At 39.8% G+C, this 72,089-nt stretch overlaps 1 protein-coding gene across 1 annotated transcript; it reads right to left on the minus strand.

Moving 5' to 3' along the window:
• Positions 1-2,971: 2,971 nt before the first annotated feature.
• On the minus strand, positions 2,972-52,294 carry atp10a (ATPase phospholipid transporting 10A). Its single transcript, XM_022201960.2, has 21 exons — positions 51,590-52,294; positions 45,824-46,028; positions 43,636-43,721; positions 38,755-38,861; positions 38,540-38,671; positions 38,250-38,380; positions 36,492-36,744; positions 35,629-35,846; positions 35,361-35,555; positions 30,332-30,893; positions 22,815-22,918; positions 22,261-22,387; positions 21,977-22,161; positions 21,060-21,417; positions 15,645-15,721; positions 14,415-14,540; positions 14,123-14,323; positions 12,479-12,559; positions 12,245-12,349; positions 8,122-8,309; positions 2,972-7,947 (listed from the first exon to the last, which is right to left on the minus strand). Exons 1-21 carry the CDS (start codon positions 52,018-52,020, stop codon positions 7,305-7,307), a joined length of 4,515 nt encoding a protein of 1,504 aa, XP_022057652.2. The 5' UTR covers positions 52,021-52,294; the 3' UTR covers positions 2,972-7,304.
• Between the last annotated feature and the right edge of the window lie 19,795 nt (positions 52,295-72,089).

The raw sequence follows: 72,089 nt of genomic DNA on the forward strand, positions 1-72,089 counted from the left end.
CCGTTTCCTCAACGCAGCCCACTGTAGGTGAAGCAAAGACCCTAAATCACTCGTAGGTGTTGGTCCGTCTTTGTGTTATCTGCTCAGTGCGTGTCCCTGCTGTTTCTGTTGGCGGGCTTCCTGTGTCAGTGGGAAGTTAGACTGGAAAAAAAGCGCAGTAGTGCTTTGTCTAAGCCACTCCTACGTGACGGAGCAGAATGGAGCCGTACAATGCCTCCTCCAACTGGAAGACAGATGGCCCTGGCTTGCAAAAAAATAAATAAAAAAGCCTTCAAATCAAAAATGACGCAGTGTACGTCTCCACTGGGGTAAATGAGCAAAATTTAACAGCAAAACTCCGTAGTGTGAAGAGGAGAGGCTGCAAGGCCTTTTAAAGCATAAACAATTGCCATAATCCCGCTTTCTGACGGCTTCATTGGTGCAGCTTATTTACGAGGCAGCTTAGGAAATTGAAAATGTCCTGATTTAAGCTTGTTGAAACAATGGGTCATGAAGCTGGTCAAGGCGACTTTAATGACCAAGAATCAATGAAGCCCCTATATGATAAAATTCAAATCAAACTCTATTAGCCGGTGCAGAATTAGTCTCTTGTCTGTCTGTGGACTGCAGCTCATCCAAAAAGTAATTAGAGAAGATGAGAGACGACTACGAGGAATCCTTCATTTCCACAGTGGAGCCGCTTTAATTATATTATCAATCTTTCTCATGTAGTCTCATAACACATGTGACAAAAATTTGTTTTACTGCATGTGCTGCTTATCATCGCAGCAATGCCACTGAGAGCAGATGCACCGCAGAAAATACTGAGTCGAAGCTGTGCACAAAGTCACACACAGAGTATGCAGAAAAAACAGCTGATCAATCGGACTGCTTTACACCCAGGCTTTGAAAGAGATGGAGCGAGCAGCACTGCAAGAGAAGAGGAGTCATCATTATCTCGGTGTCCAGGCGAGGAACCTGCTCCTGGAAAGGCGGTGGTCAGTGCACATGCAGACATTGTGTATTTATTATTGGCACTGACTCACTCAGTAACTGGAGCCAGAGCATCTTTAAAAAGCAAACAGACCCAGAGAGGTGAAGGGTCAAACCATGTGGAATAATGTCAGCTCTGTCTCACTGCAGTGGCAAAGTGATGTTTGTTTTGGTTCAAAGCACAATAAAGCTTCGTGAGAAGTTACATTTTTAGCATGTGTGTTGGATCTTTTATGAGGAGAGTCACTAAGTGTGAGTCATGATCAACCTGCTGGGCTGCATATACCTGTAGTAGTGACTTTTAAGCTAATTTAAAGGGTTTTTGCTGTTGTTCTGGTGGGAAAGTCAATTATAATCAACGATTCACAGAGCTATCATCATTTCTTTAGAGGTCAGTGACTTTACACTGCTTTACAAACCTTAAATACAAGTGGGACTATGTAAGTTTTGATGAACAGCGTCAGCTATGGCCACGAGTGGCAGTTACAGGATACTAAGACACCGACCTTGTTTTCTTTTGGCCATTTTCCACTGAAAGAACTTGCAGGAAGTTTAAGGGCGACCCAAACCTTTGTGCATATTTTCACTGTAAGAACCACCTCTATAGATCCTCTTTTAGGGCTGTTTTATGAGAAAATGTTGCCTTTTCCAAGATAGATACTTCTAAGGAACCCTGAAATGGGAGTGCCATTTCTCTGTCCTCTCAATGTCCATGTCGTGTCGCCAGTCATCTTCTCTCTAACATCAGCATCAACAACACAAAACACATCATACTAACAAATCAAACTTGAATTGTTCCATTTCCTATGTGCTCTTAGAAGTAGCGTTATGACCTGCCACTACCATTTCTCATTGTTTTATTGCACTCAGAGGTTTTTGTGGTCTAAGCTATCAGATCCCACACCACAATGGAAACAAAAAGGCAAAACAGGTTGAATGGGGTTCCAAGTTCCTGCAGTGAAAAGCTACCTATTGTCAAAGATCCTCTTGAGGTACTTTACAGCTGCTCTAATAAATATTTTTATATCAACAATGGGTCAAACTGCAATCCGTAATGTGAAAGATATCACTTGTAATGATCAATGCACAGAGATTTATAACTCAGCGTTTCCCCTCAGCCCATTGTTTTGGTTTTACGACTGCAACTTTACCGTTTTGGCTGACTCATTGTGTAGCAGCATTGTTTTTAATCACAGCAGGTAATGCCAAAAAATCCTCTACCTCTTCAGTACAAAACAACCAACAGACAAAGCTAGCAACTAACTCAGCTAAAAAGCTAGTTAGCAACAGAGCAAAAAGTGGAGCTAATATTGGATTAATTGTGTCAGTTCAGATTTTCTCTTTCCCTCAGTGTATATAGCTGTTTTTGTGCAAATAATTCAACTCAGCTCAATATAATTTTATTAATATAGAACCAATTCATAACATATGTCATCTCAATGCACTTTGCATAGAAGAGGACCTTCTTTTCAAATGTTTATAGGCTTTAAATTAAAATTATACAAGGGAACCTAACAAATCTAGAGTTCTCTTTGAATAAGTACTTGGCAACAGTGTGAAGAAAAAAACGCTCTATTACTAGAAGAAACCTTTGGCAGAACCAAGTTCAGGAACAGCGGCTATCTGCTCAACCAGCTAGGGTGAGGGCAACAGGGAGAAAAGTTTGCAAAATTATAAAGCCTAAAGTCCACTCTAAAGAGAGCTATTCTCTGACAGAAAATACAGCTTCTTACCTGCCTGAAACACTTTGTTTTAAGTCCAGGCTTTTCTTTCATCACTGTGTTGCAATCGCATAACAGCTAGACTGGCCCAAACACAAAAAATAAGCAGCTGCCTCACATTTCAACAATATTTCCTCTCTAAAGTCATTAGTAAACGTGCAACCATACACAATATGGGCTCTTTAAAGAACACAGGCCAAACCCACAAAATATCTAAAAATTGAGGGCTGAGACATTCTATCAATCAAATAGTGTACCTTCCTGATGAGACAAGCAGGTATACAAGGATAAATACTTTATTATTACCATTTTTATTTTGTTCACAAGTAGCCATGTACAGGAAGATTCCAATTACTCAAAGGACAAAGAGCTGATGCAAAATAAGAAATTCTGGCAAAAAATAAAATATAGTCTTTCTCCCACATGAAGCTTTTCAGTGTTTCTCACATACTTCACCAATTCTGTGACTATAAAATATCCAGATTGACAACTTGACATAAACTGAAATCAAGGTTTAAGAGCAGGTAAATAGCTCTGATGAGTGTTACAACTGTAACATAAAAAATGTGACACAGTAGGCCTACCTTCACACCAAAACAGAAATGAAGAGCCAACAAAACGAGCTCAGATATAGTCAAGGCTGGTTGAAGAGAAATGAGCGAATGTTTCTGTGAGGAATATGTGAAAGTGGGTATGTTGGAATGCAGCACTGAACACGCTCAAGCTTCGGTCTGGCACACAAAGTGCGACGCCAAAAGCACAGAACGGACAGAACCTATAAAACAAATTGAACAGACCGTGGAGTCAGAATTGCAACGACATGCCAGAGAGACAGCGTCGGCAAAAAAAAAAAAAAAAAGAAAAATTTTAAGTGAAAAGACTGGAGGACAGAAGCCACACAGCATGGAGCCTCATAAATATCTCCGAAAACACAACGATGCTCCGTCATCTTCAAACAAATACAGCATCATGAGCAGATTTGTAATTTCTTATCCAGTGTTAAGGCACATACTATTGCTTAGAAAATACAGAAATATAAATGACCTTTGGTAAATGTTTTACTTGGTACAAAAACATATTGCAGTGAGACAAGAGATACAACAATCATAACATATTAAAGGTGCTGCTGCTTTAAATGCTGAACAATAAACTGTAGCATCTTTCCAATTTTCCATACTTTGATGACCAACACATCATGTTGTTTGCAAAGGTAAGAATGAAATCTCCCATTCTTTGTATTCTGTATCTGAGCACTGCACGTCACCAACAATACTCAGCGGCAATTCTGACATACTGCTTTCAAAGTGCAAATTTAAATTTTAATGCCGCATCTTTTGCATTTGGAATGAACCTTTCAGCACAGAGGATTTGGTTTACAGCTAAACATGGGCAGAAAAAAAAAAACAAGAAAACACAAGACTGGCTTCAGAAAAACTTAACATATGAAATAAACTGCTAAAAAAGGACCTTCAAGTACACTTGTTTATGAAATGGTTTATGATGGTAGCTTCAAGGAATATTTAAATTAGAAGACTGACTTCCCTGTCAAGTTTGTTAGTTAAATATGAAGCTAAATCCAAGTGACGGGTAGATTAGCTTTTCAGACTTTCAACCTCAGTGACAAGACGACTCCAGTTTTGCATGACGTAAAATGTTCATTAGTGAACCTTCGTATGCGTTACTACGGTTACAAATGGAAAATGTCTGAGGCAGATTTGCAGAAATTTGTGGCTGAATTGCAGCAAACAAAATAACTTTTCAGAAAAAACAAACAAAAAAACGTTGCCACAAGTTTGCCAATCTTGTACTGTGAATTTTTCCATTTCTGGCAAACATGGTGACCAGTGGTTTCTGACCATAGTTTGCTAGTAGTGCTAGACTACATGTAACCTACGGGTAAGAAATTTGTCTTTAGTAGTCATGTGACTAAGTGAATTTAGCTCAATTGGTTAGCCACAAATCTGTCCCAAGTTTGCCACAAACCAAATTTAAGTATAAAAAATTATCCTGTTGCATATTTGTGGTGACATTGCCAAAGGTTAACCAGAAGTGAAGCTTGAAGTCTCCCATTTTTGTGAGCGTAGGCAGATTTTGTTACCTTTGGACAGAGCTAGCTGATAGCCAGGCTAACTTGTCTTCCTCTGTCTCCAGTCTTTATGATAAGCTAACTGTTTACTTGCTCCAGCTTCACTGGTTAACAGCATTGTAACATATAAGATAATTTTGTTAAAGCTTGTCAAGAGTGAGCTTAGCAGAACAGCAAAACAGCTGGCTTTGTCCAAAACCTACATCACTAGCAAACATGTTTTATCTTGTTTGCTTACAGAGTTGAAAAACATCTTGTTGTTTTACAGGTCATGAGCTGCATTACTTTTGCAACAAGTGAACAACAAGTGACACCAAAACTCCAGTTATCACACAAATTTTTGTTAGCTCTTGACAGAGTTAGCTGGTAGCCAGGCTAACTTTATGCTAAGCTAAGCTAACTGTCTGCTGGCTCCAGCTCTAATAATACTACTCCCATATTTTTATGTTAAATATGAAGCCAACGCCAGATAACAGTAAGTTCAGCTGATCACTAAGCCTGGAAGCTAGCCTGGCTTTGTCCACTTATGCAGATTAAGCAGCATGCTATATCATGTTTAATTTACAGAAAAACTGATGTATAAAATATTTTGAGCTTTTATAAGACTTAGATTATCAATGAGAACAAGACTATTTTGAGAAAAATATTGGTGCGTGGCTTCTGTTAGCTCTCGAAGGAGCTAGCAGGTAACCAAGCTAACATCCTGCCTCTGTCTTCAGTCTTTATGTTAAGCTAAACTGTTTTTTGACTTCGGTTTCATTAATATTACTCCCAGGTTATGTTAAATATGAAGCTACAGCAAGACAACAAATTTAACTAAACATAGAAACTGGAAGGAAACCTGGCTTTGTTCAAAGGTAGCAAAATTCACCTCCCAGCACCTCTAATGCTCATTAAGTATCATGCTATATAATGTTTGTTTAATGTGTAGAAAATAAAACATAGATTCTCAATGACAAAAAGACTCCACATTTTAAAGAAACAGGATATATAATGTGACGTACTGAACTTTTAACTTTCCCTCTATCTCCAATCTTTAAGTTGAGCTAAGCTAACTGTCTGTTGTCTTAGCCCAACTAAATGATATCTGTCATGTCTCTTTGTTAACTATGAAGCTGAAGCCACACAACGGTTAGCTTAGCTTAGGGGGATATAGCTTGGCTCGCTCTGTCTAAAGATAACAAAATCCATCAGCTTATCTAGCCCAGGTCTGTTTTATAAAGCTATACAAAAACTGAAGTGTAGGAACAACATTTTATAGTTTTACTAGAATTAAAGGTTGCACTACTTTTTACAAGGTGCATTTTGAGATTCTGCCTATTACCTGGCAAACTCCAGGGCATACTTTTGTGCAGGTTGAAAAAGAAAAGAGATTTAACATAGCTAGAAAGAGGATTTTTTCTTTCATATTTGGATACAACCAGCCTGGCTGTCTCCACTCTTTTCAGTCTGTCTCTGGCATTACCTTCATATTTAACTGTATTGATTCTGTCATATTGGCAAAAAGGGCCATCAATGCCAAAAATGCAGATATATACTTATTTAAACTGGCAGGCACTGTTTAAAGAGAAACAATGACTCAATGAATAATCACACACACATTTACACCCGTCTTTCTATCTTTGTGAGGACAAAAATTGAGCTAATGCATCCCCTAACCCTTAATCCAAATGCATCCATCACAACTAAATAACTCCAACCTGAACCTTAAAATGAAGTCTTGACCCTTAAACATGTAAAACTAAAATTTTGATCCACTCAAACATAGAAAGATGTGGATACACAAACATACACATACTCACATACACATACTCACACAGAGCATAATTCCTGGTAGATTCTGAGTGTACAAAGACTGAAATGAAAACTTCTTGATGAACTCTCATGATGCATACTTATCAACAGCTCTGATACATTTTTTGCGGAATGTACTGTGCAACAGAACAGCTATGAACACGCTTTTTATTCTTTAAAATTGAGCAAAAACTGTCCAGCAACAAGACTAAAACGTGCACTGAGCAAATGGCAAATATAAAACTTTGGAATTATCTGCATGGAAGTCCTCAAAGACACTAAAACACGCTTCTGTGGGGACTTAAAACATATTAAACTTCTCTCCTCAGGAGTAATACCAGCAGTGATTCAAGGCCACAGCGGTGTCCAATCCGGGTCAGACTGCATTTACAGGGCTCGCTGAAAGAACGAACAGGGTACCATATCAGAGGGAAAACAAACTCCCAAATAACCCGGCAGTGGAATGTCTCAACTCTGCTCATTCTTAACCTGATCAAGTACTGAGATGTTTCTTTGTGAAATCTAAATTTCCCAGTAATCAAAAAAAGAAAAGGGAGATATTCCAGTTCTTCCATCTCCCAAACCTCTAGAGTATCTTTACTTTAGAGTTACATCCAAAATACAAAGTACCTCTTTGTGTCTTTTATAAAAGAATCTCTTTGAAAAATACAATAAAACTTAAAAAACCTATCGTGCAAATTGGAGTTTGAATAACATAAGACTGTAAGGCATCACAATTTGGTGTGCAGCTGCTGCTCCACCTCCTGCTCTGTCCTGTGTGCTGGATGAACTGCATGGTCGGGTTTAAGTCTTTCCTCAGAGTTCCTCGTGTATCTGACGCATTGAGGAGCTCCGTCCGGCAGCAGGTTCAGCTGAACACTGTCCGCTGGCGTAGGCAAAGGCGTGGAGGTGATCCAGCCGGATAGACTCACATCCGACGGCTCTAAAGTCTTATCGAGGCACTCCGATACTTTGGTGGAAGGAGGCTGCAGCTCCTCCGCGGGCTGAGGTGCATCTTTGGTGTAGGGAAGAGTGTCTATATCTGAAGGAACTAATGTGTAGAGGTCTGAGAGGTGCATCTCACTGTCTGTGGGCCCCGACAGGCAGCTCCGGCCCTTCTCTTCATCTGCATGCCCCTGTGTGGCCTCTAATGTCTTGGAGCCCGTGATGCTCCTCTGGTCATTTTTATTGCATCCTTTAGGTGAGGCCTTGCTGAGGGACAGGAAAGGAGGCTTGGGGCTGAGCGGCGACCCCACCTTGACCCTGCTCAGGCTGAGGATGTTCCTGCGGGTGTCAGCAGGGAGTTTATCTAACTGTCTTCCAACTTGGACTGGGCTTGGAAACAACGTGCCTTGACACGCCCTGTAGAAATATCTGCAAAGTAAAAACAGAGCCAGACATCAAGACACATTTGAGCAGGATGAATGCCAGGCTCTCGGGATAAACATGAAAGGCATCTGCTATTAATAACAAGACATAAATCACGACACGGATCATAAATATTTGAGAAAAGCTGGCTCGTGCGTCTGTGCATCGAACGCGGCGTACCGAGGCAGCAGGGCGGCTACAGGCGTGATGACGCAGAGCAGGTAGAAGAGCGGGTCCTTCAGCAGCCTCTGCATGGTCCAGTAGGGGTTGGAGGGCGAGTAGCAGGTGGGGCAGGAGGCGTTGTAGCACAGAGCCACGGTGAAGAATAAGGCGATACTGAACGCGATCGACAGCCAGTTCATCCAGGTCTGCAGGGGGAACATCATGACAGAAATGAAACTCGCAAGCAATGTGACGTAGCTCTTACATATTTAGAATGGGCAATGAAGTGACTATGTGTATGTGCGCCACTAGTGACGATTCAAGGGTACGTTAAAAAAGCAATCCACAGTCTCTGCAGTGATTATTTGTCAAATTCTCTAAATCAGTAACAGCATAAAGACTAGGGTGAACCCAAAACTCACTGTCAGCTTTGAAAGGCATGTTATCTTACAAAAAAGCATCACATTTTTTTTAAATCCATAGAATTGTTGCATTTTCAACTTTCAGAGTGTCCTTGAGCTGTGTGAACTATGCTGAATTGTGTGACATGCAGTTCCAAATCTTAGCATTGTGATATTTCACCAACATCACTTTATTCTACAAGCCTCATTTAAAATGTACCAAAAATGAACAGCTTGTTATAACCAGATTCTGTAAGAAACCAAAAAAAAAACTTCAACCCTCAGTGCAACTGGAAAGCCATTAGTGACTCAGCTGCACCCAGCACTCACATGACAAAAATTCAGGGACTGCAGGTTGTGTTTGCACAGAGCAGATGGAAGACAAATATGAAAACAAATTAAAAGTAGTGAAATATCTGCAGTGTACAGAGCCATCATTTCTCCTAGAACCTTGTAAAAAGGTTGTACATGTTGATTTCAGGTTGTAACATTTTTGCTAAACAAATGTTCAAGTATTTTTGTCATGATTTATGACATTACACCTTCGTTCTACTGAATTAAGTCATTTTGGAGTCCTCTCTACTTCCAGCCATGATTGTGCTGTTTCCATGGAGATGCAGGACTTTATATTAGTGAAAAATGAGCTCACAGTGAGTAAAAATGTGACAGGAGGTCAGAGCGGTATCAATCAATAATTGATTGTTTATTGAAATAAATGAAAAATGGTGACGTTTTTCCAATTTAAAAAAAAAATTCTTAACCACTGACACTTAACGTACAATGTTTAATCCGCATGCTTATATTTAAAAACAAATAACGTAAACAAAAGGTTACTGTAATATAAATCAAATAGCAAAAAATAACACACAGTAAACATTTATATGTGTGGGGTTTCCTAGCATGTGAATTATATCTGCACCCGTTCAAGTCCTAAATTCAGTTTCAGCAGTCTGCACTTAGAATCTGATTAGTCATAATTGTACTTCAGTATCTCTATAATTCCCTTCAATTCAAGATGTCTACTTTTTAAATATCTTACAATAAATTTGAACAGGTATAAATGATGTCGTGGATGTATCTTGAACTGGAATTCAGACAAGTCAAATGTAATATCAGATAACATGAATTAGAGTTTTCACAAAGCAAGATGGCATTACAGACATGTGTGGTTATGTCAGAAGCTGGAGCAGGTCAGAGATGTAGGCGGCTTGCTTTGCAAACATATTACGGCACTGCAAATGTAACTGCATATGGAAAGCTGTTTTACTAGCATGTTAAAACAGTCAGAGCTTTACAGTAAGTTTCACTAAATTTCAGCAACAAATCTCTAAAGAACAAATTATTGTTCTCACAGCATACTAGCTCTAGCCTAGCCGCGCTAGACCCATGTTCTGAATTCTGAAGGCATAAGGGTCTAGGGCCGCTCGACAGGGAGGGAGGCGGGCTAAAAGGTTGTCTTTCAAATCACTCTGCAGCAATTGGGTCGGTATACAACCAATCGGCCCAACGAATAGGCTGACGGAGTTCCTAGAGCGCCGGCGGATTGTGGCTAAGTCCCATTAGCTTCCCAACCAGCAGAGCCAACTGGTATGTTAAGGATTTGCCATATCCCGTCGGCATAAGTCCCAATACGTCTTTCTTCTCAATGAAACACTTCAGTGCCGTCCTTTGTTTATCTTTCAAGTTGAATTTTAGCTTCAAATCTTTAGGGGTTGTGGCCAAAGCCGAGTCGAAAGATAACCGTTTATTGTGCGCTGGTTGTTTCTGTCAGAATCGTCGCGCCTCTGTCGTCACTTCGTTACGCCCGCCTTCTGACTCTACACTTCATGGTGATTGGTCCGGCCAGTTTTAGGAGAATCCAGCCTTGAGCCTTATGGAGGGTAACTAGACCCACCCTGGCAGAGAATTAAATTCGTTGCCATGGGTTGTCTAGCACGGCTAGGCTATACTAGCTCAGGATTTCTGCAGAAATCAGCCAGTCAAATTTAATGCTTTTTAATGCCATTTTAATGCTACACTGTAAAAATTTTAATGTGACAGTGAACTCAACAAATCACAAGGTTTGTTTTTTGTAAAAGATGATTTTTATATAAAATCTGTCCCTACATTTCACTATTTCTGAATCAGGAAACCACCCCTGACCACCCACGGGCTGCAGTCATTCTCTGAAATCCATGTTTTCTAGCCATTATTGCTGGAATTTGCATTTCCCAGCTTTCCTCCACCTTGTCCAGCCTGCCGGCCACTTTAAAAACATGCAGCTTTTGGCAATTGTACCCAACTGGTCGGAACAATTATCGCAACGCTTCAGCATGTTTACGCAGATGCACATATTTGATGAATCACAGTCTAGAATTATATATTATTATTATCAAATATTTTTCGTGAAAACTGCGGAAAGAATTTAATGCCATTTAAGGCCTTAATTTTCGCAAAATGAACTTAATGACTATTAATGCTTTTTAATGCCCTGCAGAAACCCTGTAGCAAATGAGCTCTTACTCTTTCACTGCATTTTCTAAAGACTTTACCCACCACAGCAACCACCATTAATTCTGCTAACTGTGTTAAATGCTTTGCTGGACCATCATCCAACGAGAAGCTTCAGATTGGCATGGACTAGTCATAACACATCTAATCATAAATATCTGGAATGAAAACTGGGACTGGTTGAAATGAATTGTTATCTAGAATTGTAATTCCGGATAGTCAATCTTAGAGTATTAAATGTTGTAACGCCATTCCATATATGCTGAAACCAGTACTTCCCTTTATGCAGGTATAGAAAGCCACTGAATGCAATAAAAGATATCACTGTGAGAAGTCTGCATTCAAAACAGGATATAGAGAGATGTCTTCATGTGCACTTTAATGAGTTTAGTCGGCTCTGGATAAAAAAAAAAAAACACAAAAAAACCCCCACTCATGTTTCCTCCTTGAGTTGACTGGCTGATCTGACATCTGACAGAGTGAATACTATACAATGGCTCACTGGAGTATTGTTCTGACACACCTAATTAATTACAGCCTCACAGCTACTGTATGGGGGGAGAGACAAGAGCGCTGCCTGCTGTCACCTCACATACCTTTAATTGACTTTCACAGTCATTTTCCAATCATGCATGCATTATGTTCCTGAGCAGTGAGAGAATGAAGTACCTGCCAGCAGAGCATTTGGAAATGTTTACTTTCAGTCAATGCTGCTCTGCATGAATATTCCTCTGCACGAGGGCCGATCATGCCCAGGACGGTAGTTAGAGAAAAGGACCTTCTTCATGTATTTAAAAAAAACAAACTTTTCAGGCTAAATTTACTGCCTGGACATAATGGAAAAGACTCTGATTCAATGCAGAGTCATAAATTTAAAATGGCTCGTGACCAAGAATGCGGTGCCGTTTACGAGAACCGTGCATGAATACCTGAGAGTGAAACCAAGGCAGTGGGGGAATAAAATCAGGTATTTTGGAGCTCTGTGGCAGTGTGAAGTGGTGGCGTGCTGTAATGTAGCGTCGACTGTTTACAGAGGGCCTGGAGGCAGACGCGCTGTCAAGCTGATATATAGGCCCTGATGCTGCAGAGCTTTCTGATTCAATCTAATCAGCCCGAGTTAAATGTCCATGTTGTCGTCAGCCTCCACAGCAGAGATCGCATGGAGCCGATGACTGACACAAAACAGCATGAAGCTGAAACAATGGACGCTCATGAACTGTCATTAGTGAGCCTAAAATCAGGTTTCTTACCCAGGTTTTGGTCTCGATGCCCAAATGTAGCAGAATGGTGAACAAAGCGAGGGTGGTGATGGGAGTTCCCCATGTAAACAGATCCACGTCAGAGTCAGCATAGGCCTGAGGGGGGAGAACAGAAGGGAGGATGTAGGGATGAAGGGGGTGAAGACAGGGGAGATGATGGGTAAGTGACAGCAAAGAGAAATCACTGAATGCAGACGTGCTGATGGAAATTAAATCCAGACTCACAAAGTAAGGAATGAAGAAGCAGATCAGACTTTGGTAGAAGGCATCAATCATGTTCATCCAGAACATGTATGGCTTATATTCCTGCAAGATAAAATCCAGACATTTACAGTTAGGTACCTCATCAAGTCGACTGGCAGGGGTCGAGTTTATAGCAAATGGACAGAATTAAATACAGTCTATTGCCATTAATCAGAAAATTAATGCTCCCTTCCGTGGAGTTAAACAATGAGAATAAATGCAGGCAAAAAAAAAATTAAAGCTAACCTGTCATTGAGTAAAACGGTATGTTGAAATTTTCTCTATTTGGCATCAAAGACTTTGAAATCAATAACTAAGGATGTATCTGTATCATTTTTACACAATCTCTATGTACAGAAGCAGCCTAGCTTGTTGTATTCTCAACAACATCTATGCAAATGCCATTTATGTCCTAAACTCAGGACACATGAAATAATTTTAGTGTCTAATGGGTTTTATTAGATGGTTTTATGAATGATTTTTATGAATGTTTTCATATTGATGGTCTTACATGTTTTTTGTTTGATTTTGTTATGTTCTTTATTTTATTTTATTATGCACTTTAAGGACTGCATTTTCAATTTGATTGTTCTCATGCAATAATAATAAAGACATTTTGATTCTGATTCTGAGCACAGTGCACAAGATTTCTGGAGATTTTAGAACCTCCCACTATGTTCTGCCCCTGTTGATGGAAGCATGTACAAATCAAAGCACCCCCCAAAGTCTGACAGCAACTACTTCAATTGTACATCTTGTAAAAAAAGAATTATAAAAGTGTGGCTGATAAACACAGTCTGGTTCAGATCTAAAAACAAGCATTTGTTCTGAGCAGCATTTGTTTTCCTGGCACCTACACAGTCAGTGGGTTTTCAGTGTCTGCATGTGGATGCCCACGAGGATCCACGAAAACCCTTCTGTGGATGTTTATGGGGAGATGACACAACTGAGGTCATGTATCTTTGCGGACATGAAGAGCAGGAACTGGTTTAAACACACCCAAAAGTAGAGCTGCATTGAGGATGACTTCACCTCGGGTTTAAAGCAGTCCTCCCATTCATTTAAAAGGAGCTGGTCTGGGGAAAAGAAGGGCTTCTGAATACATGTACTACATCACATCAAGACTTGAGAAAGTCTTGACCTGATGTGAAATCTAAATTCCAAAAATCATAGTAAAAGTTTGCATAATTCACAGAATATCAGAAAGTTCTTGGTATTTGATGTATCTTTGACTGTTGCAGCATTTGTATTAGAGCATTTGCATTCTTGAGTGTAAGGAGATCTTTTGTAAAATGTTGAGTGGACAGAAATTTTATTTTTGGTTAAATGGAGAGGGGAAATATCAATTTAGAATAAAGTCCATATTAGAGTGAACAAGGCCTTAGACAGTGTAACCTGAGAAACTAAAATGCTGCACTGTGCAATACATGATAATCTGTCAACTATTTATGAACAATAATAATTCAAAACGATTACTGAAGAAGCAATGATAATTATGACAAGCTTCTAAATAATGACTGAAATGTTTAGTTTGCACAAAAGAAAGGATATTAGTTGAGCTAAAACACACATCTTTCTTTACATCACTATCTTCTTTAAAATGTATATCGTTCAACGCTACTGGACCTCGGAGTTCTGGCCGTTCACGTAGAGCTGAGGTAGTTGTTGAAGAGTCTCTGCTGACACGTCTTTGTCCAGAGTGCCAGTGATGAGTTGTGGGAAGGCAGAGAACATCAGGTTGAAGAAGATGAGATACCACTGGTCAATCATGGCTGAACCTGAGAATCCACAGTAGAACTGAAACCAGAAGATGAGCGCCACAAACATCTGTGGGAGCAAAAAAAAGGGACAGACTCAGGTGAAACACACCATTTCAACTCTTCCACTATGTGTCAGATGAGGAGAAAAATTGCCTTACAGCATTCTTGTAGAAAAAATACAGAATCATGTTGGCCAGCCGGGAGTAGCACCAGTGCCCGTGGACCAGCAGGAGCTTCTGGAGATACCGGAAACGTGGGAGAGCGAAGTCGCTCGCCATCACCGCCTGCAAAACGACAGAAGCAACAGAATTCAGTCTCCTCCCTCCTCCACGCTGTCTCTGCCTCCCACAGACACATGACACAGGCAGTCATTAGGAAATAACTGTTTGAAATGTCTGCTGCTTCACTCAGCTGCCTGTTTTTAATGAATCTTTAGTGGGTATAATCTTTCCAAAGCAATAACCCGTAAATGAGTTGTCCACCTTTTGGGATTCAGCGATTCAGCGGCTGGAAGCTGTCAGGCTCATCTATCACCATCTAAAACCCTCCTCAGTCAGGCCCGCTTTGTAACTTACATCTTAAACAGCGCTGCTAACCCTTTATGACACCTCTCAACTGTAAACATTATCTGTCAACAAGAGAAATAACAGCAGGAACCTCGTTCAGTTTCTGCTGTGCTCTAATAACGGCCTCCCAACGACTGACTGGGGAGCGGGTCCCTAATAAAGCAAAGGTGTGTTAATCAGAGAGCAGCGGCACGACTTCAGAAACGTGCGTCTCAGCACACAGCGGAGTCCAGAGGAGTGACCGCTGTCTCATTAAGAGCAAATATGATTAACAGTGATTAATCTAGCGGCTCGTTTAAAGACAGGATACGGAGGCTTTAACAGATGTGCTACACAGCAGCGCGCCGGCGAAATCTCCCCCGGAAGCTAATTGGGAATCTCCATCACTGCTATGTGGGATCACCTTTCTGGAACAAGGCGCCGCAGGAAAATGAGCGCAGGGGATGAGGGACCAATCGTTTTTTTTTTTCACATTTTTTTTCCTGCAGCCTTTGTTAAAGACGCTGCCTTGGATGTGACCTTAGATCAGGGAGATGCTGGTGCAGATGGAGTCCAGACTGAAGCACCCATAAAGTGAGCTGCTTCCCTGCAGGACGAGCTTCCTGAGTCAGCAGAACACAGGCAATCCTATTTGGAGGATGTGTGCAGTTGTGGGCTGAAACTCGCACTTAAGAGTAATGAAAAGCCATTAACTATGCTAAAGAACGCCTTCTCTTATTCCTTTATCTTCAATCCCAATGCTGCTCTCGCTCTCAGGATCCCTCACGCTGTGATGCTTTTTTATGATCCGCTATAAATCGCCCCCCACAACTGTGTCCTTACCTGCATGCCCTCCTGTCCAGAGATCCCAACACCGACGTCTGCGACCTGGATCATGCTGACGTCATTGGCCCCATCACCTGTGATAAAAGAGAAAATAGTCCCTTAGAACAGGAGCCTCAACATACACTGATACACAATCTGATGGAGGTTTATCGAGCATGGCGAAGGCAAGATGGAAAAGACAGTGTTCCTCCCTGAGCTGCACTGTTTTGTGGGAGGAACAGTGAGATTCATCAGCTGTTATATTAGCTGTGTGTTTATTATCCCGAGCTGTTTACTACCTGCCCTTCGCCAGCTCCTCCGCGCCTCTCAGGCTGATCCAGGCCTGCTGTGGTGGTTGATGAAGAGCGCGTTTCATTTTCGCTCCACTCTGACGATAGATTTTTTTTCATCACTACAGGTGGTGAAGTGGGAGATGAAGTGTCGGTGGGCAGAGAAGGTTTTGTTGTCACAACAGTTAATGGCACCACAGTGGCAGCGCAGGATGAATATGAGAGGTAGGTGGTGATGAGCGCTTAAATAGAAGTTTGTGTTGGCTGGTAAATACTCTCCCAGTGTGACTAAATCTATCTGAACACACCGCTGCAGTATGTGCTCTATTAAAAGCACCTATAACATATTAACCCTCATGTCGTCCTGCGGGTCAAACTGACCTGTTTTAAAGTTTGAAAATATGGGGAAAAAAATATATTTTTTCACAGTGAAACTTCTGATGTCCACATTTTCAACATTTTTGGGAAATCTTTGAACATTTTTTGGTTGAAAAAAAGAAATGTTAAAAATGTTTCTTCAAGAACATTCACAAAAAAATTAAACAAAAAACAGCGAAATTCACTGGATTTTGGTTAAGTTTTTGTGAATGTTCTTTAAAAATATTAGAAGTTTTACTGATATACATGGACTCACTTTCACATTTTTAGGATTTTTTTGGAATATTTTTACTCATTTTTTGAAAATATTTGCAAGAATTTTCTTGCCAAATTTGGAGGATTTCTTTTAAATAAAACTTTTATGGCAAAACTTTTAAGGAATTGGAATTTTCTTCCTGAAGGTTTTGCAAATTTTCAGAAATTTGGGAAATTTTTTTTTGCTGAATTTTTGGATTTTTTTCAGACAAGGAAGTAATATTTTTGGTGCCTGTAAATAAGGAGAACAGGAGGGTTAAATAATCTGAATAGGAATCAAGTCTTTAACTTGGCAACTACTTATGTAGAAAACAAAAAAAGGGGGAACAGTGATGAAATGTGGGCTTTCTGCACATTTCACATTAGTGTTTCAGACTGAGGAGTCCAAAAGTGTTCAATATTAAATAACCTTAAAATGCATTAAGGTAGAAATACATTGTGTAAAATGTATAACATAACTAACTAATGAAGTTAATTCTAAAAACTGTGCTTTAAATTTGAAGAGTTTTAGGTTTACGCTACAGTTTAGATCTAAATGAACGTCTTTGCCAAACAAGTTCACACAGTGATGACAGCAGGTAAATCTCTGCCTTTCAGTTTCCTGTGGCGACACTCCTGAATTTCATGAAGTACTTCATGAGGTATTTCCACAAAAAAGTTTAATAAACTACTTGAAAATGATAAAAGTACAGCTCCTTACTTCTCATCTATGTAGCATCTGTACAAATACTGTTTATTTTTAAAATTTAAAACTATTTATTGAACAGATCTGTGTCAAATTTTGCACGATGAAGCTCAAATTAAAATGACACACTTACGATTGGAAGGTTACTTCAGTCCTTAACACAAAATATCATATTCATTCAGTCTTGTTTATTTCTATTTTTTACTGATGTTCCCTGTGTTTGCACTATCCCCATTCACGACTGGAAAAGTCCTTGCTGTGGAGTTAATAAAGGCTTATCTTTCCTTCATTAATGTTTGAATCAAAATGTAAGAAAAATGCAAGAAATGTCCACTGCAACTCCTGGATCTCTCCAAATTACTTCTGTTTGTCTAAAACCAAATAGCATGCAACTTAAAATGACACAGAGCAGAAAACGTGCATGTAAGAACCTGGGATCTGAACGTGTTGGTAATTCATTTTCTGCCATGTGACTAATAAATTAGTCAACTAATAGGTTCAGCTCTACAGATGGAAAACATCATTGCCTGATTACATTTTTTATGCAGTAGAACTTGCATATTTTGCATGTTTTCCTTGCTGTTTCTTACATAAACTATTAAATGCTGTCACAGAAAGCCAAATAATTACAATTATTATGATTAGAAATAACAGTTTAGGTGTTAAGATAGACTGGAGCAGTGATATATTAGAGTTTCAGCCTCCTCTGCCGTCCCCAGAGACGCAACATGAAAGTGAAGTGAGGAGCTGTAGTGTTTCCTCCTCACTGCTGCAAACGGAGCAATGACAGAAAAATGCTGGGCAGGCAGAAAAACAGATCCTCCTGTGTGCAGCTTGAACAAACAAAATGGAAAACACGGGAAAGACAATTATAAGTCACACCGACGTCCTCGTGTCACCTCTGTTAGGCAGCAGCTTCGTTAAGCCCTGGTGCATAATTACGAAGAATAACACCGTTTTTCGACTGAGTGGTCACAGCAGAGGTGTGTATGATGAATGGTTCACCTCGATGTAACCTGAACTTCAAAGTCAGCTCATATTGACACAGCAGCGGGAGAACAACCAGGAGCTCCTCTACATCTGACTTATATATTATTCAGGGTATTCACGATAAAAGGAAACATGATTTAGCATTAAATGACTTGAAAAATGCAAGATGTTAATGAGGCTTGAAGACAAACCTGAGGAGAATCTGCTGAAGCGTAGAAGCAGTAAGTGCTACACGAATATTTGACAGTGATGCTCTCTGTGAACTCACTGAATTATAAATATTTCTGTTTCCTAAGCTGGGCAAATACGCAACATTTGGACATTAAAATTTTACAGCTGCTCAGATTTTAGTTTTTAACACCTCACCTGAACAGAAAGTACACAAACAGATTTTTTTACTGCAGGATGGACAGCTTCAGAGTATGTGGGCATGAAACTGAAAATACTGCAGGAATGTGCTTGTTTTTTTGTTTTTTTTAACAAAAGACTTGTACTCATTGGATAAAAATGAGCAAAGGCTTTAGTAGGACTTAGCAGCTATGTAGAATGTTCAAGGCTGTAAACCTGAAATCAGTGACTGTGTTTCCATACTCGCGAGGCTTCTGAAGTGTTATGTTTTTGTACATTAAAGATCATATCCCAATTCCATGTTTGCTGGAGTGGCCCATAAAAAAACAAGGATACTGCAGCATGGACACATCTCATCCTGACTTCAGAACACTGCCGCTCTCCTGTGCGAGACAACTTCAGTGTTTCTGGTGAACCTAAAACTAGTTGGTAAACAAGCCACGTTCCCCACAGCTGCTCAAGTTGTACAACACTACAAACTACTGACGCTCAAACCTTTGTCTCTGTTATTGGTTTGGTGAATGGGTCAATTGTGTCACACAGACAGTAAAAGGATGTCCTATATGTTGACAACAAATCAGTCTGTTGGTGAGAGACACTTTGGTTTTGTTTGATGGTTTTATTTAAATGCATTAGATGGTAAGAATCATCAAAGGACTTAACGAAAACATAAAGTTTGGTTGCATAATCAAACTCCAAGCATGATCCCTCCCTGAATCAAAAACAGTCAATCATGTCCTTTGCCTCCATGAACCTCCTCGTTTGACTCATTCACTTTAATCTACATGTATAAAGGGGGCATTTATGTGTGTCATTTCATGTATTTGTGTCTATTTCATTGTTGTGTTAACATCAAAACTATGACCTGTGTACGTGACAAAAAGACCTCAAAAGTTAAAGCCAAACATAATGTGATGAAATTCAAAATTAAACTCATTTTCTGGTCTTTCTTAAAAACAGGCCAATAAAAACTATTAATAACAATCAAAAGCAACTAAAATGAAACATTGACCTCTGATTCCTGACTCATACGGAAGCTTTCTATCCACCCAGGGTCAGTGAACTAGATTTTAATGACTCTGTTCTACCAGTCACAGCTTTCATTTTCATCCATTGCTGCAAACTCCTGCACGTTCACATTTTCTTCTCCAGTTGCTGGAAATTAGGTGGATAAGTCATATCTGCAACACTACTGCAAATACAATAATATCAAATCATGTACAGTTAGGCTGACAGTTAAAGGAATGTAAGATTCAGCTGCCATTTTGTTCTAAACACCACAGTTTGCAGTCATTGTTAAACAGTCACTAGTTCTTATTATGTATACAAAGATAGGAATAACCAGAATTCTTTCTGCTACATGTAAGCGCCAGATCCTAAATATGATCAATACAAATTAAGCCACGAAGCAGGACACTGGTGTGCGTGTAAACACGATCAGAGCCAAATTCCAATGCAGAATTTGTATCAAAGGGGCATTTTAGTGCTGCACTTCAACAACATACGACTGGATCCAGTCACTGCAACATGACTCATTGTTTCCTGTATGGGTCAAGTTCACCAAAAAATAATCACACCTCCATGCAAAGCCGTCTTTGTAAATCACAACTTGAAGAGCCGAATATCCGGCCACAACACTCCTTCAATGAATCATTCGAGAGTTGATGTAAGCCCCTGGTGCACAGTGCCAGACAAACGTTCGAACACACCGACTCATTCCAGACGTATTTTCTTTGCTTTGCTTTTTGTCCTTCATCATGGAACAAAGCTGAAGACATTAATACAAAATGACGCATCTGGAATTATTTAGTGAACAAAAAGACAACAAAGGAGCCATCAGCAGCATGGAGGCATGAAAATGTTGTCTTAGTGTCCCGCAGCTGACATGAGCAACATTTTACAAACAGTTCCTATGCCTCGATGTATTTTATGAGATACTGACTAAAGCCTGATTCTGGTAACAGCTACTCCTCACACAGATGAGAAATGACTGGACGCAGCACTCGCTTCACCAGTTTTATAAAAACACACGCAATACTAGAAAAGGTCAGGCAGATATACATTTCCACCTTAAAAAAATGAGGAACTTTAGTCAAGCAAGTCTGAATTTTGAGAAGCTACTTTTCTTGCTGATTCTTTTCTCCCGTCAGCAGCTGTGTATGAAAGTTCAGGCATGTTTTGATCTGTTTGGACGCTGTCAGATTGTACACACTGGTGATAGCCCGCAGCATCTCGTTTAATCTATTTAATGCAAAGGAATGTTTTATCACAACTTTAGATGCTAAGAGGCTCAAATTCTTGTGTCCGTCACTGTAAACACATGCAAACATGAGAAGAGTAAAAGTTTTGTTCCTCTTCTGGTGAAGTCTGCTGCTATAGATGCACAAGTCTAACAATCATGACCACTGGGGCACCTGTAAGTCAACAGCTCAAATGAAAAGGGTTTTATTTAAATCCTAATGTGTGTATTACTGACCGTACACTCACCTATAGCCAGAGTCATGACCTTCAGCTTGTTCCGCACCAGTTTGACCACCATGCTCTTCTGCAGCGGCGTGGATCGGCAGCAGAGAACCGAACGGCAGCTACGCGCAACGGCCAGAAACCTATCCTCCAAACTCTTATCCAGCGCGTAGGCCAGCGTCCGGCCATCAATCACCAGGCCCAGCCGGTGCACCAGGAAGGGAGCGGCGTGGGAGGATGAGGAGGACAGAGATGAAGAGGGATAGAAGTCAAAGGGCGCAAAACTGGAATGGAAGGCCTTGGTGGTTTGGTCTGCAGAGCTGCAGAGGAATTTGGCTTGGATGTAGTGTAAACTCTCCTCCAGCAGCAGCGCACACGCCTCCTGGTTGGGAGAGAGCACAGAGCAGGTTCAGCATCAGGACACAGCGTTGTTTAATATCAAATCTCCCAGACCTGCTTCACATCTGGAAACCAGATGCTTCAACAGCACAGAATTAAACATCATGACTCCTAAGCGGACCATCTCACTTCATTAAAGGTGAGTTTTCAACAAGGAAATCTGAGATACACAATCACTTTTATTATTTTTGTGGTCATTATTATCATAATATTAGAGATTTTATCCATCTGGAAGTTTTAGATCAAAGGTACTAGCGACCTTTTGCTGCAGATTCAACAAATCCCCTCCAAGTTGTTAAAGTCTCGTTTGTAATTTGCCGAAAACCAAAATGTGGTTTTTGATTGTGCAAATAAATCCATAAACTGCAAACTCAGTGAAGACAATCTCAGAACAACCAAACAAGAATATTTATAGATCTTTCATTTACCACATATCAGTAGGTAACCCAAGTAACTAAACACATTTCACTTCTACATATATATATTTGGGTGCTTGAAATTCAACTCTGATTGATTTACGAGGTTCTGGATTCGCTGGTCACCTGAGAGTCAGCATTTAGCGTCAGGATCTCCTCCTCGGGGTCCAGCAGCTTGCAGGCATATGCGATATTCACGGCTGTTTCCTGTTTGTCACCTGTCAGCACCCAAATCTGCAGGCCGGCCTTCCTCAGAGAAGCAATAGTTTCAGGAACTCCGTCCTGCAGCCGATCCTCGATGCCTGTCGCCCCTGCAGGTGAAGACACGTGCAACAATAGTGTCATATATTTAATGAAACGTACTCACACTCCCAGCTACAAGTGCAGGATGAAAATGTTGTGAAATCTACCGAGGAGCTGCAGGTTTGTCTCCAGTCGCAGGGCCGACTCAAACAGCAGCTCCTCTCGGCCCTGAATAGCCGTCTCAGCCTCCAGGTGACGCTGCAGCCAGCAGGCGTACTCCTCCTGGCTCAGAATCTGACACAACAACACAAAAATTATCACACACAAATGATCACGTGCATTGAAGGTAAAACTGAACAGTGGAGCAGCTTCTCCTTCGTTTCCCACACTGCAGAGAAAGATCCACAGCAGAATGTGAGACCTTGACAAGGTGTTTTATCACTTTGTGTCGGTGACGGGCTTTGCACAAGCAGGAATATCATGAGGCCGGCTTGTGAGAGCATTAATTAACAGGCTGGGAAAATGGCACAGATTGCAGCTGAGTCACGAAGAAAGTCGCTTTTGGAAGGGCCGGCCCATGTGATCATCTGTGCCGGGCTACAAACGCATTCTGCCAAAACGCCACTGACACGCAGCATCTCTTACTCCATCCGAAGCACTGAAATGAAGGACGGCAGCGTTGAGCGCTTCTTTTGAGGTTTATGGATCCCTATTTGCTTACCTTTTTTGCAATGCACAGTGTGCGAAGGCCATCTGCTGCATACAGGTTCAGGTAGTTCTGAGTCCTGCAGACGATTTTCTTCTGCCTTTTCCCTTTGGAGTTCCCTTAAAAGAAAGAGAAACACAGAGGAATGAAGATTAAACAATGTTGTTTCTAGGGAATTACCATAAGTGGTTTGACATTTTAGTTCCAAATTGCCAAACAGTTCTTCCAAGAGGCACATAAATGCCATCTGTCCTCACACCTAAACTAACCATGTACGCTGCATCTCAGTATATTTCATCGGGTGTTCATATCAGATGATAAAACATATCATCTTGCAACCATAATTAACCTATTTCAACTACCTGTCTGAATGACTTTAATGCGACTGAGTACTGTGTGTTTTTTAAGATCGTGTTTTGTACTGGAGTCTTGCAGAAGTGTCTCTGTGGCTGCAGCGTCTTGGCCATCTCTCTGGCAGTGGGACAGCACACAAACAGATTGGCTTTATGGGTCTCCTGACACAGATGCACCAGCCAACACTCTGATTACCATCCATGTAATCTCAGTAATAACACGACAGCTTGGCAGGCACAGCGACACATGGACCGTAGCGCAAAATTATTTTTACTGAAAGGAACAAACCAACACAAAATAGGCAGCAATCAAAGAATTCAGCCAGGAAAAAGTTGTTTTCTTTAAAAAATGAGAATTTTTTTTTCACAACTGACACTGACTTGATTGTCTCACACTATAGTCTCCCTGGTTATGGAAAAACCATGAGCTGCTCAGACCAGAAGGCCTTACAGAAACAGGTGGAACTTTACACAATGTTTATTTTTCCTGCCCCTGAAAATGGGAAAATCCACCTCAAACAGGACTTGAGCACTGTGTGTTCCCAGAGGAGTTTTGACAGCTATTAATGCAAAAGAGCTGTAGATTTATGTGTGGCGCCCTGCTGTGGTGTCATAAACTTTTTGAGCCAAAGAATTCCACTGATCAACAGGTGGCTCCAACATTTCAAAAAAGTAAACAAACATGAAAGTAAACAATGCTTTGTTTTTATATACAAGAGATATAATTCTGATATAATAAAACTCTGATATAATTCTTTTATCTTAAGTTGGCTAGCATGATAGCAAAGTGTTGCCCAACTGTACACAGGGCAGATAAAGAGTAGCATTAGCATTCATTAGCAATCATGTCTGTATTCACTCAGTCAATTTAAGATGCAATATGTTCACCTTTCTTCAAGCTCTGTCTTGTCTCTGTGGACTCCTGGGTGAAATATCTGTTTAGCTGCTAACTGCTACAATCACAGCTAGTTGCTAACTGTGTCTGTTGGTTTTAACAGAGCTTAGCTAACAGTACAGCTTGGAGTTGCACGCTTACTATTATTCTGATTAATATTGAGACCCTGATTATAAAGTGACTGTAGGGTAGGGATACCACATCTTTAGTGTACTTTGACATTTGAATAAACAGAGCACTGTTCACTTCATGTTGTGTGGCTTTCCTGTAAGTGTAAAACAATGTACTTCAAAATAAGATGAAAAATAAATTCCTTTTCACTTGAATTCAGTGCATTTCCTCGAGGCAAAATATAATGGTAGATGCTAACAAAGATACATTCAAAATTAAAGTCTGCAGATTTCTGCTAAATGAGGAAACCCAGACTAAATTGCCTTTACTGTAACTGTACCAGCTACTGTTGTGGGTAGTCACTCTGCAAACGCCCATTCTGAGCCAAGAAAAACTGTTTAGTGCCATATTCACACTCTTCACACCACTGTCTTGATTTACTCCTCAGAGAAACATCTTGCTCGAGCATGTAGCTCTGTTTAGTTGCTCAATGCTACACAATGTTCAACAGCTAGTTGCTAACAGTGTGTCTGCCATTTGGTTTTTGTTCTTTCAGGATCATCTACAGCAGCTGAAAAGGATGGCATAGGAATGAGAAGAGGGAAACAATGACAACAACAAGGTAAAACAATGAGCTGAAAAGAGCTAAAACACATCCCAGTCGAGTTAATAATGATTTTGCAATTTTTATAGGTTAATTTATAGTTGAGCTCATAAGTATGCATACACTACCGTTCAAAAGTTTGGGGTCAATTAAAAAATGTCCATATTTTTGAAAGAAAAGCAGATTTCTTCTTAAATGAAGATAATAAATCAATCAGAAATATAGTCTAGACATTGTGTAGGTGGTAAATGACTATTCTAGCTGGAAACGGCTGATTTTTAATGAAATATCTCCATAGGAGTACAGAGGAACATTTCCAGCAACCATCACTCCTGTGTTCTAATGCTACATTATGTTAGCTAATGGTGTTGAAAGGTTAACTGATGATTAGAAAACCCTTGTGCAGTTCTGTTAAACATGAATAAAAGTGTGAGTTTTCATGGAAAACATGAAATTGTCTGTGTGACTTTTGAACAGTATTGCACCTTGGCAAAATTTGTGAAATATCGTCCTTTTTTTTTTTTTTTTAAGAAAATATGTTTAATCATGGATAAACGTTTCTTTCACTCAGGGTTAGTGGTCAGACAAAGTTATTTATTATCTCACAATCATATTAGCTCTGAGCTTTCATGTTTTTATTTTTAAAAAATGCTACATATTTTACAAATTCTGCCAGGGTGTGTAAACTTATGAGCACAACTATAAATAATCATTTAACCCAGTCTATGATGTAAAAATATTGGTTATAGCAGTTATAATTATATAATTTGGTCATTCAACAGACACGCTGTGAGCAACAAAACCTGGATGAATAACATTAAAATTCAGTTTTAAGGTGGAACTTGCAGTTGAACAGGCCTCTGCAGCAGGAGCCAGCCTTGAGTTACATCATGAGGCTCACACTCTTCACTGCTGAGCTGCGAGGGTCGACAGTCCACGTCCACGTGCACTGTTATTAGAGTGACACTGAACTACTCCCTCTTCGCCTGAATGGAGCCATTATGGAGGTTTGTGTTACGAGAAGGCCCAGCTCATTCTGCGCTCTAATTGGCTGCTTTTGCCCAATGATGAAACACAGTAGTGAGTTGTCTGCATGAGGGCACACCACGCTGGCCATTAAAGCTCCTGGACTGAGACACAAGGTGGAGGAGTGGATGGGTGTGGATCTGTCCCAGTGGAGACTCTCTCCTTTACTGAACAGCGTCGCTCTGAATTTAAAGTACGTGAAAAACTTCTAAATGCCACAGTGTGCCAGCTCAGGCATCGTTCTGAACAGGGCTTTAAAAATGATGAACAATCAGCAAATGCGAACGGGCTGCATGGTCCCCATAATGGAAAACCAATACAATAAATCATATTGTAATTCAGAATTCCTGCGAAAGATAGGACTGCACGTCAGCTGGAAAACATGCCAAAACTAGATGGGAGTGCTTTCCTCCGTTGATGTGTTGCAGTTAACAAGTCTTCATTCAGAGTAGGAGGATAATTTAGCCACAGAGTCATTTTTCTACAAAGCTGAGCCGCTTTGTTGAGATGAACTGCCTGCCTCTAATGACGAGGAGGGAGCCACAAAGCAGGCATGAGAAATAAATGAATTACACACACGACATGACAGCAGGCTTTTGCTGAGAGGAAGTTGAGACAAGTCGCTGCGCAGGTTGATTCATTCCATCAAAATATAAATACGGAGAATATACGACTAGTTTATGGGGCTTTTACACCAAATACCACATCCATCCATCCATTCTCTATACACCGCTATATCCTCACTAGGGTCGCGGGGGGTGCTGGAGTCTATCCCAGCTGACTCGGGCGAAGGCAGGGGACACCCTGGACAGGTCACCAGTCTGTCACAGGTCTACATATACAGACAGACAATCACTCTCACATTCACACCTACGGGCAATTTAGAGTTATCAATTAACCTCAGCATATTTTTGGACTGTGGGAGGAAGCTGGAGTACCCGGAGAAAACCCACACATGCACAGGGAGAACATGTGAACTCCAGGCAGAAAGATCCCAGACCCACCCTGGGATTTGAACCGGGGATCTTCTTGCTGCAAGGTGAAAGTGCTAACCACTACTCCACTGTGCAGCCCTCAAATACCACATCATGAAAAGAAATGTGCATCTTACTAAATCATGGTCAGCGTGTAAACAAAGGAGAAGTTCTGACATCCGGAAGGTACACTGCAGTGATTAAGTACTGCACTTTAAAAAGATTGATAAAGAGGAGAGGCAGGAAGTACTTCTTCTGTTCAATGTGCATCCGGACACGAAGTCCAGGATCTAATACAAAAACAAAACAGTAACTTGACGTATAGTACAGTATAATTTGGATTATTCATTAATTGATATTCAACATACTGCAGCATACACAATATAACGAAGATTTCATCACTGTCTAATGTTTGGTATGTAGGCGCCTACAGTAGTCTCTAATTACAATTACTTTGATAGGCCTTGTGAATAAAGTTTAAGTCCTCCTCTGGGCATAAATTAAACCCCTCAAAGCTCATCTCTGTACTTAAATGGCTAAGGTACCACAAATACACACGTGGACAAAATTGTTGGTACCTCTCAGTTAAAGAAGGAAAAACCCACAATTCTCACTGAAATCACTTGAAACTCACAAAAGTAACAATAAATAAAAATGTATTGAAAATTAAATAATCAAAAACAGCCATTACTTTTGAATTGTTGATTAACATAATTATTTAAAAAAACAAACTAATGAAACAGGCCTGGACAAAAATGATGGTACCTCTATAAAAGATTGAAAACTATTTGACCAGAGTGACATGATTAACTCAGGTGTGTCATTTAATTGACATCACAGGTGTTTCCAAACTCATAATCAGTCAGTCTGCCTATTTAAAGGGAGACAAGTAGTCACCCTGCTGTTTGGTGAAAAGGTGTGTACCACACTGAACATGGACAACAGAAAGCAAAGGAGAGAATTGTCCCAGGACATCCGAAAAAAAATTATAGACAAACATCTTAAAGGTAAAGGCTATAAGACCATCTCTAAACAGCTTGAAGTTCCTGTGACAACAGTGGCTCATATTATTCAGAAGTTCAAGACCCACGGGACAGTAGCCAACCTCCCTGGACGTGGCCGCAAGAGGAAAATTGATGACAAATTGAAGAGACGGATCGTTCGAATTGTATCCAAAGAGCCCAGAGCAACCTCCAAAGAAATTAAAGGTGAACTCCAAGGCCAAGGTACATCAGTGTCAGATCGCACCATTCGTCATTGTTTGAGCCAAAGTGGACTTCACGGGAGACGACCAAGGAGGACACCACTGCTGAAAAAAACTCATAAAAAAGCCAGACTGGAATTTGCAAAAATGCATGTTGACAAGCCACAAAGCTTCTGGGAGAATGTCCTTTGGACAGATGAGACCAAACTGGAGCTTTTTGGTAAGGCACATCAACTCTATGTTCATAGACTCAAAAACCAAGCATACGAAGAAAAGAACACTGTCCCTACGGTGAAACATGGAGGAGGCTCAGTAATGTTTTGGGGCTGCTTTGCTGCATCTGGCACAGGGTGTCTTGAAAGTGTGCAAGGTACGATGAAATCTGAAGACTATCAAGGCATTCTGGAGAGAAATGTGCTGCCTAGTGTCAGAAAGCTTGGTCTCAGTCGCAGGTCATGGGTCTTCCAACAGGACAACCATCCAAAACACACAGCCAAAAACACCCAAGAATGGCTGAGAGAAAAGCGTTGGACTATTCTAAAGTGGCCTTCTATGAGCCCACATCTGAATCCCATTGAACATATGTGGAAGGAGCTGAAACATGCCATTTGGAGAAGACACCCATCAAACCTGAGACAACTGGAGCTGTTTGCTCATGAGGAGTGGGCCAAAATACCTGTTGACAGCTGCAGAACGCTCATTGACAAATACAGAAATCGTTTAATTGCAGTGATTGCCTCAAAAGGTTGTGCAACAAAATATTAAGTTATGGGTACCATCATTTTTGTCCAGCCCTATTTCATTAGTTTGTTTTTTTTAATAATTATGTTAATCAACAATTCAAAAGTGATGGCTGATTTTGATTATTTAATTTTCAATAAATTTTTATTTATTGTTACTTTTGTGAGTTTCAAGTGATTTCAGTGAGAATTGTGGGTTTTTCCTTCTTTAACTGAGGGGTACCAACAATTTTGTCCACGTGTGTAGTTGTTTTGTCTATAGAATGGCAGAAAATAGAGGAGAAAAGAAAATTATAAGACTTTTTTTTTTTTTAAACTAAAAATACTCACATTTGAGAAGCTGCAATCAGAGATGACAAACTTTTTCCTTTAAGAAATTACTCAAACCGAAGACACACTCACTCTGTTTTTAGTCGTTTGGTCTGTGAAATGAAATTTGCTGGATTTTGGTAGATTTTTTGTGAATGCTCTTAAGAAAAATTTTTAACATTTCTTTTTTTCCCCACCAGAAAATGTTCAAAAATTTCCCCAAAATGTTGAAAATGTGGACAACAAAAGTTTCACTGTGAAAATGTATATATATCCCACACTTTCAAACTTGAAAACGGGTCAAGTTGACCCACAGGACAACACGAGGGTTAACAATAAAAACTGCCAAATGTGATGGTTCCAGCTTCTCAAATCTGGGGGATTTGCTGCTTTGGTTGTGTTTCACATTATTTGGATCACTTTTTTTTCCCAGTTGCAGACGGTTAATTAGACAAAAACAAGGAGCTTAAAGACTTGGTGTCAAGGAAAATGTGAATGAAATTTCTTCTAAGCTATTTTACGGAATAAATTATCAATCACCAAAATACAATGACTAAAATGATCCTTGGCTGCAGCCCTACAAACAGCATGTTGTGTTAAGCCTTCATGTGGGTTGAAACGGTCCCTGCTAAGCACCGCTGGACAGATGATGTCTGGTGACTGTGTACAAAGCATTAGTGAAAAGTGCCTGTGTGGCTCTTTGTGTGCCTGGAATACTAACAACCTGCTACACCTTTGCCATTAGGACATAAAAGAACGTGTAGGAGATGGAACAAGGAAAAAAGGAGGAAAAAAAATGCACGAGGAAGTTGTTTTGAGAAAGCCGTCAAGGTCGGCATTGAGTTTAGCAGCTCTAAAAATACAGGTTCTTACATAACATGTGACTTTATATGTTTACCTCAGTGGAAAGCTTGAAGGTTCAGTGAAGGCTGTGTGAGACCTTTAGTGCTCTATGAAGACAAAGAGCACCCCCCTGTGCTGCGTTCACACCCGGTCTAATCACGTTTTCACCAAACTCCAGCGGAAAGCAAATCATTCTGGACTGACCAGCATAAAGTGAAACTATTCTCATTAGTGACATGTCCAGTAAGCCTAAGTGTCATGTGAAGATTACATGAAATGATTAGTGACTGATCTCCACCTGACCACCACGATTCACCATGTCTGCTGGAACATGACACAGCATCTGTCACACATCCAATCCAAACCACATCACAGCCAACAGCAGTCAACACTGTATCATCTTTAAATTCACCTTCAATTTCCCAATAATCTAAGACTGGCTAAAGTGGTGATAAAAAAGGACATTGTTCTACCTGTGTTGGGCGGTTTGATGAGGTCCATGATGACAGAATCGGCTCCTTTGGTGTAGACGGTGATCTGATCCGTCAGAGGGTGTCGAACCACCACAGACATGCGTTTCCTGGTGGAGTCGAAGCCCAGAGTGTGCAGCAGCTCAAAGCTCAGCTTCCCCAGGTGAGGCAGCTCCACAGTCACCTGGTCGGGGAGGCGTCCGACGAGGGAGCACTTGTAGGCTCGGGCAGCGTAGACCAGCGCAGCCTCATCCGGCGACTCAGCCTCGTAGCGCAGCTCTCCTTCCTCTATGTTCCAGGAGGCCTTTCCGTCGTAGCAGGGCGGGACGGGGCTGAAGGCGTTTTCCAAACCTCCACATGAACGTTCCTCGTGCAGTTTGGTGAGCGTGCTCTCTGCCGATGGAGATGACAGCAGGCTGGAGCATCCCTTGTTGGAGGAGCGGTTGGTGATGAGGCTGGAGGAGCTGCTGCTGTTGGAGCCGGAGGTCAGCCGGCTGGGGGTGAAGCGTTTGATGAAGTCCTCGATGGTCTTAACTGGAGACTTCAGCTCAAACCTCATCCGCACCTGGAGGACAAAGAAAAGTCGGTCAATCAGATCTGCAGCAGAACTTAATCACAAAAATGTATTTTTGCCCTCTATGGATAAATGCCTGACTTAGACACAGAATGTAGCAGGGTTACATTTCCTCTTAAAAATCAATCTCGTTTTTCCTCTGTCCAAGGATAAAACAGCCTTTTAACACTGATTAGCAGTTCCCATTACAGAGTAAATGTAGACAAACTCTACACATCTCAAATCCCCAGAGGCAAACATATTACTACTGAAAAACATAACACATTCCATTTTTAGACAACATGTTCTGACTTCCTGGCTCCTCTTTGGACCAATCTCAACAATTTTCCAGCTAAGAGTTTGACCAGTAATAACCTTTCCCCTGAATTACAAAGGATACAAAGAATGCATTAACTTAAGAAGTGGATCACACAAGATTCGGAACATTTTTTTTCAGTGTTTTTCAGCAGGAACACCCGTAAACTCTAATGCAACAGCAACATTCATTCCACTTTAACAAATCTTCTGCATTTTCAGTTTTTGTTGACATCAGTAAAATATACGGTATTAATTCTACTTTAATGAGGTCTCAGTAGGTTAGTCTGTGATGGTGTCATACTGGACTATATTACATTAAAAAGTGTTCTTAATATTTTGTCCACACCCTTTACAGACATGAGGGGAGCAAAGTGTCAGGTAGAGATAAACCAGAGATTAATCAGTGAAACTCACTGCTTTTTATTGTGATGTATCACATTGTATTTTTAAGATCCATATATTCATATAATTGAATAATGTATCCCTAACAATGTATGGACTTTGTTAAAATTAAATTTGTTAAATTTGTCAGCATTAAGATCTGTTGCTACAATTTTGCAACTTTTCACAAAATCCTGTAAAAACCAGAAGAAAAAAGAGAAAAGAAACCTGATTATTGTCTTGAACAGAGAGTTACTATCAACAGCTGAAAAATCAAGAAGAAAATTACACTTCAGTAACATCAGTGCTTGGGTTTAGAGAGTTATATGATGAAGAGTTTTGTTCTACACGTGCGTATAAATCGCATAAATTTAAAATTTTCCCAAAGCAGCACTTCAGGGCAGCTGTGCACCCGGTCTGTTAAAAGCCTAATGCCAGCTCTATGTGGAGCTGCCACTACAGAATACACTTGAAAGTTATCAGTTTCACCATCTGTAATCCAAACTGTATTAAAACTATAACTAAATGAAGAACTGTTATATTAAGTGTACCAACACAATACCACCATACGAGCAGGAGCATATGCACACACTTCAAACACAAAGATACTCAAGCTAAACGTCCACATACACTTGTGGCCTCAAATCCAGATTTTACTAAAAGAGAGTCCTCCGTTCAACCCACTGTGCCCATCATTCTTCTCACAGCTATATAGTAACCCAGAAATAGGGCTGGGTGATAAATAGAATTAATTAGATTAATTCGCCTTTTTAAAACCTGACGATTTGAAAATTTGCCAAATCGTAAAATCGAGGCGAGCTTAAATATATAACAATACAGATTCTTCTTCTGCCTTTCACAACTTGTGCACTGGTGTTTGCTTCCACCTCTCATCTCCTTTCACCAAAACACTCACACCCCCGTCACGGCGGACAGAACAGCAGACGAAGAGTTGGTCGCGAGAAAAGGGCCTCACGTTACATCGATTATATGGAAGTGGTTCGGCTTTGACAAGACTGACACAGAGCAAACTACAGTCATGTGGTTTGCAAAGTACTGTGAAAATGAAGAGTAGCAGCACAACTAACCTCTTTCAGCACCTCCGGCAGAGGCATCCTAAAGAATGGGAAAAGTGCTCGCAGCTACGGGAGTGCGGCATGGCTAGCACTAGCCATAGCAAACAGACCGCAAAGAAAAAATAAAAATCGATTAAAATCGTAATCGTCCAAGATGACCAAAAAAAAAAAAAAAAAATCGAGATTTTATTTTTTGCCATATCGCCCAGCCCTACCCAGAAATAGATTTAATGTGTCCCAAGACACATTAACATCAACGTAGTATACCAAAAATACCATGATATTTACTACATCAAGTCAGATTTTGCAGTATGTAAGCCTTAGTATGGTTTCTGGCCTTTCAGACTCACAATCCTCTGTGCAGTTTCATCGCATGTACTGCTGTGTCTTGAGTATAAACAAGTTTGAGCTGCCGAGAGTCCACAGACAGATGACAGCTCATTTCCAGCTACAGACTGTGATGGTCAAAGGTTAAGGCAATGTTATGATGATGAAGTGCGTTAAGAAATACTGCGTACTGCAGCTTTAAAGAGAGTATTAGGGAACATGATAAATGCAAAGAACAAGAAAAACTTGACTGAAACCAGTGGATGGAGATTATTCATTAATCTATGATAACTTGTAAAAGGCTCATAAAGTGTGTAAACTACTTTTGGGAAACTTTTTTAAGCATAAGAAGTTGTTATCTTTTTAGCCTAAAGATGCTTTTGAGAAAAAATAAGGCCCAGCTCTACTGGCACAGAAGATCTCAGAACTGATGAAAATGCCCCTCCTGGCTGTAATCCTTCAGCCAATCCTTCATCCCAAGGTGGTGCAGTACAATAGCATAAAGAGTGACTCACTTTGAGGTCTCCTGGCAGCAGGAGCCACAGTTCTCACATATATACAAGTATAAATCATTCAGGTGCCTGGTAAGCCACAAGGGCATCATCAGAAAATGAACAATCACACTGACACAAAGGACAACAAAGTAAAACAATAAAAAGTGAAATAAAAGAAAACCTGAGACTGTATCAGAGCCAGCAACATTCTGCAGATTTACATTTCCCTCCATGTTATCAGATAACCTCCAAACAGAAACACAGCCTCACATAAATATTGTGTCACTGTGTATGGATTAATCTGTGCAGATTTGTGCGTCTGACTGGCAGGACGGTTTGTGGCGAGGAGAGGATATCACCTCTGAACAGGACGACCACACCCAGACTCACACAAGAGCAAAACAAAACACGGATACGCAGCTTCGACTGGACCGAGCACATCAAAGATACACGCAGCACAACAGTGAAAGCTACGTGCAAACACAGGCTTTGTTGGATTTTGGAAGGGTTTTCGAATTATATAACAAGCAGCTTGAATTTGAATTCTTTGCATCAAAAGATGGAAACTACTCCCATGTAGTTCAAAAAAAGACAAACAAGAAAACAGGCACATTAGAGAAGCCCTCCTGTCAGTGTTTTAGTAGTTTTTGGAAGCAAATCAGTTGAATTTTTGGATCCTCTATTGCTTTCTACATATTACTCTTGTTTCAGATTACAAAGGAGTCATAAGGAACAAAACACCAGTGATTTGTACTTGTTGGTAGATGGTGCACTGAGATGGTGTCTGTAGGAATCCATCCCACTGTGACACTATTTTCAAACAAAAGGATGGCAGAATTAAGAATTACATGGTGTAATAGAAGCTAAAATATGAAGAAATTCACCAGAAAACTACAGCTATGACAGCAGCTCCATCAGGCTGCATTAGGCATAGTGGTGCTTAAAGCTAAACGCTAACATCCACACAGCAGCAATGTTTATGTGCTGATTTCTACAAGGTATAAATTTTACTATTCTCATCTTAGTTTAGCGTGATAGGATGCAAACATTTGCTAATTAGCACTACAAACCAAGCATAACTGAAGACCAATTCATGCTTTCTCCTCATGGATCACCATGGAGATCCCACCCTGCCACTTACAGAACCCAAAGGATCTGCTTCCAGATGCCACAGGTCCTCCATCAAAGGTGCCCAGATTTGTCAGGGCTGTTTGGCAGCAGTAGGGACACACACAAAAAAAACATTAGGCAGATAGTTTTAGTGTTGTGGCTGCTCGGTGTGTATTTCTAGCGTTCCTGGGGGTACATCATTGCCTCTGTCTCCCATTGTCTCCTGTTGCATGTCTACTATCAAATAAGGCAACATCTATCCAAAGGTACTTTTCTTTTTGCGTTTTTTAAAGGCATCATAGTTGTAAAAGAACAGAGTAAATGAATGATTCACCAGATTCAGTACATTTGCTGGTAAGACTTTACCAGCACAGACACACTCTCTAATAAAAGGAAGGCTGATGTGGAGAGAAGCTTGGAAGTTGCATTCTGGTGACTCCAGCAGAGCCTCAACCAGCCGCTGTTATGCTGTCAGCACGATATTACAAGCTCAGCTTCTTCACCAGCAGAACAGACACGTCTATTACAGTAATTAAAAGCACAGCTGGCTTTACCTGCTAGTTAAACACTCGTTGCCACAGAGATGCACACACAATAACAGAACACACAAGACTAAGAAAAGCAACAAACCAGAAGAAAGAAGCGTGAAATAAGATTACAGCAAAACCAGTTGAATAAAAATCACACATCTGGCAGCATGTGTGATCAAATTAAGATGTAATCTCTTATTTCCAGGAGGAAGGTTTGACTGAACTGATTTAGCTGAGGGTTACCTTGTGCCTGGGCTGGTCGGGGGAGGACACCACCACCGTGTTGCAGATGGTGAGAGCGATGAAGAAATCGATGGTGTCGGAGAGGTCAGAGGGCAGCTGGGACATGGGCTGGCTGTGGAAGCGCATGAAGTCCATCTGACTGCTGCAATCATTGACCTTGTCTAGAAGCTGAGGGTCAGGGGTGATATCTTTCTCCTGCGGGACAGAGGAGGTTTTATCAGTGAAGAGCCGACAGCATGAAAACAGCGGGACAGCAGAGGAAACTAACCATGGGGCTGCTGAAGGCTGTGTGCTTGGACAGGATGCTGGCTCGCTTGGCCTCCGCCCTGCTGCCCGTCCTGCGGTGGGACTTGGTGCTTTGGGATCGCAGCACCACTCGGGCGCTCTGGTGGCTGGTAACACTGTCCCGCCTGGGCAGGGTGCCGCCGTGAGATGTACACTCCTCTTCCTCAGAATCCATTTCCTGGTACATGGCAAGTCTTTTGGCTGATTAACACAAACACACCATTAAAAATGACTTCTGAATCCCAACATTTACTGGTGAGTTTGTAAGGCATGTTATTACTTTGCCAAGGGAGACAGAAGAGTTATGACGATCGACGTACATTTGTTAGTTTGCCCGATTACACAACATTACTCAAAAATGGAACAGAATTCAATGAAATTTTCAGGGAAGGTCAGAAATGACACACAGACCACCCAATTAGATTTTGGCAGTGCTGCAGCTAATAGTCTGGATCCACAGATTTGTTAAAGATAGCCGCATGGCGTCACTGTAACTATGACAACAAGTGAACGCTACGTCAGCTGCCTGCTGATGATCTCATGATTGCGATTCTACAACAAATCCACCTATGTGGTCTTATCCGTTGGAAATCACACAGGGAGTAAGCAGCTTTGGTGGAGTACTACGCTCTCTGAGTGCTTTTCTTGTCTCTTAAAATGCTGAGAAAAACAAGTCAATGGTGAGAAGAAATGTGACAGGAAATGTAAAAAATGGCCAGAAAATGCTTGGTATTCAGAGGAATAACAAGACAGCGACTGCTAACTGTTCCTGTAAGGGTATGCAAGTGTGTGTGCGTGTGTGTGTGTGTGTATTTGTTTGTGTGTTTGTTGGCTTCCTTGTCTCACCATTGGCATCATGGGAGTACTCCACCCCTGCCACAGTACAGCGTCGAAACACCATCTTGTTCTCGGTCAGCGTGCCTGTCTTGTCAGAGAAGATGTATTGCATCTGGCCCAGATCCTCAGTGATATTAAGTGCTCTGCACTGCAGGTGAGAGTCTGTCTCCTCGTCGTACAGATCCATGTCCTGATGAATGAAGTACACTTGGCAGATCTTGACGATCTCAATTGACACAAAAAGGGAGATGGGTATCAACACCTAAGAGAGGAGAGAGTGTTTATTAAGAGATGCAGAGCTGTGTATCAGTTAAATGGATAAGCAATAGATAAACGGTTCTAATAATACACTCAAAGTAACAGATAAATCAGGGCATTGCTAAAAGTAATGGTTAAAAGATTAAAATGGAAAAATTAATGGATAAATGGTGACATTTCAAAAAGCAATTTACAAACTGTTAGCTCAAAAATATTGGATAAACAACTGAAATTATTTGCCAAAAGTAGGAGATGAATGGTAAAATCATGGATAAACAGTTAGCTTTGACAGGTGTTTGCTCATCATAAGCTTCCTGTATTAGCTAGCTCGGTTAGATTCCCAAAAATTAAAATTAAATGTACTGGAATAATGGTTACAATAGAGGACATAAATAGCTCGCTAAAAATCAAGGATAAACTGTTGAAAAGCAGGCAAAAAGAGAACACAAAACCTGGTAAAAACACAGAGTGAGAAGTAATTATACAATAGCTAAAACATTTACTTAAAAGTAACAGATTAATGGCTTGAGTAGTTGGATAAAGATCAAGGTTCAAGGTTTAAGGTTATGTTTTGCAGCAAAAATGATTGCATTTGGCATTCTGTTACCAAACAGACAGGTACTTGCTCAAATCAAGACAAAAGACAAAAAGTGCTCAGTATTCCACCTTTCACCAACATACAAACACAGCAGATAAACAGCTCAAATAGTCAGAAACAACTAACAGATGAAGTAGTAAGTTATAAGTCATGGATAAATGGTGGTGGAAAACAAGGGGCACTAAAGTTCATCTGGCTTACTATGACAACAAAAATGTTCTGTGGTACGGTTACCATCCAAAACCTTGAGAGCTAAACAAATGATTTATGAGCGTACTGGGTGTACATTTGATTGTTTAAAAATGTTGGTGGAATCCAGAGTGGGACATTTCCAGGCAGCATTTCTGGAAAGTAGTTCCGGAGAAATGAGTCATGGCTTTTGCGAGGGCAGTGAAGTCTGCACACTCTCCTCTGAACGCCAGCAGTCGTGTGTTTATTTGAAAGTGTATCAGCACATGTCTGGTAATACTGGTAAATGTCCAGTCCTACACAGTTACTGTTTGTACAAAGAAGCCAAAACTTTCTCCTCACTGACCTCTGCTACCTGAGATCAGGGCGACTCACACAGCAGGACAGACAGAGTGATGTTTACTGACAAGTTTCCAAGTGAGAAAACTAAAAGAATCAGATCAATAGCTGTCTAGTGCCACTTTCTCCTATTTTGATCTTGCAATCCAGAGATGATTTCGCTGCATGAAGCTTACAATGTGCTTTCTCACGGCTGTTCCAGAATAAATGTGAAGATAAGGATCGAGAGGTCGCAGGCAGCCAGGGGCTAAAATAATTCTGCTTTGATTTACAGCAGCGCTTGTGTACAGTGGGATAAAACATTTCAAAGTCAGTGATACTGTTTGGCTCCTTTATGTCTTTATCTGCTTCTTTGTTTCTTTAAGCTCCTCTCTGTTCCGCACCTGAAAGACGATGATCATAGTGAGGAAGAGATAAATGGCTGACATGATGGGCGATAAGTCCGTCCCCTCTGGACTAAGAACGTCAAACACAGGCCTCTTATCTCCGTACTGAAACATCCACAGCCCGTGACCTGGAACAGCAACACCACAAGGTCAACTCATAAAAACACTGGAATCAGAGGAGAGGAATAAAAACAGTGTACACTCGACATAAAAGGAGATTTTCTTTCTTCTTCATTACAAGAAAACTGCAGGCCGCCCTAACAGCTGTTTAGGTAACTGTTACATACCAACAGCAGCAAACAGGCACAAGACCAGCAGGATGATGACACACCAGAACACATCTACATTCATCTGTCTCTCCAGTTTGCTGCGCTTGTAACGCGGGCCGTTGTTGTTCAGCATGGCTTTGGTCTCATGACCTGCGAAGACACACGGCGTGTTAGTCCGAGGTCAAGTATGTGGTGTTGTGATACACGGCAACGCTGTTATTTTGGGGGCTGACCTGCATAAATGACTATTCCCACAGCCTCCTCCGTGTTGCGGATGGTGCAGCCTCGCAGCAGCAGGTTTTCTTTGTAAAGTGCATCTCTTCTGCCGCTTCGATGGATTCTGTCAAGTCAGAAGATGCAAAAACAAAGGTTAAAACATCCGCAGGTTTGAAAGACGTGTTGTCTTTGCTGATAAATGGCCAAAATAACACCATTTATCAGAGCCAGAAACTGTGAAAACAGAAAAAAAAGATTGTGTTTTCAACTTCCTGAAAGCTCTTGAATATGTCATGTGTGGCCTTCAGTTTTGTCAGCAAAATTAACCAAATCTATGCTAAACTTGTGACATTTAATCAATAATCGTTTGATTCTACATATCTAATTTAACAATTTTCCAAAAAAAATAAACTGTTTGCACCAGGTTATGCAAAGAAAACCAAACAAAACTACAACTCAGAAATCATGATTTATTGAGCTGCGACCAAGACTCGTATGTCAAAAATGAAGCTTGCTTTCGACTGAACTGCAGGTCATGTTTACAGAACAATTCTTGAAAAATTCCACTTTGAATTTATCTTTTTGTTGTGACTCATCACATAATAGCTTTGTAATTCTGCATGGGTTTCATCTCAAACATTATTATCCTCTGAACCCTAAAAACCTGCAGGGCATGTTATCATAAAAGAAAACCCAACACTATCATTTATCAGAGACAGAAACTGTACAGATGGAATCACTGGTACTTGTGGAATTATGTGTGATGGGCAGTTCAGGTAAAACTAGCAAATCTAAGCTTAAAATCATGATATTTCAGCAACATTGCTTTCTTCTATGTTTTTTAGATGCAGAAACACAACTTTTGTAACAGTTTCTGTTAAAAAAACTTCAAAACATCTGAGAACTCATTAATGACTCCACAGTGTAATTGACAATCATAAGACAGAAATACAGAGACGACTGCACTGAACTGTGTTTGCACAGAACAAGAATGGAAACAAAATAAAATGTCCATAAATAATCAATGCAATAAAAATGGTTTACAGAAAGGCAAGTTGTCAGCAAGCTGTTGAAAGATACATTCAGTATGGTGAAATATCTTTCTTGAGTTCACGTGCAAAGTGGTGTAAAATTCGTGTAGTTTGTAGAGGCTGTTAATATTTAAACAGTAAAATATCTACACTTTGTAAAATCATTTTCTCAGTATTGTTTGCATCTGTGGGCACTTGGAGAAATGTTGTACATGCTGATTCTAGTTTTTTCCAATTTTTGGCGAAGAGATTCCACTTCAGTTTTTTCTTTTATTTCAATGATTTACGGCATTGTACCTTTGTGGCACAGAAAGCATTTTTGAGTTCTGTCTACATCTAAACATGCTTCCACAGAGGTGCAGGGCCTTATATTTCAGAGAAAAATTATACAGTTGACTAAAAATGTGACAAAGAGGTTTAAAGGCTTTCAAAAAAGACATTGACAAAATTAACTGCAAAAACTCGAGATCCCACATCTACAGAACACAATGTGTATAGTTTTCCACTAGAACTGCTTTCAACTAAAGAAGCAGTCCCCATGTATCATGTCTGCAGCTCTGACCCCTCCTCAAATATAAATTTAACCCATGCATGAAAATGTCTGTGCCAGCAAAATGAGCACCGTTACACTCAGGTGAAACTATGGCTGTTGTAAGCAAGTCTATACAGCGGAGCCCAAAGACAACATCTGTTTATTCTGCTCAGCACCTCAATCAATCACGCTCTAAAGCACCACGGCCCCCCCCTCACCAGGAGCCCTTATCTCAGCACAAATTCCCTCCGATACAGAAGAAGCTACCGTGCCGACGCTCCACACAAAGCCCCTCGGGCTTCGAGTCAATCAGGCAATTCACTGCCTCATCGCTGACCCCCAGATCTCACCGGAGACTCGTCAGTTTAAAGCTCGTCAGGCTCATATAGAGAGTCAATGTCATACAAAGAAGGAATTCAGCTCTTAGGCGGCCCACCGAGGAAGTTTAAAGCCCCTCTTAGGGGAAATCTTTTTAACTAAAAGTGTGATGTATGTTGAGCTGCATTAAATGAGGGACTGAGGAGCGCTGGCTTAGCTTTTAATGTCAGCCTTAATCCTATTACTAAATCATGGATTACAAGTGTGTGAGTTAACCTTTAGCTGGGAGAAGTGCTTAATCAGCTCTGCTGGTGCTCCTTTCAGACTCACGCAACTGTCAGCATGTTTACCAACAGGAATGTTCATCTTCTGGCCCCTGACAGCAGCCGACTGACAGGTCGCCACCTTTATGGACTAATAGCAGTGACCCTGAGCAGTTCACACACAGCTCGTCCTGCACTGCTCGAGAAACTGATAACACCCTCTGAGACACAAAGTGCTTTCTCTTTCACAAAGGGACTGAGATTAGACCCGGTGTCACTGGTCATAATGTAATAAAACGTTGCTGGGACAAGGTGCTCTGCCCGGTGCTCGGCTGTAGCCTGGCAACTGAATACCTGCAGCATCTGGTCGCCTTCTGAGCAAAGAACACATGTCATGACCGTCTGAGTGCATGTCGACACGGATGCTTTCCCTGACGCTGCTCATCACTGTCTCACACACACTTACCCTACACTTCTCAGTGTGGGAGGAAAGAAAACTGCATCTAAACACGCCTGGTTTGAATCCACGACTCTGAACATCCTGCGGGCGTCTGACTGGGAAACACCAGCATGTTAGAAGAACAATAACAAAACTGGTAAAAACACAAAACTGAGAGTGACAGGAGGAGATCGATAACATTTTATCTGCATGGAAAATATGAGGTTAGAGCGAGCAAGTTAGCTTAGCTTAACCAGTGTCTTAACCAAGTAGCAGCATCCAGAGCTTAAAAAAATAAGCAGTACATTGGAAGTCATTATGGAGTCCGTCTGCTGTAATTAAGAAATAACAACCGTCTGAGGTCTTCTTAGAAAACTGATGGGAACCTAGAAACTTGTTAAGTTTCTGTTTAGCATATTTTCAATAGATGTATATTTCTGTGACAAACAAACAGGTAAAGGCCCGTCAAACACCTGTTGTGACCAAAGGGAGGACCAAACAACCACCTCTAGGTCTAAAAAAGTGAAGCCAACACAGAAGTACCAAAAACTGCAGCTACTTTAATATCCATTTGAGACTGACTCCAAATCAAATCAAACCTCATAGACCCTTATGTTAAAATGTCCAAGTTTACCATAGAAAAATACATGTTTACAGCCTGGTACAGAAATTACTTTTCTAAAGCTAATTTTCCCATTCATGACAACTGCTGAGGGTGTATTTCAGTACAAGTTACCACTTTAAATTGTACTGAGGCCTAAAGTTATGCATAATTAAGAGGAGTGACTGCTAGAAGTGACAGCTCAGTGTAGTCACAGAACAGTCTATGAGTCAGAGAGGTTTGCATGGTCCACCTCAGCTCCACCTCTTTACTCATTTTTGGATTAGCCACGAGCTAGAAGGAGTCATGTACTGCCAAGATGACGACACTGCACTGAGCTTCAAAACTGGTCTGTAGGAATTTATGTGAGTGATGTCACGAAGGGTTTGTCCTCCTTTGCACACAGTCTATGGTCAAAACACAACAAAATCCTCCTACCAGCACCTCTAAAGTTCTCTAATTAACAAGTTACATGTTCCTGTAGTCGGGTTTTCAGCTGAGACTGGCAGGCAACCAGTAGACATTGCAAATAAACATGTTTATAGAGAAATGATCTGATGAAAATCACAAAATATTAATCAGATAGACCAAATAAACAGTAATAGCAAAAAAATGACAACATTACAGACTGTTCGGCTGAGCTGCAGGCTGTGTACACAGAGTGAAGAAGAGACAAGCATGGAAACAAATTAGAGAGGCTGACAGGACAACAAACATACTCGATCAATTAAAGTAATGCAGCATGGCTCAAAAAAAAAAGCATAGAGGAGCCAGTTCTCAGCAAACTACTGGAAGACACATCAGCATGTTGAAATATCTGACGTGCAGAGTGATGTGAAAAGTCCCTCGTGTGTAGAAGTTGTTAAAGTTGCAAAATCTTTAAGGTATGTAAAGTCACCATTTTTTCCAATAGTAATAACTTCTGTGGGTGCTTGGAAAAATGCTGTATGTATCAATTCAATTTTTAAAAAAGTAAATTCAACTTCTTTTTTTTCTCTTTTTCTTTGATTTATGGCATTATTAATTTTGGTATGCTGCACAAAAGACATTTCTGAGTTCTCTCTACCTCTTGCCATGGCTGTGCTGTTTCCATAGAGGTGCAGGACTTTATACTGCACTGAAAAATGAGCCCACTGTGAGGAAAAATGTGACAGGAGCAAAACAAAACCCAGAATCTGTTTGGGGTTCACAGGGTTAATGAAGGAGATGAGTCAGTGCATGAAACTCAGCCACACTCCTTCCTTCCTTCCTTTCTTATGTCTTTCAATACATCCACAAAACCCAACAATCGTGTATGTACATCTTGGGAAAACACCCTTGAACGTTTCCACTGCAGCCAGAAAGGAAGAAAGGCTGAGAGTGAAAACACAAGCTAACGAGCAACCACAGCTCCAGTAGTATAGTTGCAATAAGCAGAGGTACGTTTGGTTCATTGTGGTCATGATGAAGCACATACATCTTCAAATGTGCCTGGTCAAAACCCTGTGACCACATCCCAAGATGGCAAATCGTAATCCTGACTTGGAAAAACTGTTCAAGTCCTAATTATAAGTTGGAAACTGCTGGCTTGTCAACAAACCACATGGTCACATTATTTCCAGTCTGAAGCTCAGCATTGCATTAATTTACAGTGAAGCAAAACTGAAACCTAAAACCTCTGATGAGTTAACAAGGAAGTTCAACATGAGGGTCCGTTGTTGAAAACAGTACTCACATGTAGCCTCTGAATCTGTTCAGGTCATTGTTGGGCTTTTCACATTCAATTACGCTGTTGTACTTCAAGGGGTCGAACTCGCAGTCCTGGAACCAGAAAACAAACATCAGATTATTCAGTTGAAGAACGCAGCACCTCAGCAAATGAGCTCTGAATATACAGAGTGTTTAGTGTATTATGCTAGCAGGAAGGGTGTGCAAAATATTACAAAAACTGCTTGATATGATGAAGTGCAATTACACATCATTTCACAAACGACCTCCAAAACGAATCTCATCCGTTCACCAGGAACGCAGGACGTGTTGCAGGACAGTAAAAGGTTGTGTAGCTCACATTAGGTGACCTCTACAAGTGTTTAGTTCATTATTTTTAACTCTTAGTTCACCTACAGTGCAGTTAAAGTAATGTATGTTATTTAGAATGAATTTTCTTTGACTAACTTTACTCATGCTGATCTGAAAATGCTCTGGCTGTTCTAAAAAAAACAAAGAGAGTTTTTACACAGTTATACCTTATTTTATTATTTATTCTATCGCTGGGGATCATCTGATCACTTCATGCTTTCTCCTGTATAACAGAATTCTTGGCACCGCTCAAAAACTTTTTTTCTCGATGCCAAATTGTTGAGAATTGCTGAGAACTTTAAAAACTTATCAGTGTTGACAATTAGTTCTTCAATTACTCAAGCAGAAAATACATTTTAGTTTATCAGATGGTCAGAAATAACAAAAAAGGCAAAGATTTCATTAAAATAAGGCCACACAGACTCACTGTCATCACACTACACAGACTGAACATGCTCACTGTCGTGTACTGTCACCCCCAAAAGTCTAATCTGAGCCAGGAAAAAGCCTGGTATGTAAATAACTACTGCATCATCACTGGATGTGGACGTAAAAATATTTAGCTTTGGTGAAGAGCAGTAACTTTTATCATGAATGCCACACATACCTTCAGCAATTTAACTATAAAAATGTAAAATTCATCAAATGAAAACTGTCTGTTGGCATCATTTTATGGCCAACACTTTCTACAAAATATGGAAGGTGTTAGCTAAAACTATTTAACATATAACTAGTTCTGCTCTTATCTGATGACTTTTGTAAAGCTGCTTTCACACTGCAACACTTTGCTTGGACAACAAGAACCTATTTAAGCTCTCAGTTCTTCTGGCTGTGTCTCCTCCACAGGAACCAGCTCCAGAGAGATGGTTGTAACCTGCACACTGAGAGGAGGATCTTCCAAAGGTTCAGGAACAGCTTCAGTCCGAAAAACGGTGATGGGTGAAGTATGCTGGCACCGTTCTTAAAAGTTTCTTTGTTTATTTCACTTCCGCTCATTGTAGTTCAGTGAAAAAATATATAGGCCAAAAGAAGTCTCTGATGACAAGATAAAGCATTTATGCAGAGGAAAATACTCACTGTAAATTTGAAACCTTAGTCTATAATTAGCAAACTTTTACACGAACTAATTCAAAATCAGCCCTTTTAGCCTTTATGTTACCATTACAACATAGACCAAACTAACAGCTATTAAAGAACAAACAGTAGTAACTTGGCAGAATTCCAATTCTATGAGCAGGTAGGAGATAAAACAACGGAGTAATTGGCATGTGAGATAATATTTCGTCAGACTTCTTCAGTGATGATGGCAATGTTGGAGACGAGAAAACTGCAACTTGAGAAGAACATCGCGAGGACCGAAAAACGCCCAATGAAAAACCAACCAGCGTTTGGCAATGCACAGTAGTTGTTTAAGGTTGCTCATTGGTACCTGCCCTCGAGAAAGCACTTTAACCAACAATAAAAACAGCCCTGAAAGAAAAGGCACAAAGGATTGGGCCATCCTAAAAGTGTTCTCAAGTTCCTGCAGTGGTAAACTGCTGAAAAACAACTGGAACTGATTTGTACTGGTGTGTGAACAAAATGACACTTCTGAATCCTCAGTTAAATAATCTGCTTAATTATCTGCCTAATTTGTGGGGGGGTTTTTTTTATACCACAGGGAAAAATGCAGATAACAAAAGGCTGAAAAGACACTTAGCCTTCAGTGACTTTTGGTAGAAACTCAGCTTGAGGTTTCTATCAAACGTCTGCAACCACAATGACACACTGAAACAGCTGGAATCACAGTAAACCAAAACCACCAGATGTTTTCCAAAAAGCAGACAAGAAGCGAAAAGTCTCACCAGGTCAAAGAAGCTGCGAACGACCTGCCTCTGCTTCAGGTTGGTTTCTCCGTCCAGCGTGGCCGTCTCGATGTGACACAGCCGGTCGGGGTCGCTGGAGCTCAGCAGCAGGACGTCGGCGGGGAGGATCTCGTTGCATCGCAGCCGGATGAAGTCTCCCACCCGAACCTCCTTCCAGTACTTCTCCACATAGCGTCTCTCAGCTCTGCCAGAACAACGACACAAACAAACGGCTGCAGCATGAAAGATGTGAAGCTATTGTTTGCAACAATTGATGCTTCTATAAATAGAGACTTCAGCCCAACTTCCATAAATCTATGAGGGATAGTAAATACGTTACGCACAAACGAGGACAGCCTGTTTGTTGAGGCTAAAGCTGGTGGGAGCGACTCCCAGATTCATTTAGTGGAACATGTTCAATTCATTGAGTCCATCATAGTGGAGTAAACTGTGGTGCATAATGTCACTATTCTGAGAAGAACTTTCTGATCAAACCATTAATGTTCAAAAACACTCAGGAATGAATATTAACTCTCTGAAACTGTGCTAATGGTGACCACTGGCTTCATTTCTGACCAGTGTGCTAAATAATGCATATATAAACAGTGCAGAAGTGAAAGGAAAAACTTAGTTATTTATTCATAACAACTCCCACCCCGACATTAATGACTCGCATCCGAGTGTAGCATAAAAACATTCCCGTCCATGAATTTTGATGGTGAAACGTACGCAGTGTCAGCAAGAAAATAAGAGCATTACACTGGGCACTTTGTTTTTAAAATACAAAGTAAATGCAAAGAAACCCGAAAAAGGGCAATAAATTCCTTTTGATTGCACAAAAATGGATCAATACCTCGGGGATACTGAAGAAACTGCAGACTTGGTAAGTATGAAGTGGCAATCTGAATTCTTTCCTGCAACAGTCATCTTAATGATCAATTGAGAAATTTAATAGATAGCTCAATCGGCAATAAACATAACGCTCATCTGCAGCCCAAAGGAAAGCAATAGCAGCGCAAATTCAACTTAAAAACACAACTTTTTCTTGGATGATGTCCACAGTTTGGACTGTTCAGCTGAGTTTGAGAACTGATGAATCTTTGAGGCTTTATTTCAGACATAAACACCAAACACATGATGGTCCTGAAATAAGCGAGTACAATGATTTCTTTGACTCAGATACTATAAACTGAATATCACTGGAAATCAGACTGGCATAAAAAGCCATTAGAGGACAGCCCTTCTGGCTGTGGGACATTCTGACGATCATATTTTAATATTTTCTGACCTTTCATGAATAAAATGTTGGACCAGTTTATGCAGAAAATAGCAGGTTACGTGCAGCCATATTCAGGGTAAGCACAACATGGACTTTTATTTTGGAGAGAGGAAGATAAGCAGGAAATACAGTGAATTTAACAATGAATGAAAAAAGGAGAATTATTGGAGATAATCTCCAACTATTTTCATCACTGATTAATTGATTTGACCACTTTTTCTTTTTAAAATCTAAATTCTCTTATCCACCTTCTTATATAGGAATATATATACATTTTACTCTTCTATGGCTAAATATCTCTGGATTGTCACAAAACAAGACATTTAAAGATGCCATTTTAGAGTTTGGAGAAACACTGATGAACAATTTTCTTACATTTTACAGAGCAAACAACTAATGAATTAATCGAGATGATTAAATTGTTAGTTGCTCCTCTAAACAATGCGAGATTGTTTTTCCTGGAAGATTTCCTCCTGATTTGACCGAGTCAGTTTGCTCAAACCTCATGTTTGCCTCAGATGAACTTTAGAATTTATTTTTACACCTTTGGACGTCTGTGGATTTTATCGCCTATCACTTCATCAAAGTTGATTATGGAACAGATCCACGCTGGAAAAACTGCAGATGCAACAATTAATCGATTACTTGTCAACTACTACACTAGATGGCAATTATTTTGATAATTGATTAATCAGTTGTATTTTTTTTAAGGAAATAACATCTAAATTCTGATTCCAGCTCTTGAAATGGAAATAGTATCTGTTTTCTTTCCTTCCGTATGACTCTTAATTAAATATTTTAGTTCTGAGGACAAAACAAACACATCTGAGGACGTTATCTTGGGCTTTGGGAAAAATTTGATCAGCATTTTTCACCTCGATAGACCAAACAACGAATTTGATATCCGAGAAAATAATGGACAAATTAATAAACAACTAGAAAAGCACTCTAAGAGCGCATACCTCCGCCAGGCCATCTGTCTGTCTGTCTGTTAACAGCATAACTCAAAAAGTCATGAACGGATTTTCACCAAATTTTTACTGAATGTCCTGAAGAGCAAAAGTAACAATCGATCAGATTTTGGAGGTGATCCGGATCACCGTCTGGATCCAGGATTTTTTTGAAGGACTCTGTACAATTGAGAGAGATGGCCATCTCTCCTCCAAAATCTAATTGATTGTTACTTTTGCTCTTCCGGACATTCTGTAAAAATTTGGTGAAAATCCGTCCATGACTTTTTGAGTTATACTGTTAACAGTCAAACAGACAGACAGACAAACTCCGGTGATTACATAACCTCCTGGCGGAGGTAATGAAAATATTCATTGGTTGCAACTCTACTGCCTGTCTAAATATGCCACCACAAGCACTCCTGTTTCATTTCAAACAAGAATTTCTACTTTAAATTATAATTCAATGGAACAAACAGGAACATTTTAACGAGGACAAAGTGAAAAAATATCATTATATCTGTAGTCTGATGGAAGTCACGTGTTTGTCTTTTGATGATGATTAAATGTGAAACGTATCTGCCATTCTTTGAGCATGACTGCAACATAACTCTGCCTGCACACTCATCAGTGATAACTCATTAATTATCTAGTTATGAAGGAATTTACCAGCTTTCAGAGAAAACAACAACATAAACTAACGGCGATGTTCAGTGACCTGGACAGCAGATTATTTCCAGAGGAGGCTGTTAGCACCCTGACAACCAGATTAAGAGCAAACTCTTGACATTCCACCAAGTTTATTAGCAGGAATGTATGATTAGATTGAATCTGCATTTAGGAGGAATCCTCCTTTCAGACTCTCTAAACACTACATATTTAATAAGTGGGGGTTCCTATTGCTGCTTCTGCACTGTGTGAAGATAAAATGGATTCAGACGAGTTCAGAAGCAGCTCCAAGTTTTCCACAAACACAAAGTGACAGATAGTTTGACCGACCGTGTGCCGCAACCTTGAGAAAAATGAAATACGGTTTTAGTCAAGTCAGCTTCTCGCCAGGTTAAGAAAGGCGACGTTTTGCACAATATTGCCACAGCAGAAAAAAAATTCAACACTGTCCAACCTTGACAGAACAACTTGGGCCGAGACTTAAGCTAAAACTGTGGCGCTGCTAAACACTGACCCTTTTGATAACCGTGAATTATGCTCTGTACACGGACGACAGTGCTGCTTTTCATTAGCAAAATACAGTCTGAGCACACAGATGCAGGAAAATAAGTCAGAAGCAGGTCATCAGGTTGTGAACTGACTCATTATTAATAGAGACAGCAGAAAAGCTTTCACTATCAGAAAAAAAAAAAGACAGTTTCACATCTGTGTGGCAGACAGGTGGGCAGGAATCTGGTGTTTCCTGGACTTTTGGTTGCCACATATTTATCATGTGTGAGCAAAAATCTGAAATGTTCTGCTGATTGAAAAATAAAGATGATCTGCAGGAGATACGTTCCCCTCGATATTTAGAGCATTTGTTCGCTCTAATAAAAACAAGAAAGACGGATTTCTCTAATTCCTGTTTATATAATGAGAATATTTACCAGCTTCTCTACTCCCCTGTGATAGTAAAGTGAATATTTTTTGAGTTATTGGGCAAAACAAGACATTTTCTGACACTTCTTATATTGAACAACTAATGGATTAATGAAGAAAATATCTGACAGATTATTTGATAATGTACAATAATTGTTAGTTGTAGCCCTACTGGCAAAACAACCAAGACAGAAGTGTGTTCATTGTTAAACTGCCACAAAGAATCAGTTAGTTGTCATTTTGTAAATTCATCTGCAACTATTTGAGTAGCTTTTAAAAGAAAGAAAGTCCTACATTTTAGATTTCAGCTCCACAAATGTGAATAACACCTGGTTTCCTACCTCCTCTATTACAGGAAATGAATGTTGTTGAATCTGTGGGCAAAATTAGACATTTGAAGACGTCATATTAGGAGACTAACTAATCGATTAGTGTAGAAAATAATCAAAATATTAATCAACAATGAAAGTAATCCTGATTAGGCCAGAAACTGAGCTAATATGTGTTGACAGAACAGCTGCAATGATTAATATATTAGCCGTCAACTACTAAAAAAGTAACTATTTTGACAATCAATAATAGATATAGAGAATTGATCTGACAAGGAAAAAATGTCTAAATTTGTTGATTTCAGCTTCTTAAATATGAATATTTTCTGTTTTATTCACTCTTGTATGACAGTAAACTAAATATCTTTATGTCTGTAAAGAAAACAGGACATCTGAGGACATCACCTTGGACTTTAAAATGGTTTTTTACCATTTTCTTATGTTTATTAAACCAAATCCATTAGTCCAGAACATAATCGAAATACGAAAGAATTACAAAAGTAATAAACTAAGCTAATGTGTGTTGATTGAAGCGCTGCAATGAATAATTGATTACTTGTCAGCTATTAAATTATTCACAAATTGTTGTTGCTGATATTTGATTAACTGATTTCAGTAACCTTTAATTTAAAAAAAAAAGTTAATAAAAACAACACAAAACTCTGATTTCAGCTTATAAAATGTGACTATTTTCTATTTCTTTCCCAGTCCATGACAGGAAACTTATTATTATTTTTCAGCTTGTGGCCAAAACAAGACACCCGAGGACGTCATCTTGCACTGTGGGATATTTCTCGCAATGTTCGACAAAAAAATCAATTAATTGAGAAAATAACTGACATATTAATGGACAGTGAAAATAATCATTAGTTGCAGCACTGCTAGAAAGAAAATGAAGCAAATTGTTGATTTAAGAGCTGCAATAAACAGGTGATTAGTTGTCAACTGATAAATGAATCACCAACTGTTAATCGTTAAGTTGACGTCCTTCTCTGTGACAGTAAACTGAATGTCTTTGTGTCTGTGGACAAAACAAGACAACCATGGACTTCTGGACATGCTTCTACGATTTTCAACAAGAAAAACGAATTGATTAATCAAGAAATTGGTTAACCAATTGAAAAGCAATAAAAATAACTATTAGTTGTAGCCTTACAAGCAAGAAAATGAAGCAAATTGATTGAAGAGCTGCAATGAATAATTGATTAGCTGTCTAATAAATTGATCACCAACTATTATAGTACTGATACACTGAACTCAGTAACTTTCAATTTTTTTCAAAGTTAAAATTCTCGGATTTCAGCTTCTTACATGTGACATTTTTTCCCCAGTTTATTTTCTCAGTAAACTTTGAGCCTGTGGGCAAAATAAGTCATCTGAGGACGTCATCCTGCACTTTTGGACATTTTCTAAGAAACTAATCGATTAACCGAGAAAAAAATTGACAGATTCTTGGACAGAGGAAGTAATTGCTAGCTGCAGCCCTACTGGCCAGAAAAAGAAAATAAAGTTTGTTGGTTGTTGTTCTGAAAGTGAGTCTTGATCAGCTGATGTGAGCAGCACAGTCTGTACAATTTGAACAGCAGCTGGACACATCTGGCTGCTGCTGAGGCCCACTAACCTGCTGAACACCAGACAGTCCATGTGATTGATCTCCTTGTCGGACCGGTGTCTCCGGTAGTCCTCCCACAGGTCTTTGATGGCGGTGACGGACAGGATGAAGACCACCGGAGCCAGAGCCAGCTCTGGCTGAAACGCGTTGACAACCGGGACGAAGTTGAGTAGAGCGATGAAGACAAAGTAAACATTGGCGAACCTGTGGAACTGCTCGAAAAGGTTCTTGGGCAGGAATGACAGCACGGTGTACTTGGTGGTCTTGATCTTGTTGTTAGCGTAGTGTCTGTTGGGGTTTTCCTCTCCTTTGTTGGCGGCGTCGTACAGCAGGTTTGCGTGGACCGTCCTGGTTTTGTTCTCTTTGCTCCTCTTCTTCCTCTGCCTCCTGCTCTCCGGAGCTTTGACCGTCCCGGTGTCTTCGCTGCTCCGCCGCTCCATAGCAGCTCTTCAAACTTTCCCACAGTTTAGCTTTTCTCAAACTAGCAGCCCGAGCTAAGTTATCATCTCTCACCGTGTTTAGCGACTCTCCCTCTCGGTCCTCGGTCGCTCACACCAACGGCAGCTTTTCATCCATGTCGACTCCTCTTTTCTCGACTCAGAGGAAACTTTTGCTTGTTTAGTTTCTCCTTTTTTTCCCTGCAGCTGGAGGATGCTCCGACGGTGGGAGGTTTGACTAGGACGTCCCGCCGCTGCTCCGTAGATTTGCTCATCATGTGGATCCTTTACTGCCGCTGGATGCGCGCAGCTGCGCAGCTTTGAGAGCAGCGGCAGCGCGCAGGACGCGCAGCGGCAGGAGGCTCGCCAGCGGCTGCGCCGTCGCTTCTGTGTGAAATGTGATCTGAGGCCCCTCCTAGAGCGACCTGGAGCCCCTCCTAGAGCGACCTGGAACCCCAGTGCCACGCGGTAGCATTCAGTTTAGACAGACCTGCAGCAAACACACAAATAAACCAGGATTATTCACCCTGGAGGGGCTTTATTTCACACTGACTGTTTGGTGCGGGACAATAAAGAAATTTTTCAACTTTAAAAAAAGTTTCATCAGTATTTCTTTGCTGCCTGTCAGGAATGTGAAATCTCTCATGCAAGACAACTTGAGTATATATATATGTATATAATAAACGAAGACATTATAATGTGTACATTCAATACATAAATATAACAACAGCAGCATCATAGCAACAACAGCAATAATAATACAACTACTACTAACGATGATGACCACATTCATTTACTTTGATTATATAGACACCTATATAATAGGCAGATAAGAAGTAAGCTTGTAAATATATATGAAATATGTATTCATCTATATAGAAATTACATTTTTTTCAAAGTGGCTCATTCAGAAGAGAACAAACACCCCATATGAGTACACCTGCATATTTAGGGCAGCCAAAAACAGGCCAGCTACTTTTCACGTTATCACTCACGATCATTATGAAATTAACATTAGTGGCAGAAAAGGCGCAAATTTTGCAATAAACATTTGACCATGGACTACAGAGTAAGACAACTATATATATATCTATATATTTTGAGTGAACTATTCCTTTAGTCCTGAGTCCATCCACACATGAGAACTGGACACTTATCCTTTCACGCTGCAGGTCTATGGCCAGTAGTGTCTTCAGTAAACTGTCACTTAGAACAGCTGATTTCCAGCAAATCGTGTCAGCCAAAGTAAGCCACCATGACAACACTAACATTTTTGTCAAAGTACAGTTTGAAAATACGTAGATGATCAAAAACTTCTGGTTCTGTGTTCACATGTGTGAACAGTAGCTGTCACGATTCAGGATCTGGACCCATCCTACACACATTTTTGTGACCACTGGCAGGTGCACATTTGTGATTTGTCTGTGGATCTCAAACCGACTCAAGAAGAAAACATCACCTTCTATGTCAGTCACCTGCAGTAATTAGCCTTCATGCCAGGGATCGTCACTGGTGATAAGAGGTGGGCCTGCGGCTGACATCAACAGAAGAAACAACAGTTTTCACTTATCTGTCAGAAATCATACAACGAGGTAGCAGCCTAGTGGAGTACTGTGCTCTCCGAGTGCTTTTCTTGTTATGTGCTTGTATGAAATTTCACATCAATTTTCACACTCTTTTGCAAATTCATTGCACCACATTCAAGCATGAAAAGAAAATATGCAAATTTGCACCAATAAAAGTGTGTATTTGGCAACATATTTAACAGCTGTTATTCCCATGTGCTTCAGGATGCTATGATCTGCTGTTTCTCTGATGCTTAACGGTATTTTTTTTAAAAATCATATTAGCATCATTTTTGCACCAATTATGATATATTGCACTGCTTTTTACATCTGTAAATGCACTGTGCTGTAATCTGTAAATTCCTATCTACTCAACATCTATGCATATCTATCTACTTGAACACCAGCCAGACAGTATTTTACTATCCATTGCACTATCCAATGCTTTGTTTCTTAGTATGTTTGTCCTTTTTGTTTTTCTACTGTGCCTTGCACGTTTGCACACGGATCTGAGAGAAACAGCATTTCAATCCTGTCTATGTGCAGTGCATGCGGCAGAACTGGCAATAAAGTTCAATTTGACTTTTGACGAGGACTCAAATAATGGAAATATTATGTCACTAAATTTGACAAGCATGTTGTGCCTTTTTATTTACAATCACTAAAAGTCCCCAAATCTCGACACGACCTCCTGTCAGGACTTATTTTAGATGCAAAATTCTAATTTTAGTGATAAAGATAACAGGTCTGGGACTGTAGCAGTCAGTGTGCACACTGGACAAACACTTTCACGAAAAGTCTGACAGACACAGAAGGAATTTACACAAACCAGCAGCTGATGTCTCTGCTCGACCTGCAATATAGGAAGTTGTTGGTTGATATTCAGAGAACAAACACATACATAATGTGAAAAAGCTGTACGGAATTGGTTGGCCAAGAATCAAACTTCAGTCATTCAGTGATTGAGGAACATGATTATGAGACACGTCATGGATGGAGCATCAGGAAAACATCCAGACAGCTCCAAGAACATATGCACATACAGACATCAACTTTGAAGGTATCAAATAACAGGCACATCATCTGTTACACCTGGGAACAACATGTTCTCATAAGTAGAGCTATAAATAGTTTGAGGGATTTAACTTGTTTGTTTAGACAGTTTAAATCAGGTCAACTCTTAGGAATCTAGTCCACAGTAATGCAGATGTATTTATGGGCTTCACCATCAAAAAATAGTGACACTGCACTGTAAAATAGAACATATAGGACCTTAAATTTGATGCTTGGATGTAAGATCCATCAGAACTCGCTGCTGTGATGCTATATTGCTGGAACACATTCCTGAAGGAAACATGAACTTGTGACCTCAGAATTACACTGAGTGGACATGAGACTGAAATATTAGCGCCTCCAGAGGCATACTGGCCTCTTAGCCAGCAGGTTCCCCTGTGGTGATAAATCAAAGGCTTATTCCAAGGCAGTCTGCAGCAATTTGCCACAGGAGCATTCCAGCTGTTGGGCTTAAAACTAATGGCTGATTGCACACTGTGGCATCTTGGCATGGAGAACAATTCAATTTCCACATGATAAATGACCTGAGTGAGGTGGATCTGAGACAACAGGCTGACTGTGGCCTCAAAAAGTCAGCTACTGCATCGAGGAAACAATAGCAAAAAGGAAAAAAAATCAGGTTTGTCTTCTTTATTAAAATGAAATCATCCAATAATTTTGTTTGCTTGTTGGGCAATAAGGTTTTGTGCATCCAATATTTTTAACAACATCTGCTCTCATATTACCTGGCATTATGATTGTGAAAGTGAAGGAAAAATGCTCAAATGCAACTTTTCATTTTCTCTTTTCTGCTGCTCACAGTGTAACACAGCGCCCTTCAATTTTTTTAAGTATTAAATCAGCTTTCGGAGTGTTGATCCTTTTCATTTTTGTGTCTGATTGAAGTTTCTCTCATCCCTATGATGGAATTAACCTTGCAGGATCACAGATTTTCCACTAATTCTTTGTGATTCCAAGTCATATAAAACACAACACATGGCTTTACGAGTGATGAATATTAAACTTTTTTCACGTCTCTCGCTTTAATACCAGTTCACTCTCCATCTGTGATCACTTTGATGTCTTCATCATGTCCTTCAGTGGAACATAAAAACGCTACAGCCTCTCAGGGTGTACTGACAAGCTGCTGCCCTTGAACATAAACTCACAGGACAAACATTATGTTTTTCAGACCTAAAAGTATAAGCAATTTTTAAATGGTTTGTATTAAATGATATCACTTTCGTAAACAGGAACTTCTGTACCTTCTAATATTGATATACTGAACAGTTTGACATCAAAGTATAGCTACGAATCATATATCTTCTCTAGTTTTAAAGGCATTTCTTTGAACAGTTAATACGTTAGTTAAAACATTTGTAAAATCATCCAAAAGCACATCATTAAAACATTATCTGCCCAGTATTACCTTGGTCAACACAGTAGTCTGAGAGTGTCCGGTGATATCAGGCACCAATATGTGAGCAGCAGATCCTTTAAGTCCAATAAGTTGTGAGTTTGGGCTCCCAGGGATCAGATTTGTTTTTAACAGCACATATTGCAAATGCCGGGATTGCATCGAGATCTTAAGAATTTGGAGGCAACATCTTGAGCTTTTTGTCATTTTCCTTTAATCACCCCTACACACTGTTGTTTCGTGCTACCGAGCATTATCCTGCTGAAAAAGGTCACTGCCTTCAGGAAGTACTGCTGTCAGGAAGGGTGCAAATGGTCTGCAACATCCACATGAATGCAGGACTTTAAGGTTCTCCAGCAGAACACCACACTGCCTCCACCAGCTCAGCTTCTTTCCATCCTACTGCCGTCTCTTCCTCATGTAAACGATGGAAGTGCAAAAGGCTGACCACATGATTTTAAAGAAACCATGGTTCATCAGATCAGGCCTCCTTCTTCTCTTGCTCTGTGGTCCAGTCCTAACCCTTATCTGCCTGCTGTAGCTGCTTGCAGGGATGGATAAAAGTGAGCACCGACATTGTGACCAGTCTGCAGCTGCACACCTTCAACTGTGATGCTCGATATGTTCTGACACCTTTCTGTCACAGCAGCCTCAGGGTTTTTAGTGCTACAGTAGCTCTTCTGTGGGATCAGACCACATTGTCAGCCTTCACTCCCCTCATTCCTCACTAATATTGGAGTGGCCATCCTTTTCTTGGACCTTTTTTTGAAGGTATTAACCACTGTATACCAGGAATACCCCCACAACACCTGCTGTAGTTCTAATTCATCTGTCTGGTCATCACAGTTCAGCCCTTGCCAAAGTTTCTCAGATCCTCATGCTGCTTTTTCTCCCGTTTTCAACATCTCAACTTCAGGAACCGACTGTTCACTTGCTTCCTGATATATCTCACCCACTGACAGGAGCTAATTAGTATTATTCTCTCCACCTGTCAGTAGCTTTAATGTTGTGACCGAGTGTGACAATCATGCGGTAGAGTTTTATATAGAACACACATAGGTTTTCAGCAAAAATAGACCTCATGTGTTCTGTACACTACAACAAGCACACATGAGTAAGGGCCCACTCAGGTCATTAAAATAAATCTGAGGCGTCGTGAGATGACTAATGGAGCACGAAAAGAGTCACAAACAACATACAGTAGATTTTTAGGCAAATGATCGAGGTTGAAGAATTTGCTACATTTCTTTGTCTCGCATCATATTCAGCTGAACGTCTCCCAAACCTTAAAGTTCGATCAACTTCTATTTTCCAAAAGATTAATATGCACAAGATCTTAACCAGTAAAGTATGCACAGCTGTCTGTCAGATCAAGCAGTGGTCTCCTGAATCATAGAGGAATAAAAGAGTAAAGTAGCTCAGAATGGTTAATATTCAAGCAAGTGCAGAACAAAATAATACAAGATCAAATACAAGTAAATAATCCTCCGTCAGGAATGAAAACGCTCAGAACAAGGCTGGAAACTATCAGATTAGGTTTGTACATAAAGTGCAGTGATCCAGCTGCAGTTCATCGGCTGTCACCTGCCAGAAGAGGGCATGATATTCCAATCAGTCCTTCCACTGCAACGCCTAAGCTACAGGGTGAAGTTAATGGACACTGTAGATGCAATTCGACAAACACGGAACAAACATCTTACATGATTTTTCGTTCTTTAATGGTCTTTTTACTGTCAGATCGCATCAGATCAAACTCCAGTTAAGATCACACTGAATATGAACTAAAATTTTCACATCATATTAAGTCCTGCAGGTCACACAAACAAACACAATTTATATTTCTGCAGTCATGGAGCAGTGACCTTGAGAAATTAGAAGGCTTTGGATACAAAGTAAATTAAAAAGTGAGAGGAAGAAGTGTGAAATTATACAATGTGTGCACTGAGAAAAGCATCCTCCTGTTGCCTAGAGACAGTGAGATGTTTAGGACTTGTGAAATGATCTGTAGGTGTTTAGACAGCATGAGGAAGCAATCAGTGTAAACGCAAAGACACATACAGGATTAGCTCCAACTTCTTTCATGTCTGGTAACTAAATACACTCATTTTCTTGGGCAGCAAAGTAGATTTTGCAGTCTTTCTAGCTGCTGTCCTGTTTGAATCTGTGTGTTACACATGGGGGAGTTTACAAAGCAAAACAGATCTTAAATCAACTCGACTTTTTCTATAAATCAAAGCAAACAAAATCTCCAAAGGTCCTTCACACTGAGTGGTTACACGTCATTTACATGTCAGCGTCTAGAAATATATCGTCCAACGTTAGTAGCTAAACAAAGTATGCCCCTTTAGACTGATGAGGACAGGCTCACAGGTGAGAAAATGTGAATAAACGTCCATCTCTGCACTCGCTGTAAATCACCTTATTCACCCTCTTCTTGTAATGAATCCACAGGATGGATATTATGTTTGTCACACAGATAAGCAATAGCTGCCGAGCCCAGTGATTTCCAGGTGAGCCTGGAGTAAACCTGCTGATTCTGTTGAAGTTGCAGATCAATCTGGAGGAATGATGTACAGTGGCTCAGGGCCATTGTAACAAAGGTAATCAGTTACTGCAGATGGCAGAAAAATATACTTCTGCTGCAGAAAAAAAATCAGATAAATGATTAAATTCCCTCATGTATTTAATGTCCTTCTGCAGCGATTCTGCTTCAGTCATGTTCCAGTGGTGGAGGAACAAGTATCCAGATCCTGAACTTAAGTAAAAGCACCAATACAGCAATGTAACATCACTTCATTACAAGTAAAGGACTTGCATAAAAAATCCTACATGTATGTAGTTAAATTAGTACAGAAAAGATCTGGTTTGGTCCCTCTGATTGGTATATTGTTATATATGACATTATATTATTGCTGCAGGTTTGAGCTACTTTACAGATAGTTTCATATAAAGGGACAGCAGATAAATCTGAGAGCTCCAAACATGATTAATGACAGAAGAAAGATGAAAAAATAAAGTTGCAATACATAACAATATTTCCAGATTTTGTACCTTTTCTCTAAACTTTGATTTTAGGTGAATAATGCTTTATTTGAACATTTATTGAACTGGAACCATGTGAGACATTTAAAGTAAAAATCAGTACTTGGTGGCGCTGCGAACACATGAGAAAAATGGGCCTGGCTACACACTGCATCTTTAGGAAGAGATGAAAGGTTGGAAACCACTGGTTTATTCTTCAGCGATGTGTTGTATTTTAAAGCCTGCTATAATATCCATTGCTGTCAGGTAGAGGTAGTTTAGTGGAAACATAAAGTAGTAATAACATGGAAAAATTCAAGTTAAGTACAAGCACCTCTAAATTGTACTCAAGTTCATACTTGATACTTTCCAACACTGTCACATTCTTAAGAATTAGCTGCTTGCTAACATGATGATGTATCAACACAATGATGTTAAAGTTTGAATCAACACAAAGTTGAATTTGCAGTGTTCTTATTATGTTGTAACCTTCAGAAATTTTAGATATTGTGGATCACCAAAATCATGAATAATGACACTACAGGTATGCACAGTTACCCAGGTCAGTGGTGTAGAATATCTTGATATGTAGCAGTGATGTTGCAGACAAACCCTCTGTGACTTCAACTTTAGTTATCTACAATTTTAAGTCTTCATACAATTTCAATGGGTAAGTTATATAGAAATCCACCTCCCATACAGTTGTCATGAACAGGCAAACTAGCTATACAGACCAAAAAACATTTTGTACAAGTCTGTGAATATGTTTCTGTCTGCTGTAAGATTGGACATTTTTGCATTAGGGTCTATGTGGATTGACTCGTTTATGGAGCCAGCCTCAAGTGGACATTTGAGGAACTGCAGTTTTTGACACTTCTACCTTGGCAAAATTTCTCAATCGCTTGTTTCTAACTAACTGAATACCACTCATCACACCCTCTCATTCCATATGTGTAGGAGAACTGATGACAACTTTAAAAAACACAAATACGAGAAAGGTCCTCTCTACAGTCAGTGCTTCATTTGTCCATTCGAGGCTACTGTAGATATAAAGGACTCATTCTATGCTAACAAAAACGCAGTTCTTATTAGCAGGCGATTATACAACAGTGAAGACAGAATTAGGAAAATCATACTCAATTTCTGCCAGTAGAGATGCCTGAACTGAATACATTGGACCTCTAGGAATACACCAGTAATAGACAAAAGAGTATGCACAGTAAAGGTGCAGTGTATGAGTGTGCTAACTAGGACCAGTAAACTGATGATCAATTTGGAACCTGTTTGTCAAAAGTTTGTGTACTTTTGGCGTGTTTAGGACGTTTGGAGAAAATCTAATTTGGATACTGATGAAATCTGGGACAAGAGGACCGTGTCACCTCCTGTCAGGGCTTATTTTAGATGCAAAATTCTAATTTTAGTGATAAAGATAACAGGTCTGGGACTGTAGCAGTCAGTGTGCACACTGGACAAACACTTTCACGAAAAGTCTGACAGACACAGAAGGAATTTACACAAACCAGCAGCTGATGTCTCTGCTCGACCTGCAATATAGGAAGTTGTTGGTTGATATTCAGAGAACAAACACATACATAATGTGAAAAAGCTGTACGGAATTGGTTGGCCAAGAATCAAACTTCAGTCATTCAGTGATTGAGGAACATGATTATGAGACACGTCATGGATGGAGCATCAGGAAAACATCCAGACAGCTCCAAGAACATATGCACATACAGACATCAACTTTGAAGGTATCAAATAACAGGCACATCATCTGTTACACCTGGGAACAACATGTTCTCATAAGTAGAGCTATAAATAGTTTGAGGGATTTAACTTGTTTGTTTAGACAGTTTAAATCAGGTCAACTCTTAGGAATCTAGTCCACAGTAATGCAGATGTATTTATGGGCTTCACCATCAAAAAATAGTGACACTGCACTGTAAAAAATGTACAATTCCACATCTTGCAAGCGAAAGACTACACCATAAAAAATGAATGTATTTTTTTAACAGTTTCTCCTTTAGGTTTTGAACAATTTGCTGTTATTTAAAAAACAATGTTATCTGTTTTGGGGAAATTGTGGATGATTGCATCTTTAATGTACCGTAAAACGGGTTTTTTACAGGTTTTTAAAAAACAACATAAAACCGCATCCTGTTCAACATAAAAAACGCAGAATTACATTTAAAACATTTTCCGGAAAAATGTCTCTTATTACCCCGCTGTCCCTTATAGCCCCGTTTTACGGTACATATTAGCCTGGTCAAAATTGCAAACATGTCCACATCAAAAATTAAAAAAAAAACAAAACAGAAATGGTAAGTGTTTCTTTGTAATGCCCGACCATAAAAACACAATACTTTACATGGTATTTAAAGTAGCAAAAAATCTTGTTAATTTACAGATATTTACAGTCATTTGAAAGGAACTCTGTCTAGTAATTTGGTTTGAACATGACAGGTGATTATTTAAATGTTCATCACTCCAGCTTTAGCCAAAATCTTAATAAACATGTAAAAGATTTGTGCTGAAGCACAACATGTAGCAACTAGAAAAGCACTCGGAGAGTACAGACCTCCTCCAGGCCATCTGTTTGTCTGTCTGTCTGTTTGTCTGTCTGTCTGTTTGTCTGTTAACATTTTTTAGTTAACAGCATAACTCAAAAAGTCATCAACAGATTTTCACCAAATTTTTACAGAATGTCCGGAAGAGCAAAAGTAACAATCAATTAGATTTTGGAGGAGAGATGGCCATCTCTCTCAATTGTACAGAGTCCTTCAAAAAAATCCTGGATCCAGACGGTGATCCGGATCACCTCCAAAATCTAATCGATTGTTACTTTTGCTCTTCCGGACATTCTGTAAAAATTTGGTGAAAATCCGTCCATGACTTTTTGAGTTATGCTGTTAACAGACAAACAGACAAACAGACAAACTCCGATGATTACATAACCTCCTGGCGGTAACAATGAAGCAAGTTATTGCAACACAAATTCCATTTTGTTTACATGTGTTTCCCTGTGAGATGATGTGAGGTGATGCTCTTTTCCCTTTTTGCTCCTTCTGGCACTGTAATCTTAATAATATTCTGTGGTGTGCATTTTTTCAATTTTTTTTTGTGTTTGCATCTTTGAAATTACAGGGAAGAATATCTAATAAGTTTTTCATTGTGCGTGTGATGCAAGTAGATATTAAAATCTGCTAGGATTGGAAACTCCTGTAGTGTGAGAGCAGCTTTTACTGGGTGTATATAAGGACAGAAGGTCTCATAATTATCCTGTGCAGGTACTGTGACCTTTGATTATTATATTGTGCAAAGACAAAAAGGAAAATCCCAGAAAACTCCACATTATGACTTTAAAATCTAACACTACATCAACTGTGGATTACTTCCTCCACTCAGAACAAGTGGATGCTCTGTATCTTCCCCTCACCATCTGTGAACGCCACCATCACAACCACCTACACCAACCATGTCAACAAATTGCTGTCGGAAACCGGAGAAGCTTGTTTGGAAATTAGTGTTGAAGTCATCACAAACGGAGGCTTCCAGCAGGCATTAGCAGCACACCCACAAGCACTGGTGTCTGATTAACAGCTTGACATTAACTTTAATAAAGGCAGAGATGTCTTTTGGGTTCGTCTGGCTGTTACAGCTGCAGTAGCATGCCTTTATTAGCAAATGTAAAGCACAGCAGCAGTAAGTGAGCGGCTGCATACGGAGCATGCAGAGCCTGATTGGTGTTTAATGAGAAAACTCATTGAATGAGCATTTCTCCCGAGAGTTCATGAAGTGGATACTGGTCTGCTTAATTAAAAAACATGTTGCCATTTTGATGAAGATGAGTTTAAAATTAGTATCTCCCTTTGCAGCGCCTGAGCATCCTAATTATGAAGCCTGCACCTCGGAGAATGTGGACTGATGCGACACAAACAGCAGAGCAGTGGTGGGAACTTAGCAGATAAAAACGCCGCCTCATGGAGGAGAGATGGGCTGAGTTTAGTTGGAACATGTTAGACAATGACTGATAGTAATGAACTAACAGATAGTGCACATATACTGTGTTTGTGCACAGTTTCTTTAAACCCGTGGTACCAGCAGGACTAAATGGATGTTAACCGGTTCACCACTTTTCTCCTCGAACAGAATGACATTTTTTAGTGACATTTCTTTACAACTATGAAAAGGATTTCCTACCAAAAATCTGCAACACAACTTTTCATTTGCTGTTAACTTTTGATTTTTACTTGCAATTACTTTACTTGCAAAGGCTCTATAACCATATGTTAAGGGTGGTTTAACACTTTCACAGTAACGACGACATGTTATACGTCAGCTACTGATATTTTCTGAGCCATACTGAATAAAATGATTCTATTCTATGTGTAGCTGCATGTCACAATGATACAAAGCAAAAAATATAGATCAAATCCTTTACTAAATGGCATGATGAGAAATGACAATGAACATTTCTGACTTTTGTCTTTAATAGTTCCTGAGACATTGTTGTTCAAACACGGCCTCAAATTTCTATGTGTGAAAATATTCACTGTTCAACGGCTAGTCTGAATAGAAAAACATTCGTTTGGAAAGTATTTGTTATAACAGTCACTTTTATGAATATACCATTTTATAAATCTAGACTTTGTGGGTGCCCCGGTAGTTGGCTGAGTGGGCGACCTATGAACCGGTGGTATAGTCCCTGATGCAGCGACCACGGGTTTGAGTCCGACCCACGGCCATTCGCTGCATGTTCTTCCCCCATTCTTCTCCCCACGTTTCTTGTCTCTTTCTCCACGGTCCTATATAACAAAGGCCAAAAAAAATAACTTTAAAAAAAGTATCAAGCATATCACAGATGGTCAAGCAGAAGACTCATGATGATCTGAGATGGACTAATGCATAAAATAAATGCTAACAATATGTTGATCTCATATTTATGATACATCACAAACTAATGTCATCCAGTAGAAAATAAATTTCTTTTAAACTGTACTGAAAATGCAGTTTAATTGTACAGAAACACTTTTTTTAACTTATAAATCTCACCATCTGGTACATCAATTAGCACTTCTTTTTTTTAGTTCCCTGAGGATGAATCCTGATAAAAAGCCAATTTATCATCACTTTGAGTCTCTGTAATGGTGTCCTGAGGTTTTCAGTGAAATGAGTGAAACAATTATTGGATTACATGAAATTCTTGTTCCCCACAGAATGAAGTGTTTGATTCCCAGATCAGTTCATTTCATTAACTTTGTCTAATATGCTGGTTGATGACTAAACACCTTATAGGCAAGTCTTGCCACTTTGCATCCACCTTAGTGACGATGCTGAACAGTAGCTTGGAGCTAACGAGGCCAGACGGCTTCTTTTGTAAATGAATGAAGAGTTTAAATTAAATTGCAATGATCACCGTACAAAAAAAAAGTAATATACAGAATCTTCTGTTAAAATTTGATTAAAAACATTCCCAAAAATTTTGGAATTTTTGCAAAAAAAAACCCCCAAAGGTTTAAAAGTATTTTTTCAGCACAGTTTTACAATATCACGCTTGAGTCACTGCAACAATTATTTTATGTGTATCATCTCACTTATCATGCATGTATCCAATTGTGTGTTATCTGTTTCCTTGATCCCCACACTCACCGGCCAGCGGCAGATGGGTCCTCCCACAGAAAAAGTCGGGTTCTGCTCAAGGTTTCTTCCCTGTTAAGAGTTTTTTTCTTGCCCCTGTTGCCTTAGCGCTTGCTCTGGGGGTTCAGGCATATGGGCTCTGTACAGCATCTTGAGACAATTTGATTTGTAATTGGTGCTTTATAAATAAAATTGAATTGAAATTAAAGTCATTTTTTGAATAGTTCACCATCAAGTTCATATTTGACAATATAAAGTGTCTTAATAACTATTGGATACATTGCATTTAAATTTAATACAGACATTCCCCTCACAGTGAATTAAAATCACCTTAGTTCCCTCTCACTGTTTCATTTAGCACTAAATGGATGCAACAATGCAACATTCCTATCAGGCTCAGCTGTACTTTGTGCCATAGAACCTCCAGACTGGCTGTTATCACTGAGATCCATAACACTCAGAAACACCAGCGTCTCTGCTGCGTGTGCATAACCCGGTTATCAAAAGATTTAGCTGACTGCCTCTTGAATGTAGAATGCGCTTAGAAGTTCACTGCGCAGAGGCCCAAATAAATCAAAGTAATTAACTCAATAATTGATTTGATGAATTTCCCCGCAAAATGGAGACAGTTTTGCTAAATCTGCAGAAATGTGCAGCTGGTGGGGCTTTGGGAAATCACACCGAGAGAGAACTCACATAAATAACTGGCACATTGTGCTGGAGGGGACGATGCTTTTAATTAACATACACTGGAATCTGCAGCCATGACATGACCCCTTAATTAGTGGCTGAATGGTGGAAACACGTCAGCCAGATGTAAAATGAAGGCAGAGAATGGACGACACCTCCTGTGAGGCAGATAATAATCATTATTTTATTCGGTTTTCTGTAAATTAGCCTCATCTTCTGAATATTCCTGTAAGAAATACAGATCTGGAAAGTTCCTGTCTTCTCCACACTCACTGCAGCTCAGCACATCAGCTCACCTACAACTCTGTTTTTACACGATAAAACTATTCTAAGCTACACAATGACAAGTTGCAATACTGGACTAATCCAGCTGTACATGTTCAAACTGGGTCTTTAGGTTTGTTACATACAAAGCTCTGGAAGTCTGAATCCATATTTTTTTAACCGGTGAGGCTGTAATTTTAAGAAATACTCCCTTATTTTGCCCATAATGTGTTTTCCAGCATATTAAAAAAAACACACCATATGGAAGTTAAATAATCTGATTTTCACCAGAGAAGGGACCATCAAAAGCATTACAGATTATCCAGATCATTCAGAAACTATGAATATCTGCACCAGATTTCACAGCAGTTCATCCACTAGTTAAGATGTTTCAGACCGGTTTAAACTGGAGACTAACACACCAAATCTACCATCCTCAGAGCCATCCTGCTATTGACTAAAACCTGCTGCAGCTACACACTGAACACATTGATTGAACACTGCAGGATGATGAATTGAAATGTTACTTTCATGTAAATCGCTGCTTTTAAATGAAAAATGGAGCGCTGCTGATTCCCATGGCATTGTTGAATGACGTGAATCAATATTTAATTCCAAATTAACAGCAGTTTGTTCTTGGGCAGGTATTGATCTCATGGATATGAGGAAGACTTATTGCACACAAGTCACTAAAAATTATTTTGCCATTTCTGCTCTCCTGGACCTCCGAGACTCTAAATGTAACCGGCAGTGGAGCGACTTGTGCGCTAAACCTGGATTCACACACATCCAGAATGACACTGTTTGACTTTAAAGGGTATAAAAGCTGAGAGAACTTTACCATCCACCTCCAATAACGAAGAGACGAATTCTCCACTGAAATCAGTCAACAATTGATCCCATAATGAGACGTTGGAGCTGCTGGTGGCAGAGTTTGATTAATAATTCACATTCATTCCTGCAGAGTTACAAAATACTCAGTAATAAGCATTGATTAATAAAATAAAGTGCAGCTGGATGATTACTTCAGGTCTCTGCTCTAATATATCAACAGTTTGTGTGTCTGTATGATTAATCTGAGAGAAAACTGCAGAATCTCCTCATAGCTGGAAGCCATACAGATGATGGAAGCTTTTTATTTTGAATGTCAGAGTAATGAAGGAAAACCCATGCTGGTGATCAGGGCTGCTAGATATGAGAGGCCATAAATCACTGCCTCAGCACACAGTATTATAATTTCATAGATTAACTCCGGCACATATCAAAGAGCGTGAAAACTCTTAAAACCAGGTAACACTCGATCAGAACCAGTTTTTAACGTTAAACTTTCATTCTCCCGGGTTGAGTCTACACAGATGCTACCTCGGTACATCTGCAGGTGTCCTGTGTCGTCATAAACATTCAGAATTATGTGTTGGTGTTTCTACATCGTTCTGGATTGGCACTAATAAACACGAGCAATCTTTGGTGTTTCTATGCCACTGTGTTGAGTTACTTCATGTTCTTCAAACCACAGTGGCTGAAAATGAACAAATCATGTTGGAGATAAACTTTGAACAAATTACTTTTACGAACATCAGTACAACAGAGAAAAGAGAAAAGATGATGCACGGCTTGGTGGAGCTATGAAAACACTCGACTCTTGCTAACCCTGCTTGGCATGAATTTCATTTATATTTTGCATTTATTTAACCAGATTAGCCCCATTGAGACCAGAGATCTGACCAAGCAGCATAGTCACATTTAAAACAGTGAACAACAGATGAAATTAACAACATTAAAACTTGCTCACATACAACACTTACACACAGCTAAGGTAGACTAATGATTTCACCAGAGCTTTAAATTCATTCGGTGTAACAAGGGCTTGAAGTTTAGATTGTAATCCACTCCAAGCTTTAGGTGCCAAAACCCAAAGGCTTTCTTGCCCAGTTCAGATCGTTCTTTGGGGACGAGAAATTGTGGAGTATCCATAGATCGGAGATTGTGACTTCCAAGTTTCCATGTTAAAAGACAAGACAAGTAGTAAAGAACAACACTCAGAATGGTCCTGTAAATAAACACAAACCAACGACTGAGACGTCGGCCACTCAAAGACATGCAATGTTGAAAAAACGGCCAAAATTCACACATCCTGTGACTTATGGATATTTTGTACCTTTATAAACTGTCTCATTTAAAAGCTCATCAATAATAAACTATTTGCTCTGAATAAATTCTGTAAAAAAACTGAAAATATCGGTGTTCCTCCTCGAAACCGAAACTCCAAGACTTCCTCAGCTGCAACCAAAACTTCTATGAAGTAACTGCAAGCTGAAGCTTATAGGCAATGAATTACTGAAGACAAGACACCTATAAATCTGCTCCGTCGTTTGTTTCCTTCTGTTTTATCTGAGAATCACAAACATCCCATTAGTCTTGAAATCAGTAAGATTACTTTGGCCCTAAATTATTATGGGATTACTGACAGTACAAGAAATAGTGTGTAGAAAAATAATTAACAAGTGGAACATTGATATAAAGCAGTCAGTTCATGGGTACCTGCAGTTTATTAAAAAAACAACTAAACAAACATGCACCTTATAACCCAATTCTGTGTAATAGGGCTGTGCACACATTTTAGATAGAAATTTTAACAGACTGGCCCATTCAGTACCCCCCTCTATAGCACCACCTCCACGCTGTTTACATCTGTTTTTATTGATTATAACAGAAATGTAGTGTTGCAGCATCTTCTCCAGGTCCAGTCTACATACTTCACTTGTTCACTTTACCCATATGTGCCAATAGAAATCATGAGATTGCTTTGAAAACAGAGGGTCAACAGAGTTTTGAAAGTCACTGACACGCTGATCTAATAGTGAAACTTCTTCCTATCATTTAGATAGTTCTTGTAATCATAAGTGTGGCTTTTATTGTTTGAATTAATCAGCAATAAACTGTTAGCATTTGGTGCAAATAGTGAGAGGTTTAGAAGCACAATAAATATTTAGAATTCCCTTTGGAAAGCCGAACTCTGCCACTAAACAGTTGCTGTGTGTTGATTCTTTCCTGAAGGTAAAACTAAACTTTCCTGTCTCCAGAGTCCAAAGCGTGTTTAGTCTGATCTGTTTGTTTAAAGTTACTCTCATGAATCTAATGGATAAGTTGCCGCCTGCATTGATGTCGATTTGAACATTTGCAAGACTGACCTTTGGGCGAGTTTGAAAAGTCATAAAATCTGGACATCAGATTCAGAGTTGGCCTCCATTGACTTGAATGGAAATCACTGAATGAGTGACGAAGCCAAAAAAGTTTCCTGCATGAGATCTCTTGGGGCCAGTGAGCTATAAACACATTAAAACACAAGTTATTTGAAGAACTAACAGATGTAAAATAGTTTTGGCAGTTGAAGAAAATATCATAAATGTAAATCTTTAGTGTGTTTTAAAAAGCTATAAAATATATATTACTCAGACACATTCTCCAGAGAACAGCATAAATATCAGATCTGATTCAGCACTAGAGGGTTTTTAAAAAACAAAAAAACCCCACTGATTCCAGTGCTGACTGCAGATGTTCAGATAAAATAAAACATCACAGCAATAAATTCAATTATTTCTGCACATGAACTATCTGCCCGCTGGCTTCAAAGACAAACAGCCTGAAATACGAGCCAAATATCCTTACAGCTTCAGTCTGTAGTTTGAAGAAGGTGTAGAAAATGTAGTAAAGAACATAAACTAATAATATAAATGAGCAAGTGAAGTTCTTTAGATACATTATATTAGAAGATACTTTGTTCAAAGCTGCTCTTTATGTTCCAGGCTGGAAATGTTCCTCCAGCTGTGTTTGCTCTGGACTGACTTGTGTTCAGACTGAAACTAACAGACTGAGCTGCAGAGTCACTGTTTCATGAACAGTGTTTAACTGAAGGAGAAACTGCTTGAGCTCGATTTGGCAGCAAAAACATCAAAGACAAGAAGAACCATATTTATATCAACGAAATAAAAACATGAAAAATAGTATTATACGGAGCCCCTAAGGTGCCACGGACGAAAAAAATCGTGCGCACGAGATACGTATTCGTGCTCACGTTTTAATATCACGTGCGCACGAATACGCATCTCGTGTGCACAATTTATATATTTTTTTCATCCGTGGCACCTTAGGGGCTCCGTAGGTATTAAGATATTAAACAAATACAACTCACTAAAATGAATTTAAAAATACAAATGAATCCACTGAAACATGTTCAATTCATCTAAAACTCCATTTCAGCTCTGACTTTACGTACCAAGTTTCCCTGACATTAAACACTTCCTAGTTAGTTTGAAACAGATGGAAAAAAAACCTGCATTTTTACTAAACATAATGCACGATTGAAAAAAATCAAAAATGATTCACCTAACATGAATGTTTTCTCTCAGCTGAAACAACAAATTCTACATTCAAATCTGAATTCAAGTCTTGTGGATACAAATGGCTGTATATGTGGACTTTACTGTGCAAATTAAGATAATATAGAAATTTATTACTCTTGAAGGAAATTTCTGGAATAGATATTGGGGAAGAAAACATGAGAATAAATACAGCCCCTCAAAGAAAAAGATACATAATATATTAGTATGAAACACTGCTAAAATTAAAAGTAAGCTGATGCAAGACGAGAACAGAAAGTAAGTAATGTGACTCTGAAGTAGGGAAACATTAAACATGAAAATGTAAATATTGCATTTTAAATTTAAAAGAGATGACTGGATGCCGTTTCATCCTTTTATCAGAGTTGCTGCTATAGCTTGAGTAAAGTACTGGATGATGCGGTCTTAAAGTTTAAAAAAAAAAGTAAATACAGAAACCAGTAAAAGTAAAATATAAATGAGTAACACGCTGCGTCTGAGTTCGAGTGTGTGAGCAGATAACAGGACAGTTTTAAACCCCTGCAGATACGAACATTGCAAAAGTCAGCCAACAGAGGAGAGTGGTCCTGTTCAACAGTTACCTTTAACCCTGCATGTAATGAAGCATACTGCAGATCACTGTAACATCTCTGAATAATATTAGTCTATGATGCTCCTCAACCTTGGCACACTCCACTGACGCTGGCATGATGCCCAGAAAGCCTTTAAATTAATGAGGGAACGTACATTTGCTGCGTTCACCTGAATTCTCAGGTTCTGCACACAAACTGCCGACACACAGCTGGACTCAGAACTTTAGGATTCATAGAAGAGTCACGAGAGAATCCAATCCTGATCTTTGCATCAACAGATGCAGATTTTGAGGTGCGGTCCTGAGAAGTGCATGAAGACTCAAGAACTTGCACGTGGTTAACAGCAAAACTGGTGATTTGTTTTTGTATGCTGCAAAAAACAAAAAAAGTAGCCCAAATATAAGATAGAAACACTAAATTTAAAAAAAAAATTATTTGAAGCTGGTGAAATTATTTGTCCAGGCAGCAAGTACATTTAAGATCAGATCAGATCAGATCAGATCAGATCAGATCAGATCAGATCAGATCAGATCAGATAAGATAAGATAAGATAAGATAAGATAAGATAAGATAAGATAAGATAAGATAAGATAAGATAAGATAGACTTTATTAATCTCACAAAGGAGAAATTTACTGTTACAGGCTCTTAGGAACAAAAAACAGAGTGCAAAAAGTCACGAAGGTGCAAGAACAAGATAATAAATATTGCACATAATAACAACTACACAGTAGTGTTATACAGTCTGATGGCAGTGGGGATGAAGGACCTGCGGTAGCGCTCCTTCTTGCACTGAGGGTGTCTGAGTCTCGTGCTAAAGGAGCTGCTCAGCTCCACGACAGTCCGGTGCAGTGGGTGGGAGCTGTTGTCCATGATGGATGAGAGCTTGGTCAACATCCTCCTCTCACCCACATCCATCACAGAGTCCAGTGGGCAGCCCAGGACAGAGCTGGCCCTCTTGGTCAGCTTGTTCAGTCTCTTCATGTCCGCTCTGTGCTGCCCGGGGCCCAGCAGACGACAGCGTAGAGGAAAGCAGAGGCTACCACAGTGTCGTAGAAAGTCCTTAGTAGAGGTCTGCACACTCCGAAGGACCTCAGCCTCCTCAAAAGGTGGAGGCGACTCTGGCCCTTCTGTACAGAGCATCAGTGTTGTGGGACCAGTCCAGTTTATCATTGAGGTGAACACCCAGGTACTTGAAACTGTCCACTGTTTCAATGTCCTGCCCCTGGATGTTCACTGGTGGAAGTGGGAGTGTCCTTCTCCTGAAATCTTGAAAGAAGATTTTTAAATCTAGAAAGTAAGTATCCAAAAAGATTAAAATAAGGTGAAAATGCTGATTTTCAGGTCAAAATACTTGAAGTCAAACTTTATATTACCCAGTAATAAGTGAAAAATATTTAATACAAGCAAATAATTCTTTATTTTCTTATTTGTAGTAAATCAAGGTTTAACAA

The sequence above is a fragment of the Acanthochromis polyacanthus genome, chromosome 4 (genome assembly GCF_021347895.1).
Source record: "Acanthochromis polyacanthus isolate Apoly-LR-REF ecotype Palm Island chromosome 4, KAUST_Apoly_ChrSc, whole genome shotgun sequence".
Classification (NCBI taxonomy): domain Eukaryota; kingdom Metazoa; phylum Chordata; class Actinopteri; family Pomacentridae; genus Acanthochromis; species Acanthochromis polyacanthus.

Excerpts from the sequence above, each read along its gene's own strand:
- atp10a (XM_022201960.2), bottom strand. The coding sequence starts at position 52,020 with ATGGAGCGGCGGAGCAGCGAAGACACCGGGACGGTCAAAGCTCCGGAG. Across the intron at positions 15,722-21,059 it reads GGTCATGACTCTGGCTATAG|GTGATGGGGCCAATGACGTC; the intron begins GTGAGTGTACGG and ends CTTTTATCACAG. Across the intron at positions 7,948-8,121 it reads GTAGCCGCCCTGCTGCCTCG|ATATTTCTACAGGGCGTGTC; the intron begins GTACGCCGCGTT and ends TTTACTTTGCAG.